This window comes from Meles meles, chromosome X (genome assembly GCF_922984935.1).
Source record: "Meles meles chromosome X, mMelMel3.1 paternal haplotype, whole genome shotgun sequence".
NCBI classification, from domain to species: domain Eukaryota; kingdom Metazoa; phylum Chordata; class Mammalia; order Carnivora; family Mustelidae; genus Meles; species Meles meles.
This window is the reverse complement of record NC_060087.1, coordinates 62,590,397-62,662,485: the sequence shown is the minus strand read 5'-3', so window position 1 is coordinate 62,662,485 and position 72,089 is coordinate 62,590,397. Positions and strand designations below refer to the sequence as shown.

Genomic DNA, 72,089 nt, shown 5'->3' with positions numbered 1-72,089 from the left:
GATTATTTTTGAGGAAAAAGCATCAGCACTTAGTAAAATTTTGGGTATCTCAGAGAAAATTCAAAAATTCTTTCACATTATTTGCCATAAAATAAGCAGCTTTGGGGAAGCTGCAGAAGATAGATTAGCAGGATGTAGAAACCAGCCAAAACGATGCAGAGACTGGAGGCTGATTTCCTCGAAAAAAAGCTAAAAATATACTTCTGCATCAAACAAAGAAAGTTCTGGAGATTGGATTCCATTATTTCTGATGAGAACTGGCTATAATTCAATTGTTTTCCTCCTATAGGTGATGTGTCATTTTTTTTTCAGATTCTTTAGATTTCTTCTTTGTCTTAAGGCTTCAGAAGTTTAACATGACTTTCTTCAAGTTTATCCTATTTGTGACTCATTTAGATTCTTGACTCTAAGTTTGTTCCTCCAAATTTAGGGAATTTTCAGCCATTATTTATTCAAATACTTTTTCAGTCCCACTCCTTTTTTTAAAATATTTATAAAGAATATTTTTATTTTTATTTATATAAACACTGTTTTGAAGAATGACACAAACTCAGAAAAATATGATTAGAGTATTCCTTCTCACACATAGGCTACTAATGCCCTAGTATCTCAAAATCCTTTACAAAAGGAGATAGCTCAAAGAGTTCTCATCCAGGGTTGTTTTTTAATGTTACTTTTTTTTCTTCTTCTTTTTTTTTTTTTTCATCTGCTTCCATTTTAAGCTTAACTTCTTCAGCTGAAAGAGCTCCCAGTTTCTTATTCTTTGCTTTCTTAACCTTTTCCTTGCTGGCGGCCACATCAATTTTATTTTCAGTAGAGGCTTCCTTTGGTTTCACAACTGGTTTTTCTTTAGGTGGAATAAAAGCTTTGTTTCTTTCTTCTTGTCTCTTACTAAGAGCTTCTGCTTGTTTAGCCTTTATGGCTTCCATTTTCTTTCGCTTCTTCTGACTTGCCTTCAGAAAATATTCACCACTAGCCAATTCTTTATCAATCTGACTTTCTGGTTGTGGTGGTGGGAATGGTGTATACTCTTTCTTGACAGTTTTTTTCTTTGGTTCCTTGTGTTTATTCACATTCTTGTGCTTGAACTGTGGCAAAAATCTTTCCCAACTTTGTGATCTTAATTCAGAATCTTTTGCCAACTCTCGTTTGATCATTAAGGTTTTAATGTTATAAATTGGATGAATATTCTTCATAGTATCTAGAACTACTTTTCGAACCTCTTTTAAGCCACTAAAAGGTCCAATGACTGAAACCGTGTTTCCCTGAGCCTTCAAGGTAGATCCTTTGGGACCAATGAGGCATTGTCTTCTTTTTACAAATCTTTATTTCTCACTAAAGAACCTATTTTAATGATGTCACACGCAACATCATCCTGAAGAATTCATACTGCCTTTCAAATGAAACACTCCTTGCGGAGAAAGACAACTATCATATGATCTCCCTGATATGAGGACATGGAGAAGCAACATGGGGGGTTAGGGGAATAGGAGAAGAATAAATGAAACAAGATGGGATTGGGAGGGAGACAAACCATAAATGACTCTTAATCTCACAAAACAAACTGGGGGTTGCTGGGGGGAGGTGGGGTTGGGAGAGGGGGAGGGGGTTATGGACATTGGGGTGGGTATGTGCTACCGTGAGTGCTGTGAAGTGTGTAAACCTGGCGATTCACAGACCTGTACCCCTGGGGATAAAAATACATTATATGTTTATAAAAAAAATTTGGAAGGGGAGGCGACCCATAAGAGACTATGGACTCTGAAAAACAACTTGAGGGTTTTGAAGGGTCAGGGGTGGGAGTTTGGGGGAACAGGTGGTGGGTAATAGAGAGGGCACGTTTTGCATGGAGCACTGGGTGTTGTGCAAAAACAATGAATACTGTTACGCTGAAAAAATAAATAAATTAAAAAAAAAAGAAACACTCCTTGCTAAAAGTTTTATTAGGTCTCTGGCCCTAATGATGATATATGGATCAAAAGTCTTCTTTGTTGTACACACAGTCATACTGCCCTCTATCAGGTCCAGGGTTGCATTAATATGATGTTCATTCAAGGCTTTCTGTACCAATGGCCAGCACTCTTTCAAGTAAGCTTCCCTATATTTTGGGAACAAAGTTGCAAAACTGCTCTCCTCCAAGAGTCCTCTGGGATTGTCTTCTTTGGAAAAAGCTGGTTCCTTCCAACCATCAAGAACAGTGAGGAGTTCTGATTCATCTCGGTTCTCTGGCTTCGGCTTTTTCTTGCGAAACACATTTTTCCCGTCCGCGATAGCTTGTCCGTTGAAGGAGGAGGACGCCATCTTAAAATTGCTTCCCCCCACTCCTTTTTTTAATCTCCTCTCTTCTGGGGGTTCTGAAGAGATGCATTTTGGATATTTTATTATCATCATAGAGGTATCTGAGATTCCATTTATGGAATGAGAGTGATAAAGAGAAGGGAAAGAAAAGCCTGAGAAAAGAAAATGAAGTGAAATAATCATTTTGGAATATGGAGAAAAAATTATTAGGGGAATAGTTTGGATTTTTAAGAATGAATAAAAGAAGTACTGAGTATACATTTGATATTCATGGTCATGAATTTAATGAAAGATCCTACACTACATCTTTTTCATTTTGCCATGTATAGTGTTGCATGTGTGCATGTGTTTGTAACTGTTCAGGCTCATATATAACTAAATACTTTAGTACTTATCTATATTATTTTATTTTTAAATAACTCATTTCAATTAAAGTCAACCATAATCTATTAAGGTTTGTACTGTTTCTTGCAAAGTCATCTTATTCAATTTTCCAAATAAGAAAGGTAGTAAGAAAATAATTTTTTATAATATACTATAAAAAGACAACAGAGCCTCCAAAAATGTGGTTTTTTTTTCAAAAATGTGTTTTTTGATTACTTAGATTTGGCTTTTGCTTTGGCCTCACAAAATTTAATTTTTAGTCAAAATTTAACAAAAAAAATTAAAATTTTTGTTAAAAAAATCAGATCACCTGTTTAAAATGAGCCTGTATAAAGCTTTAATTTTCTACTAGAATTTTTAATTTTAATTTTCTACTAGGCCCTCATTTTAGAAGGCAGGCAGGACAGCTAGAGAATTAAATATTGTGCCATGGAATTGGATAGTTTTGGTTCAAATTCTGGCTCTGTCACTTACTATCTGTGACTCTGGGCAAATTCTTAATCTCGTCATGCCTCAGTTTCAAGATCTGTAAAATGAGGATAATAATTAAACTGGCCTTATAAGATACTGTCAAAAATTAATATATGTAAAAAATGGTAAGAATCAAAATTCTCAATCATTTATTGGTCATTTTTCTCTCTCATGGGCCACTATTGTGTATTCCTTAAAAAGCCTCCTACTGAGGATTTTTTACTGTAATTCCCATAATGGCAATGACATTTCTCAGGTTTCCCACTTCCTACTCCACCCCTCAGTCTCGGTTTATCCCACACATTTTTTGGTTTATTTTACCTTTCCTGGGAAGTATTCTCTTAGAATGTGATCCTTGTTTAGCACCCTAACTCTTGGAAAACATCTCTTGCCCAGAAAAGTACACACTGTTGGCTTGCTGTCTGGAGGAGGTACTGTTTTCTCTCTGTGAAGCCCCTTTTAACTCTGCTGTGTAACAGGCAATACAACCATGGCTCTGTATCTCTAGTCTTCCCAACAGTTAATTAAATACTAGTCCTTATGTTTCTCAAACACTGGGGACTCTTGTCATGAACCTTGAGCTTTCTCTCACTTGGTTTGAGGTGACGAGAAATATCCAGTTTCATAACCCCTGTGAATCAGAGGAAGGAAACACTCAGCATACCAGTTCTCCAATGAAATCTTCCCACTGAGACTCTCTGACCTCAACTCCTAGTATATAGATGAGAGTTGGGTTTATGACCCAATTCTGTTTCAGTCTTTTACCATGTCTTTGTGGGTGGTCTGGCACCTCACTTAAGGATATTGCTTGTGGTAGTGATAGTCATTTGTGTTGTTCATCAAATATTTACAGCTTTCCTCCTTTTTGATACATAATATGAATGCACATCTCTGCCATGAGGCAAGATAGGGCCATGTCACTTAATTTGCCCAATAAATTGAGCAGAAAGCTTTCAGATAGTAGTTCAAAAAGCCACTACTGCAGTAGTCCCAAAAGTTAGTGTTGAGATTGAGCCTCCTCCATCAAGCTGACCCTAAATGACCAGGATGAGCAAAGCCTCTTGATGATATGCATTGGACATCTTGTGTGAATGAGAAATATACTTCTCTGTGTCAAAACATGTATATTTTGAGTTTGGTTGTTTTTACAGCAGAACCTAGTTCAGTCTGACTGTAATATATTTGGCATGTATTTTTCTTAGTCTTATGCCCTCTTTGTGAAATTCAAGAAGACAGAAAGAGTAACATTTTGCATTCTGTTAAATTATTATCATTATTTATTCTTATTCTTATCATTTTCATATTTACATTGGAACATGTGAGATTATACTGTGTAGGGGAAAGAGACTAATCATAGTGTCAAGAAGACAGAAAATCTGATTTCAAGTCCTGGTTCTAGTATTAACTTTATGTAAATGAACTGTTTAAAATTTCCTCAAGTATAAAACAATAATATATCCCTTAATACCTAACTGAACTGTTAAGGATCAAGGGGACCGTGGGTAAGAAAGTGCTTTGGCACCTCTAAAGTAGGACACAAACATAGCATATAAACCTGTGCAATGAATCCAGGCTGTGCTTTGAGTGGCCTATAGGTCTTTTTCAAATGTATAACATAAAGTCTTGAGAAGAATATGTAGAAGTACTCAGACATTATTTTTCTTCTCCTATTCAGTTATTTGTGCAGTGACATGTATCAATTCCTCACTGAACAGAGTAAGAGATGATGGCTTTCAAAATATCAAAAGCCTTTCAATCATGTCTGACCTGTTCAGCATTGTATCAGGCAATGTGAGAAATATTAAATAAGTTAAAGGAACTACTCATGGCATAGAGGATTAAAAAATAAGCAATACATATAATTCAGGCACAGTGAGAATGTTGGCAAAGCTTATTCTCCTAAAAGTAATGATAACTGTGTAATGTTTTTAAAACAACAATTTCAGAACTCTGGCTATCAACCAGAAGCACATAACAAACTGAAAAGCATATTTATGTGTGTTATCTTGGTATTTTTTTTTCATACATGTCTCATGTCCTCTTTGGCCCTCTGTTCCTCCTCCACTGCTGGATTTTGTGTTAATTAGATGTTTTCTATACCATTTCCATTACTTTGTTTTATATATATATATATATATATAAATAATATATATTATATATATTATATATATTTATTATATATATTTATTAAATATATATTATATATAATATATATAAAATATAATATATATAATCTCCAAAGGCAAAGGAAACAAAAGTGAACATGAACTTTTGGCACTTCATCAAGATGAAAAGCTTCTGCACAGCAAAGGAAACAGTCAACAAAACAAAGACACAGCCCACTGAATGGGAGAAGATTTTCGCAAATGGCACTACAGACAAAGGGCTGACATCCAAGATCTATAAAGACCTTCTCAAACTCAACACCCAAAAACAGATAATCACATCAAAAAATGGGCAGAAGTCATGAACAGACACTTCTCCAATGAAGAAATACAAATGGTGAACAGACACATGAAAAAATGCTCATTATCATTGGCAATCAGGGAAATTCAAATCAAAACCACACTGAGATACCACCTTACACCAGTTAGAATGGCCAAAATTAACAAGGCAAGAAACAACAAATGTTGGAGAGGATGTGGAGAAAGGGGAACCCTCTTACACTGTTGGTGGGAATGCAAGTTGGTGCAGCCACTTTGGAAAACAGTGCGGGGATTCCTTAAGGAATTAAAAATAGAGCTCCCCATGACCCAGCAATCGCACTACTGGGTATTCACCCCAAAGATACAAATGTAGTGAAAAGAAGGGCCATCTGTACCCCAATGTTTAGTAGCAATGGCCACAGTTGCCAAACTGTGGAAAGAACTGAGATGCCTTTCAACAGACGAATGGATAAAGAAGATGCGGTCCATATTACTCAGCCATCAGAAAGGATGTATATCCAAGTTTTACATCATCATGGATGGGACTGGAGGAGATTGTGCTGAGTTAAATAAGTCAAGCAGAGAAAGTCAATTATCATATGGTTTCACCTACTTGTGGAACATAAGGAATAGCATGAAGGACATTAAGAGAAAAAAAGGAAAAGTGAAGGGGGGAATAGAGGGGGAGATGAAATATGAGAGACTGTGGACTCTGAGAAACAAACTGAGGATTTTAGAGGGGAGGGAGGTGGGGGTATGGGTGAGCCTGGTGGTGGGTATTAAGGAAGGCACGGATTACATGGGGAGCACTGGGTGTTATATTTAAACGATGCATCTTGCAACAGTACAATAAAAACTAATGATGTATTGTATGGTGACTAATATAACACAATAAAAATGGTCTTTAAAAATAAAATTGATTAATGTATCATATTTTTTTTCCATTTTATTTATTTTTTCAGCGTAACAGTATTCATTCTTTTTGCACAACACCCAGTGCTCCATGCAAAACGTGCCCTCCCCATTACCCACCACCTGTTCCCCCAACCTCCCACCCCTGACCCTTCAAAACCCTCAGGTTGTTTTTCAGAGTCCATAGTCTCTTATGGTTCGCCTCCCCTTCCAAATTTTTTTTTAAATAAACATATAATGTATTTTTATCCCCAGGGGTACAGGTCTGTGAATCGCCAGGTTTACACACTTCACAGCACTCACGATAGCACATACCCTCCCCAATGTCCATAGCCCGCTCCCCCTCTCCCAATCCCACCTCCCCCCAGCAACCCCCAGTTTGTTTTGTGAGATTAAGAGTCATTTATGGTTTGTCTCCCTCCCAATCCCATCTTGTTTCATTTATTCTCCTATCCCCCTAACCCCCCATGTTGCTTCTCCATGTCCTCATATCAGGGAGATCATATGATAGTTGTCTTTCTCCGATTGACTTATTTCACTAAGCATGATATGCTCTAGTTCCATCCATGTCGTCGCAAATGGCATGATTTCATTTCTTTTGATGGCTGCATAGTATTCCATTGTGTATATATACCACATCTTCTTTATCCATTCATCTGTTGATGGACATCTAGGTTCTTTCCATAGTTTGGCTATTGTAGACATTGCTGCTATAAACATTCGGGTACATGTGCCCCTTCGGATCACTATGTTTGTATCTTTAGGGTAAATACCCAGTAGTGCAATTGCTGGGTCATAGGGTAGTTCTATTTTCAACATTTTGAGGAACCTCCATACTGTTTTCCAGAGTGGTTGCACCAGCTTGCATTCCCACCAACAGTGGAGGAGGGTTCCCCTTTCTCTACATCCTCTCCAGCATCTGTCATTTCCTGACTTGTTAATTTTAGCCATTCTGACTGGTGTGAGATGATATGTCATTGTGGTTTTGATTTGTATTTCCCTGATGCCGAGTGACGTGGAGCACTTTTTCATGTGTCTGTTGGCCATCTGGATGTCTTCTTTGCAGAAATGTCTGTTCATGTCCTCTGCCCATTTCTTGATTGGATTGTTTGTTCTTTGGGTGTTGAGTTTGCTAAGTTCCTTATAGATTTTGGATACTAGCCCTTTATCTGATATGTCGTTTGCAAATATCTTCTCCCATTCTGTCAGTTGTTTTTTGGTTTTGTTAACTGTTTCCTTTGCTGTGCAAAAGCTTTTGATCTTGATGAAATCCCAATAGTTCATTTTTGCCCTTGCTTCCCTTGCCTTTGCCGTTGTTCCTAGGAAGATGTTGCTACGGCTGAGGTCGAAGAGGTTGCTGCCTGCATTCTCCTCAAGGATTTTGATGGATTCCTTTCTCACATTGAGGTCCTTCATCCATTTGGAGTCTATTTTCGTGTGTGGTGTAAGGAAGTGGTCCAATTTCATTTTTCTGCATGTGGCTGTCTAATTTTCCCAGCACCATTTATTGAAGAGGCTGTCTTTTTTCCATTGAACTATCACTCTTCGCAGATGATATGATACTATATGTGGAAAACCCAAAAGACTCCACTCCAAAACTGCTAGAACTTGTACAGGAATTCAGTAAAGTGTCAGGATATAAAATCAATGCACAGAAATCAGTTGCATTTCTGTACACCAACAACAAGACTGAAGAAAGAGAAATTAAGGAGTCAATCCCATTTACAATTGTACCCAAAACTATAAGATACCTAGGAATAAACCTAACCAAAGAGACTAAGAATCTATACACAGAAAATTATAAAGTACTCATGAAAGAAATTGAGGAAGACACAAAAAAATGGAAAAATGTTCCATGCTCCTGGATTGGAAGAATAAATATTGTGAAAATGTCTATGCTACCTAAAGCAATTTACACATTTAATGCAATCCCTATCAAAATACCATCCATTTTTTTCAAAGCAATGGAACAAATAATCCTAAAATTTATATGGAACCAGAAAAGACCTCGAATAGCCAAAGGAATATTGAAAAAGAAAGCCAAAGTTGGTGGCATCACAATTCCGGACTTCAAGCTCTATTACAAAGCTGTCATCATCAAGACAGCATGGTACTGGCACAAAAACAGACACATAGATCAGTGGAACAGAATAGAGAGCCCAGAAATCGACCCTCAACTCTATGGTCAACTAATCTTCGACAAAGCAGGAAAGAATGTCCAATGATTAATGTATCATATTAATAGAACAATGGACAAAAAGTCACGATCATCTAAATAGATAAAGAAAAAGCATTTTTCAAAATCCAACACCCATTTATGATAGAAAGAATGAACAAACTGTGAATGGAAGTATGCTTCCTCAACCTGACAGGACATTTATGTAAAGCCACGGCTAACATCATACTTAGTGATGCAAGACTGAATGGTTTACCCGTAAGATCAGGAATAAGGCAAATATTTATGTTTTCATTACTTCTATTTCAACATTTTACTAGAGGTTCTAGCCAGGGGAATAAAGCAGGAAAAAGAAATAAATAGCATCTGGTCACAAAGAAGAAAGTAAAATGTTTCCCATTTACAGATGACCTGATGTCATTTATTGAAATTCCAACGAATCCACAGAAAATATTTTAGAATAATAGACAGGTTCAGCAAGGTTGCAGAAAAGAATATAAAAATACAAAATTCAATTGAATCTCTATATAATAGTGGTTCCTCAAAAATCAAACAAAGACCTACAATACAATCTTACAATTCTGCTCCTAGAGTATACCCCAAGTAATTGAATGTCAGTGTTTAAATAAAAACTTGAATGCAAACGTTCACAGCAGCCCTATCCACAATAGTAAAAATGTAGAAATTACCCAAATGTCCATCAATTAATGAATGGATAACCAAAGAATGATGTATCTATAAAATGGAATATTATTCAGCCATAAAAGTAATAAAGTACTGATACTTGCTACAAAATGGATAAACTTCAAAAACAACATGCTAGTTGAAAGAAGCCAGACACAAAGACCACATATTGTATGATCTGATTTATATGAAGTGTCCATTAAAGGCAAATCTATAGAGACCAAAAAAGCATTAGTGGTTGCCTTGGGATGGAGGTAGGAATAGGGAATCAATATAAACATAAATAAAATATCTTATTAGGATCATTAAAGTGTTCTAAAACTGGATTCTAGTGAGTTGACTAATTTAGTAAATTTACTAAAATTATAAAAAATTTTAGGCTTAGGTGGTAAATTTTATGGTATGTAGATTAATCTCAATATATGTTTAAAAAATTTTTTTAAAGATTTTATTTATTTATTTGACAGACAGAGATCACAAGTAGGCAGAGAGGCAGGCAGAGAGAGAGAGGGAAGCAGGCTCCCCGCTGAGCAGAGCGCCCGATGCGGGGCTCGATGTGGGGCTCGATCCCAGGACCCTGAGACCATGACCTGAGCCGAAGGCAGAGGCTTAACCCACTGAGCCACCCAGGCACCCCAATCTCAATATATGTTTTAAAGAAGGTATCATTCAGATCTCCATTTTTCAACCACATAGTCAGCAGGACAATTAAGCCATGGCTATAAGATCAAGACCTACTGATTCCCAAAGTTTTTATGTTACTCATTATAGAATCAAAGGAAGAGCACTCACCTCTCATATAATTCTTTCCAAATACTCAGTGGAGGGGTGCCTGGGTAGTTCAGTGGGTTAAAGCCTCTGCTTTCAGCTCAGGTCATGATCCCAGGGCCCTGGAATTGGGCCCCGCATTGGGGCTCTCTGCTCAGCAGGGAGCCTGCTTCTCTACCTCTCTCTCTGCCTATCTCTCTGCCTCCTTGTGACCTCTCTCTGTCAAATAAATAAATAAAATCTTTTAAAAAATACTCAGTGGAAAACATTTCATTTTAAGAAGAGGAAACTATTTGAAATTTATCTTTTTTTTACACCATAAATAGGAAGGGCTAAGATGGTCATGTCTTTAACTGGTCAATAGGACACACCTGCAAAGAGTTGGTAAGTAAATGCAGTTACAGATTTGCAGAACAGGTACTGCTTAATGATTACTTTGAGCCACTGTATTTTTTTTCCTTTTGGTAATTTTTATACTTAAAAAAATTTCAAACTTTATTAGATGTTGTCAAAATAAACAGATAAATTTGGATTGTTCAGCAAGTTGTTTTAATTTTTATTTTTACTTTAAAACTCTTATTTAAATTCCAGTTATTAACATACAGTATGATATTAGTTTCAGGTGTAGAATTTGCTGATTCATTACTTACAAACAATACTCAGTGCTCACCACATGTGCCCTCCTTGATACCCATCATGTATTTAACTCATGTACCCATCCACCTCCTCTCCCATAACCCTCACTTTGTTTTGCACAGGTAAGAGTCTGTTTACTGGTTTGCTTCTCTTAGCCTCCTTCCAAAACGTTCATCTGTTCTGTTTATTGAATTCCACTTATGAGTGAAATCACATGGTATTTGTTTTTCTCTGACTGACTTATTTTGCTTAATATAATGCCCTCTAGCTCCATCCATGTCATTGCAAATGGCAAGATTTCATTTTTTTAATGGATAAGCAATATTCCATTGTATATATGCACCACAACTTTTTTTTTTTAATCCATTCATCAGTCAGCAGACTTTTGGTCTCTTTCCATAATTTGGCTATTGTTGATAATGCTGTTATAAATATCAGGGAGCCTGTGTTCCTTCATGTCAGTATTTTTTGTATCCTTAGTGTAAATACTTAATAGTGGAATTGCTGGCTCACGGGGTAGTTCTATTTTTAACTTTTTGAGGAACCTCCATACTGTATCCCAGAGTAGCTGGACCAGTTTGCATTCTCACCAACAGGGTAAGAGTGTTTCCCTTTCTCTGCATTCTTGCCAACATCTGTTGTTTACTATGTTCTTAATTTTAGCCATTCTGACAGGTGTGAGGTGATATCTCATTGTAGTTTTGATTTGTATTACCCTGATGCCAAGTGATGTTGAGCACTTTTTTATGTGTCTGTTAGCCATCTGGATGTCTTCCTTGGGAATATGATCTATTCATGTCTTCTACCCATTTCATAATTGCATTAATTGGGTTTTGGGTGTTGAGTTTGATCAGTTCTTTATAGATTTTAGATACTAACCCTTTATCAGATTTATCATTTGCAACTATCTTCTCCCATTCTGAAGGCTGCCTTTTAGTTTTGTTGATTGTTTCCTTTGCTGTGCAGAAGATTTTGTCTAGATGAATCTCCGGTAGTTCATTTTTGCTTTTGTTTCCCTTGCCTCCAGAGACATATCTAGTAAGGATTTGCTATGGCCAAGGTCAAAGAAGTTGCTGCCTGTGTTCTCCTCTATGATTTTGATTGTTTCCTTTCACACATTTAGGTCTTTCATCCATTTTGAATTTATTTTTGTGTATGGTATCAAAGACTGGCTCTGTTTCATTCTTTTGCACGTTACTGTCCATTTTCCCCAACATCATTTGTTGAAGAGACTTTTTTCCATTGAATATTCCTTCCTGCTTTGTCAAAGATTAGTTGACCATATAGTTCTGGGTCCATTTATGGGTTCTCTGTTCTGTTCCATTAATCTATGAGTCTGTTTTTGTGCCAGTATCATACTGTTTTGATCACTATAGCTTTGCAATACAACTTGAAGTTTGGAATTGTGATACCTCCAGCTTTGGTTTTCTTTTTCAGAATTGCTTTGGCTATTTGGGGTCTTTGGTGGTTCCACACAAATTTTAGGATTGTTTGTTCCAGCTCTGTGAAAAATGCTGGTGGTATTTTGATCAGACTTGCATTAAATGTGTAGATTGCTTTGAATAGTATAGACATTTTAACAATATCTGTTCTTCCAATCCACGAGCATGCAGTGTTTTTCCATTTTTTATGTCATCTTCAATTTCTTTCATCAGTGTTTTATAGATTGCAGAATACAGATTTTTTATCTCTTTGGTTAGGTTTATCCTAGATTATCTCATAATTTTTGGTGCAATTGTAAATGGGACTGATTCCTTGATTTCTCTTATTGTTGTTTCATTATTGGTATAGAGAAATGCAACAGCTTTCTGTACATCGGTTTTGTATCCTGCAAATTTACTGAATTCATGTATCACTTCTAGCAGGTTTTTGGTGGAATCTTTGGGTTTTCTATATAGAGTATCATGTCATCTGTAAATAGTGAGAGTTTGACTTCTTTCTTGCTGATTATTTAGATGGCTTTTTTTTTCTTGTCTGATTGCTGAGACAAGGACTTCCAGTACTATGTTAAATAACAGTGGTGAGAGCAGACATCTCTCTCATAGAGGATAATAGAGGAAAGCTCTTAGATTTTCCCCCATTGACAAAAATACTCGCTGTGGATTTTTCATATGTGGCCTTTATTATGTTGATGTATGTTCACTCTATCCCTACTTTGATAAGGGTTTTTATCATGAATGCATGTTTTACTTTTTCAGTTGCTTTTTCTGCATATGTTGAAAGAGTCCCATGGTTCTTATCCTTTTCTTTATTATTAATGTGGTGTATCATGTTGATTGTGTTGCCAATATTGAACCACAGTTGCAGCCCAGGAATAAATCCCAGTTGATCAAGATGAATGATACTTTTACTGTTGTTGGATTCCATTTGCTAGTATTTTGTTGAGAATCTTGCATTCATGTTCATCAGGGATATTATCCTATAGTACTCTTTTCGTGTAGTCATTGTCTGGTTTTGGAATCAGGGTAATTTTGGCCTCATAGAATAAATTTGGAAGTTTTCTTTCCATTATTATGTTGTGGAGTAGTTTGAGAAGAATAGGCATTAACTCTTTAAATGTTTGATAGAATTCACCTGTGAGTCTATATGGTCCTGGACTTTTGTTTGTTGGGAGATGCTTGATTATTGATTCCATTTCCTGCTGTTTATTTGTCTGTTCAAGTTTTTTAAATTTCTTCCTATTTCAGTGCTGGTAGTTTATATGTTTCTAGGAATTTATCTATTTCTTCTAGGTTGTCTAATTTATTGGCATCTAGTTTTTCATAATATTCTCCTACAGTTGTTTGTACTTCTGTGCTGTTTTTGTTATTTCTCCTACCTCATTTGTGATTTTGTTTATTTGGATCCTTTCCTTTTTGGTAGGTCTGGCTAGCAGTTCATCAATTTTATTTATGTTTTTAAGGAACCAGCTCCTGATCTCATTGATTTGTTCTATTGCTTTTTAAAAACATTTTACTTTCTATGTCATTTATCTCTGTTCTAATGTTTATTGTTTCCCTTATTCTGCTGAATGTAGGCTTTGTTTGTTGTTCTTTTTCTAGTTCCTTTAGGTATAAGATTAGTTTTTTTATTTGAGATTTTTCTTGGTTCTCAGGGTGGGCCTGTATTGCGCTATACTCCCCTCTTATGACTGCATTTGCTGCATCCCTAACGTTTTTGACCATTGTGTTTTCATTTTCATTTATTTCCATGTTTTTAAGAAATTATTCTTTGATTTCCCTGTTGACTCATTCATTATTTAGTAGCATGTTGTTTATCCTCCATGTATTTGTGGCGTTTCTAAATTTTTTCTTGTAGTTGACTTCTAGTTTCATTGCATTGTGGTCAGTATAGGTGCATGGTGAAGTTTCAATCTTTTTGCATTTCTTGAGGCCTGTTATATGACCTAATATGTGAACTATTCTGGGGAATGTTCTATGTGCACTTGAAAAGAATATGTATTCTGAGAGGGGAGTTAAGATGGCAGTGTAGCAGGAGGACTCTAGGCTCATCTCATCCTTTAACCACAACTAGATAACTATTGCATCATTCTGTATACCCAAGAAATTGACCTAAAGACTGGCAGAACAAACTGCAAAACTAAAAGGAAAGAAGAGACCACATCGAATAATGTAGGAAGTTTAGAGTTGTGGTTTGGAGGAGAAACAAACTGTGGGTGCTGTGGAGGGGAGGGAATCCTGGTCATGGGGAAAAATGAGAGAGAGTCGAGTACACAAGGATACGCACAGGGAGAACACTTTCCCAAAGCCATTGGCTGGGAAAATGAGAAGGGCTGATTTCCTTGAGTTTTATAACCAGCAAGGCTCAAAGACTGGAATTTTGAAGGTTGGCAAGCTTGGCTGATATAGAGCCTTGAGGGCACTGTCCTACTCCTGGAGAGAAGGCTGGTATACAACCCTAGAGCAGATAGTGTGATCTGATGATCACCTAAGACACATGGGGAGAGACCGTTCACTCTTCTTGAGGTGCATGTGTAAGAGGTGGTGTTCACAGAGATGCCTCTCCAGGGACAAAAGACCTGGAAGGCAACAATTCCCTCCCCTGCCCCTCAGCATAGGTGCAGACACCTGCTGAGGGTGGGTAACCTGAACAATGACTGTTTAGTCTGCTCTTTCTAATGAAATTTTTATTTGATTTAAAGAGTTGCACATAGTCAAACTCCCAAGTTTTTGTACTTGACAATGTGAAGTTTGCCTTGTTGGAATTTCTATAAAATGTGGCCAAACTGCCTTCTGACCTCATCTCTCTACTCTTTTTTAGGCACACTGGCGGTCATCTAGTTCCATGCTTCTTCCTGACAAAGAACATTTGCACGTGCATCCCAGGCACTTCTGGGATGTTTTCCGCTCTCACCTCCATCTTCCTTTTTAACTAAGTAAATCCTACTCATCCTTAAGGTGCCAACCCCAGTATTGAATAAAGTTTCTTTGTCAGTGGTTCTTACAAAAAAGTATATTCCTTTACTTCAGAGTTCTTATTTCAGTTTTAAAATATATGTTCATAATCAAAGTGCTTTGTTGAGTACTGTAAGTTTCATGAGGAGAGAGTCAAAGTCCTATTTTGCTCACTGTGACATTCTCAGTACCTAGCACAGTTCCTGGTACATAGTAAGTGCTAAACAATAGTATGTTGAATTAATGAATTGATTCATGGACAAACGTCCATAGTTAATTCAGTAATTTCTACTTTTGCCATAGCAACCCAGATGATACATTGAACCATAGGTTTAAATTAAAAGGTACGGCCTTCCAATATAATAATAGCTAATATTTATTGAACATTTATTTATTATTATATTATATATTAAATTATATTATTATTGTTATTTATTTTCAGCCACTATTTTAAATGTTTTATATGCATTATCTCCTTTAATTCTCCTTCAAGTTCTATGAGAATGGTACCATAATTATTCTCATTCTATTGGTGGAGAAATTGAGGTAGGTCTTATTGTTAGCAGGAGGGGAAGCTTGGATTTAATCCAAGGCAGTGTACTTCACACTCCATGCTCTTAAATGTTAAACTATTTTCCAGATGGGGAAATTGAGGCCCAGAAGGAAGATGACTTGTCCAAGTTTTTATAACCAATTTAGTGGCAAAGCCAGGAATAGAACCCAGGTATCTTGATTAATAATTTGTAACCTTTAACTACCTCACTCCTCCACTGATAATAAATTAAGTCTATTAATGAAACTATTATGCATATCATTGTATGTATTATAAGCAATAGTAAACATGTTAAATATGATGACTTTTAATTTTATCTTTATTTTTTTTAAGATTTCATTTATTTGACAGAGAGAGCACAAACAGTGGGAGCTGCAGGCAGAGGGAGAGAGAAAAGCAGGCTTCCTGCCGAACAGGGAACCTGATGCAGGGCTTGATCCCAGGACCCTGGGATCATGATCTGAGCTGAAGGCAGGCATTTAACAGACTGAGAAGCCCTTAAGTTTATCTTTAAAATGACATCTTTCTTCAAATAAAGCTCAAAGACTCTTTAAACTCTAAGTTTACACATTTTCTTAATTGTAGCTTAATGAAAAAATCCCAAATGCTTGAGGGTACGGAGTTGGAGTGGTTTCTAAGGAATCAACATAAGCACTATTAAGAAAATGCTGTTCAAGATGGGATTGGGAGGGAGACAAACCATAAATGACTCTTAATCTCACAAAACAAACTGGGGGTTGCTGGGGGGAGGTGGGATTGGGAGAGGGGGAGCGGGCTATGGACATTGGGGAGGGGAGGCGAACCATAAGAGACTATGGACTCTGAAAAACAACCTGAGGGTTTTGAAGGGTCAGGGGTGGGAGGTTGGGGCAACCTGAGGGTTTTGAAGGGTCAGGGGTGGGAGGTTGGGGGAACAGGTGGTGGGTAATGGGGAGGGCACGTTTTGCATGGAGCACTGGGTGTTGTGCAAAAAGAATGAATACTGTTACGCTGAAAAAATAAATAAAATGGGAAAAAAATAAAAATAAAAAAAAATCTTAAAAGACAAAAAACAAAAAAAAACAAAAAACAAAAAACAAAAAAAGAAAGTGCTGTTCAGAATGTCACATAGCTGGAGTCCTACAGTATGCAGCATTTTGAGATTGACTTCTTTCACTCAGTAACGAAAATTTAAGTTTCCTCCATGTATTTTCATGGCTTCATAACTCCTTTCTTTTTAGTGCTAAATAATATACTATTGTCTGGTGTATCACAGTTTCTTTATCCATTTATCTCCTAAAGGACATCCTGATTGTTTCCCAAGTTTTGCCAATTATAATGTAAATTATGGAGTTTGGGTAATAATGATGTGTCAGTGTAGATTCACCAATTGTAACAAATGTACCATGTGATACAGTGATAGTGGGGAAGCTGTACATGTGTGAGGCACGGGTTATAGGGCAACTCTCTGTATTTAGGGTCAAATTTATTTGAACCTAAAATTGCTCTAAAAATAGTCTTATTTAAAAAAAAAAGAAAATGCTGTTCAATTCTGTTAAAAAATAACAAGTGCTAGTAAGTATTACCCAACTGCCCACTTGGTGCTGAATTCACAAGTGTAATCTTCAAAAGAAGACTATGGGAGCAATAGTCTTGTTATACTAGGGTTTTGGGGGCAGAGACTCTGGGATGCAGATATATTAATTTGTCCCAAATCATGTAGCTAGTAAGTGGTAGATCAAGGCTCACACTCAACTCTGATTCCATAATAGGGGAAGGGTAGAAGGTGAGAACTTGGTTGTTGGGAGAGGTATTTTGTGATATTAGTCCCTTCATAACAGTAGATAGAAGTTTTTTCTTTTCAACTACTTATGAACAATAAATCATTAGTTACTTTACATGTGACTATTCAACTTAAATTGATCAGTGAATATTTTTCTATATCAATTATTTAATTTTACCTCCATGTTTTATCTCTGGGGTCCTAAAGACGAGTTTTGTGCTTTATTTATTTTTTAATTTTCTTAGCATCTAGTACAATACCTGATACAGAATCAAATATTTATTGAATAATGGATAATGTCAGTATTAATATTTATCATCCTATTTTTGAAGTGACATAGACAATATGGCATATGTTAGAAATAAATGTCTTGAGTTAGAGACATGGGCTTTTGATGGGGCAAGCCTGACAAGTCAGCTCTGGTGAAGGTCTTTGAAAACTATTAGTTGTGTGTTCTTAAGAAAGTTTATTTCACCTGTGTCCTGATTTACTTAAATGTGGAATAAGGAAACTACTTCCCTTGCAAGATTGTTGTGAGAAATGATAATTCATGTAAAGTGGCTGGCACAGAATAAACAATAAATAAATGATAGTATTATCTTAGGTCAGTGGAGAAGAGGAGATAGAAACTCCACTATGATGTGGGGAAGATGTTTTGGGAAATTGATGCCCTTCACACAGAAGTTCCTAACTTGTGAATCCTCCAAAATTTTATTAAAAATTTGAGTATGTTCATTTTCCTAGGGTAAAGGCCCATTGATTTCATTAGATTATCAAAGTGCTATGTAACCTGAAAGATTTAATAACCACAACTCTAATTACTTCAAATAGAATACCATGTTAAAACAATGTCATAATCAATCTTCCTCTAAACTAAGTCCATCAAAAGCTCAGCTCCGGGGCACCTGAATGGCTCAGTGGGTTAAAGCCTCTGCCTTCGGCTCGGGTCATGATCCCAGGGTCCTGGGATTGAGCCCCACATCGGGCTCTCTGCTCGGCAGGGAGCCTGCTTCCTCCTCTCTCTCTCTCTCTCTCTCTCTCTCTCTGTCTGCCTCTCTGCCTACTTGTGATCTCTGTCTGTCAAATAAATAAATAAAATCTTTAAAAAATAAAAAGCTCAGCTCCAAGACAGGTCAAATGTCTTTAGACAAAGGACCTACCATCTTCACCCTAAACCCTGGTACTTTCTCAATTTTGGCCAAGAAAGAAAAAAAGGGATGTAAGACCATTGGGAAAAGAATGGAAACACTCACCTATTCCAACCCTACCATTACTTTAGTTCGAGAAAATCTTTTTTAGGGCCACGTTCACCAGAATATACTTCTGAATCATGCACAGCGTGAAGAATATACATTGGTTATCTCCATCACATAGGGAACTGATAGAAATTGGGAGAAAGCCTCAGAGCATTAGACGTGTCCAATCCTGAGGGTTTTAGCTGCTCTGCCCATCATTCTTTGTCCTCCCCTACTCCTCTAGCCCTGAAATTCAACCCTTCTTTTTGCTCTTTAAAGTAAGGGTTTGAAGCTTGGCTTGAGTCTCTTATGGTCCATGATGAAGAGAAAAAGATAATATAGTGCAGGATGCCTGGATGGCTCAGATGGTTAATCATCTGCCTTTGGTTCAGGTTATGATCTCCAGATCCTGGGATCGAGTCCTGCATTGGTCTCAGACTCCTGGCTCAGTAGGGAGTCTGCTTCTCCTTCTCTCTCTGTATCAAACGAATAAATTTAATAATCTTTAAAAAAAGACAACACAGTGTGTATTTAATAAAGCACTGTCTAATTGTATTTTGGGATTAAAATGATCTTCTGTGAATTAATAATAGTTTTTTCATAGTTTTTTGAAATGACTTCATTAAACAAAATAAAAAGTTGACAATTCTATACAGACTCCCCTCTCCATTTCTTTCTCTTTATTGAAACTTTCCAGGATATGAAAACCAAGCCTAGAAATCACTGAATTAGTACAATGTTGCAATAGTCCAGGTGAAGTACCATGAACTGTTAAATTAATGCAGTGCCAATGGGGATAGAAAGGCAGGAGAACTGAAAGGCACCAATTAAATGAGCAAATGGAGAGAAAGGAGTTGCTGATGAACCTTAGTCTCTGGCTTGGGTCACTGATTGGGTGAATGGCAGCATCATTCACTGAGTTAAAGCACACTCAGAGGGTAAAAGGATTATGAAATGATCTTGAATAGGTAAGTCTGAGGAACTTGAAGAATGTCCAAGTGGAGATAGCCAGCCTATAACTGGAAATATAGGCTAGGGGCTCAGGAGAGATTCTCAAAATTCTAGGTGGTAGTTGAAGTGGTGGAAGTGAATGAGATCATTCAGTGAGAATAGAAGGCTACTCTCTCATACAGATTTTTCAATTTCTTTGACTAGTGATATTTAAAACCAAGGAAGTGACTGTTGGCTTATGTATGCCACAATGACCAGGGCTCCAGGCTCTGATGGGTGGTTCACATGATCTGGGCACTTGGGAGCAAAATCCAGTTTTCCTATATATACCAAATTTTAAAATACTGAGCCCAGTGGGGATAGAGCTTGGGCAAGTACTGATTAAAGGAGACAGGGTCTTTGGGTGGGTGGTAAGTAAAATGATGCAGGAATTGTAGAGATTTATGGAAAATCTGACATTTTGGGGGTACCAAGCAAATTTGCATTTATTACTTTCAATAAACAACTTTTAACACGTTGAGAGGACTACATCTCTGCAAAATCCATCTAGACCACAAAACAAGGACACCATTTTTTCTCAGGTCTTTGAAGATGGGACATACTAGAAAATGATTCCCCAGTTTGAGGGGCAGAAGAATCCTATACAAAAAAATCTAGCCCAGTGTTTCTCAAACTTTAACATGCTCACAAATTATCTAGGAATCTTGTTAAAATTCAGATTCCGATTCAGTAGAATTGGTGTAGGGCCTGGCATACAGCATTCCTAACAAGTTTCCAGATAATAGTAATGCTGTTGCTCCTACTCAAAGTGTTACTCAAGGCAGGGTTAGAACTTTCTATGGCAATTTAACATTGATCAATGGACTTGTCTTAAATAGGGTACAAAGTCTTTGCAATTCTTTCCTTTTTCCTTGTTATGTTTGTTTTGAAATGTAATTTTACATGTTGAATCAAATACATTAGGGGTTTTATTTTGTATATCTTTTTTTTCCATTTCAATTTTAAAGAAATTTATTCCTATTGTGTTTTATAATAGTATCAGTTTGTGATGGACAGAGAAAAAAAATTGGTCCCTTACCACAGATAGTTTGAGAAACACTGCTCTAGACAACAAAGAACGTTTTTAAAGTTTTTATTTAAATTCCAGTTAGTTAACATACAGTGTAATATTAGTTTCAGGTGTACAATATAGTGATTCAACACTTCCATACATCACCCAGTGCTCATCACAACAAGTTAACTCCTTAATCCCCATCACCTATTTAACCCACCCCCCCCCACCCACTTAACCTCTGGTAAACATTAGCTTTTCTCTATAGTTAAGAGTCTGTTTCTTAGTTTGCCTCTCTCTCTCTCTCTCTCTTTCTCTCTCTTTTCTTCCCCCTTTGCTCATTTGCTTTGTTTCTTAAATTCCACATATGAGTGAAATCATATGGTATTTGTCTTTCTCTGACTGACTTCACATAGCATAATACTGTCTAGATCCATCAATTTCTAGACAATGAAGAACTTTTTATTTGAGACATAGAATTTATTTAAAAATGGTTTGATTTGTTATATATGATTCCAAAGCAGTTTTTTTAAACTTTTCTTTTTATTATTCCATAAACAATAACAAAACTCAGCTAGGTACATTATGACAGTTTCACCATACACTCAGTCACAAATATTTAAAACCTTTGCAACAAGAACAACAAAACCAGAGGTGTTACAAGAATAATTTACAAGAAAATCTATAAAACAGCAAGAAGCTCACAAATGTTCATTTTCATTTGCACAAGATCACTACACTCTTTCACAACATGTTTTGTGTTACAAAATTCCCAACAAAAGTGTATTTTTTTCTTTGTATTATGGTTTCTAAAACCAGAAACTTTGAAGTAAATATCCTTTTATTAGCACCCAGTGGTGCAGAAAAAGGAAAACTCTCACATACAGACACTTCACAGCACTTTTCTAAGAAAAATATACACTTACAAAATATGTTACAAATTGGCACACTTAAAAATATACAAGATTTTGTAGGCGTCTTAAGAGTGATCCTTAAGCTTTATACTTCAATTGACTCTACAGATTATTTATAAAGCTTAACTCTGAAAAGAAAAGGCAAACAATTTCCTAACATTTTAAAGTTGCAGTGTCATATGTCAAACAGAAACTTAAGTTACATTCATAAAAAGGGCCTCTAACATGTTTATTTTGAATTTCCTTAAATGTTTAAAGGGCTTGGGAGAGGACAACAATGGAGATAATAGTTTCTTTAGCACCATAAATCAGTATTCTACCAAAGAGGTGCATTCAGCTTTATGGAAATTAAATTAAGGACTAGTACATTCAAAACTGTAGGCAGCAAACTCTAGTCAGTGCTACAGGTATCCCAGTAGAGCATTTTAAGCTCTCCACCCTCCTCACTGGGAGTCAAAAACAAAAGCCCTCTTCTAGTTTTCATTCTAAGCTTTTTCTTTTGTGCTGTAAAACCAGGTATCTCTGACAGAAGCAGAGTGATTTAAACATCTTTCTTCTTTCTGAAGGGGATGTCTAAGACTCAGAAACGACTGAGCCTGATAGATGGAGAAACATCCTTTCCATTTTATGTTGAGTGGTTCTTTTCGACTTACCCAAATACTGATTTTTAAAACCTCATTCACATCATACACTTTGTACTAAGCTTCTTTCCTTTACATTGTCCTTCTCCAATGTTTCATCTCTTAGTTATGATTCTGAAATGAAGAGTACATCTCAAGTATCATGTAGCTGCAATGGGAGCTCTGCTTCATGACTGTAGCTACTGTTTAATGCTCTGAGTAAAAAATGTGCCTTGAAGTGTAGCCTGTGTACTGCCATCAAAATATTCCCATGCTGGCTGAGGACCTTCAAGTTGATGACAGTGTTTCCCAAGTTAAAAAGCACAGCTAAATTTTTCCCCCTTATTTGTGTCCTTGAGAAACCTTTACAAGAATCCCTGGCCTACATTGTGTTGACAAGATTCCTATTTATCCCTAGTTACTAAAATGTTTGTTTGGTACTAAACCTTCTAAATATATTGTTGGGCTTGGTGAATTTTATGATTAGAAAATAAATCTCATATTAATTTTATTTCATAAAAGGACATATTCCTATAATAAGCTATCATTTAAAAATCGTAAATAAAAATAAAACTCCGGAAATTAGATAACTTCTTAATAATCCAGGAGAAAACAAACATTTATAGATCTAGCACTAGTTAGGACTAGCTAGTGCTCCATTCTCCTCTTCAGGGCAGAAACTCAGCTCTCTTCAATTCTTGGAACTGTTCTGAGAGCATCTGTAAATTGAAGATGTGGCAGATCTGCATCAGACAGGTTCAACTTGGTAAGAGCAAGCTTGTTTAAAAGGTCCTTGGATATGGTTTTTCTCCTTTAGGCAATAAATGCTCAGCAGGACCCACTAAAACAGAAATTCACTAGAACTGCAGAACCTCACATAACAGGACATAAGATGCTAACCAGAGCTGTTCACAGCTTTTGAAGCTTCCTTTATGCTTCTCTCTCTTACATACATGCTCAACCCCTTCCCTGTCCCTCCCTCCCCCTGCACACATACAGATGCATCTCAGCAAGGAAAAAGTTCAGAGAAGGTGAAAGTTGTCACAAAAGCCCACCTAGCACCAAAGACTTCAGGGAGATGGCTAAAGAAGTGATGGTCAAGGTAGTGCAGGAGGTTTGAAAAGATTTAGGAGAAGGTAAGGCCTTAACACATAATTGCACAGAATAATAAGAAGTCAGAAGAGAAAGCTGAGAGGAAGCAGCATATGTGAGGAAGCTGGTATATGAGACGCTGGAGAGGCCATTGGTTTAAGCCAGTTATCACAGCCCAAACATAACCCCCAAAGTCTCAAAGAACCTCGGTCAAGGCTACTATTTCAGCACCCTCTCCACATAGTCTAGCACCTAACCAGGGCAGAAAGGGGATCAGACATATTTTTACAGACTTTCAAGGAAAAGGGGTTTCCAACTTTCCTTAGTAATGTGATATAATTTTCTCTCTCCCTCTCTCTCAATCTCTCTCTCTCTCTCTCTCTGTGTGTGTGTGTGTGTGTGTGTGTGTTGAAAGTAGCCAAGATAATTAAAGGTGAGAAGGTTGCCCTCTGAAGTTCTAGAAGTAGCCCGGCTAAGGTTCTTAAACTCTGACACTTTGAGGAGGTGGAGTATAAGATTATGAAGGAAGAAAAATTCCAAGATCAAGGACTGAAATTAAATAAGAATAATGGAGAATACCATTTCCAGGAAAATAAATATTAAATGGGATTCTGTTGAGGAAGCATTAATAGGAAGCAGTGTCTCAGAGAGATGTTAGAAGGGAGTGGCAATCACAAATTTCAGACCAAGGAAAATTCCATATATCAGACTTGAAATGTCAGTGATAGGGCAAAACACTATTTTTGTATCAGTCGTCCTCACTCCACTAAGGCAGATGGTTGAAAAAGGGGTCTCCAAAAAGCCAGGCCTACTATGTTGTGACAGGAAGAAAAAAAATTATGAGCACTGACAGGACCAAAAAGTCCATAAAAACTAAAACACTCAGAACACAATGTACTGAGAGGATATTAAGTGAAATTAAGAGAACAAGCATCTTCTGCATTGTCCTATTATTCATTAATCAAGTTTAGTTTCTTGTTATGTTTTAGTACAAAGTGATTGATTACAAGTCACTGACACATATGTAAAAAACGTATAATGTACTGTAGTAGGCCATTAAAACTGGTACTTTAACATGTCAATTCTCTTTGGAGAAAGGGATGAACCATGCCCTACAATTGGTCCCTAATGGGCTCCATAGGAGCAACAGAAAGAGTATCCATTTCCAAAGGACTTGTGATAGCAAGTTCTGACAAGGAAACTGTTTCTGAAAGTTTCAGGTTGTCCTTCTACCCCACCCCCACCCCATTTTCCACAGCTGAACTGAGAAAAACTGGGACAACTCCTCCCATTTTTTTTTATAAAGCACATTGTATCCATGGAACATTTTCTTTATTTCTTTAATTGCCACCTTTTAATTACATAGAGAGCACTCCATTCCTGTAAGTGACTTTGAGGTCTGGAGTCTTGGGGATCATAATACAGGTAGAGTTGGTGATTCTAAACCTAAAGTAGCTGCAAAACTGAACAAACAAACAAACAAAAAACAAAAATAAAACAAAATCAATTTCCTAAGAACCAGGCATAGCATTAAGCATAAACAGCTAGCTCTCAGAGTGGAGAAATAGAAGAAAGTGTTCCAGTCTGATTGTTTTCCATTCTGGATGGCAGCTGTAGAGTAGGAGACATGTTTCATCTCGTGCCTTTCCATTAAGTAATTTTCGAAGACTCACCACACACAGAGCATCAAAGCCTAGGAATAGGCCTGAAGCAACCTCACAAAATGCTCCTCACCCACTCATTCCCACAGAGACACACAATCACACCACCAAAAACACAGGCTTGTTCATTTTACTACCTAGTTATAAGTAGTAGAGCAGGCTGGTGAAAGGAATCATGGACTGGAAAGTGTATGTACTTATATATGTGACAGGCTTCCTTCCATTTCTCTCTGACTACTTTCAAATGTTACTTTTCTGTTTGTGAATATATTTAGGTGGCAATGACTAGGTAGGTTTATATTTTGCTTAAATTTTTCCTTTTGAAACATCTTCCTTTTTTTTAAGTTTCCCTTTCCCCCACCCACTTATTCTCCACCCTCCCACCCACAGCCTATATATTCACAAGTTAATAGGTTAGTAACAGTATTAGTAAGAATAGTAAGAGTAACAACGACAACAACCAACAACATTAATAATATCAATCCCCTATATCTGTATAGCACTTTACGATCTACAAAGCGCTTTTACATCCATTATCTCATCTGTGCCATAATGCATCAGTCATCAGACACACGGGCCTTCAACTGTGCAAGGAAAATAGATCAAATGTTAGAAGTCAAGTGGTGAATAAAGGGGAAGAAAAAGCAACACTAGTAGTGTTGGAGCTGTGAACTTTAAAGACAAAAGGGGGAAGGGCAGAATAAAAATTTGATTTCAAAAATGTATATAAAAATTGAAATTTGTTTAGTGTTTGGCATCAAATACTAGTCATCCTCAGACTAAGTATATATGGCCCTGATTAGTTGTTACCACAAATTGTTCAGCTTAGCTAATATGTATACATAACTCATAAGAGTTGAACTGAGATGCCTTAACATTTTCTTTATGTGACATTGGCATTGCAAGATTAAACATTGAAAGAACACTAAAGCCATGATATGAAATGCACTTTTGACAAAACATTTATGAAACTACTTAAATAAAAGCAATCTATGTACTTCATTTGTCATTAGTGTTGATTTTATAACTATTTTATAATTTATCCCAGACTATTATAAAATATATAAAACTGAGATATAAAGTATCAGCAATATAACTTTCCACTTTAAATAATTTTCAGCTACAGATTTTGCTTTTAGAAAACAAACTTTAAAGCAGCTGTTTTGTTTCCTTGTAAAAGGTTCTGTAAATGCATATAGTAGGTCCCTGATGGACTTAGCTGTTGTGACTTCCAGACTTTCTCAACAATTGAACTGTTAGACAATGGAACAAACAAAACTTTATTGTGCCTTATTTAATTGTATGTTTCCACACAGGACAGCAGAGTTTAAAATTTCAAAATAATGTATGTATGCATATATATATATATATATATATATATATATATATATATATCCATCCATTAAGGAGCTTTAAACTGTGGAGTGAATCTGTGAGATGAGGTAAGGAAATTTGGCACATTTCAAACAGTATCCTTTAAGTTTTGGTAAATTGTGTAACACAACATATTTTTCCACTGTGATCTATAGGTGCTATCCACATAAGTGGGGGTGGTTAATAGCAAGAATCACTGGAATGTTTCTAATAAATCAACAGGGACAAGATCCCCAAATACTCACAACCAAATGTTGATATAGAAGTAAAAATATATACAATACAGTCACTTGTTTGTAGTTTGGCACAATGTTTTCCTTTTCTTCCTTGGGTAAATAGTGCATAAACTACTTGTGCAACTGTATGACTTTTGAAGTCTTTTACATAGAACATTAGATTAAAGTTTGCTTCCAAAGACTTATTCCCACACTTCAAAATTCTTTTCTTTAAGCACTTACATGTCAACATACATACCACAAGGCATATTTTGAAAGAAATAAAACACAAACATCAAATGTCTTTCTGGAAAATGTGAGTTTCTTCTTCAAACACAGGTAAAACCCAAAATGCTGTTTCTGCTTTTAGGAGATTGTAGTCGGAATCCCTGCAGAAAAACCAAACAATTTATGCCACCTTAGTTAGCTTTAGTGTATGTCCCAAAAAGGGATCATACAACCTAAATTTGTTTACATCATACTAAATGCTGTATGATGCAGAAAGAGATATAGATACGGGGGCACTAGAAAGCACTCCTAATTGCCACACGATGAGGTTTTGTTTTCCAATTATGCTCTTTTTGCTTAAATGATCTTGCCCTTTTGTCTATATAACTTTTTGATTCTGTTGTTCAAAATGTTTTTTCCTGCAAAGCCCTTCCCTTCCCAAAATCATTCAAGAGCATGTTTTAGTTCTATTTTCTCAATTAGTAAAAACTAATGCTGAATAGCAGAAAAAGTAGTCTCGTTAGAGTTTATCCCTAGCTAAGCCACAACAAAATTGCCCAATTTTGGGGGTGGCTTAAAGGTATAGGGATTTTCATGCACTTTTTTTCTTTTTAATTTGAAAAAGAAGGGAATGGGACAGTTTCTTTCATGCAAACTTTTGCTTTCAAGAAGGAAAAAATGAGGGACTGTGGACTTAGCAGGTAGTAGGAAAGCTAAGGGTATACCATCTCAGCCATTTTGGTGCAGTATTACCTCAGTTTTTCAAAAGAAGCTGTCCCAGCCTCATCCTTGTGGACCTGTTCTCGCTCCATGCACTTTCCCTTACACTTCTCATCTCTCAGGGCCTTGGAGCTGGATTTGTGACGATATAACTTTTTGTGTGTTGGTCCATTATTGCCTAAAGTGCTCGGGTTATTATACTTTTTATCAAAGAAGGCAGAGCGAGAGTCCTCATAACCATGTATGTTTGCACGACCAGGATCACCTATCGCTGCTTTCCCATTGCTTTTACTCACACCCTTGATGGACCTGTGATTCTTAGTGGCTCCTGGGGACCCACTGTTGACCTTTTTCTTAGATTCCTGTGGTGTCCCAGCCAATATTTTGAGGGTTTTTAATTTTAGGCTATTAGACTCTGGGGAGTAAAATATGTTGGGGTCTCCGTGGCGCTCCATGGGTTCCCAAAGGGGCTCTATGGAGGCCATCATGAATCTCTGTACATCTGCCATACCAGAGGCAATGTTGGACAAGATATAGGAAGGCTCCTGAAATTCTCGTTGATCATCATCAAGGAGGTTATTGGTGTTGGTTCCCATGTTCAGGTCACTCCAGACAGGGCTACTGTCTTTCCCCAAAGTCCAATCTCCAGAAAGTCCCTTTTGACTTGGCATCTTCATGGAGGCCACAGGGCTACCATGTTGGATACATTCAGCCAATGTCTTCCCTGTGGAAGATACGTTGTTGATTTGGCCTCCCCCACGGCCAATGCCAATTTGCATTTTCTCCCCGTTGATTGCAGCCATATATTTCCCTTTCTTTGTTGATTTAGGGGTCTGGCGGGAGGGTTTGCCAGATGGCTTTTCAATCCCTTTGTTGTTGGCTTTGAGAGATTTTTTCCTGGTGTTTTTCTGAGAAGAGCTCTGGTTCATAGCCCCACTCTTGTTGGGTGAACTTTTCTTTCTTGATTTTGACATTTTGATGTTAGTACTCATTTGACCAGATGGATCATTAAGCGTTGATAGGCAAGGAGTTTTTTGGAGCAGGCTGACAGAATCCTCATCATTGAACATATGGAACTGAAACTGATGGTTATTTAAAGTAAATCCATCATCCACTTGGACCTGCCGTGAAAGGGTACTGCAGTCCCACTTGATTTTCTCCATACTGCTCAATGGTCCTGGGACACCCTCTTGGAACCCCTTCAGTGTTGCTAGTGTCTTGATATTCTCACATCTGGTAATTTGAGGTGAAAGACTGGGGGTGTCAGGTGGAGACATCTCTGAGAGAGATGAGTGGCGGAATTTGTCAGGAGTGAAGTTGGAGATATCCAGGAGGTCGGTGGACTCCTTTAATGGTGTTATCTCATCAATGCTCTGCTGGATCACCAGCTTGGGGCTGCAGTGGGCCAGGAAATCATCAGTAATATCATCGTCACCATCTTTTTCACAGGATTTCAAGCTTAAGGAGCAATAATTGCTTGAGTTGACAGAGAGTGGAGCCATTGAATCAAAGCTAAAGAGCCGGTCATCATCCATATTGGCTGGGCCCTGCTGGAAAGGAAAGCATATCTCTCCATTATTAAAGTGACATAATTGATAAGAGTCATCAGATGGGAGTTGAGTGTCTTGCGCAGAGGCATACAGGACCTTGTTGCAATTACTGCCACCACTATTGAGGCAGATTCGATTGTATGTTGTAACTGTGAGGTTATTTTCCATGGAGACTACTTGGGAGACTCCAAATTCATTAGATTGGGTTGGAGCTATCTCCCTTGAGACTTCAGCCATGAATTCCTGGGCGCCAGAAGTAGGCTTGTTGGGCCACATATTTCCATAGTTGCTTGATTCTATTTTGAAGTTTTGGGATGATTGCTGCAGCTCAGACTCAGAGGGTGAGGAAAGCACACAGTCCTGGGAAGGCTGGAGAGGCACAAAAGATTTTTCTGTTTGATTGAGGCTGCCTTCATTTTGCTCTGGAGAATGGTGAGCAAAGTATGATATACCAGTATTATTTGACAAATCAGAAGCATCTAACAATGTCTGCAGATACCCTCCAGGGATAACAGGTATATTGGTGGCAACGTTAGCAGATGATAAAGGCATTTCAGAAGAGCAGGTGGTTGGTAAGAAAGTAGAATCCTTAACAACTTTTGCCTCATGAAATTCAGATAGATGAGAATTGTTTGAGGTCCCAGGAATATCTTCATTCTTTAAATCAGCCGTAGAGCGTTGATCTTCCAAAAGAGGGCTGATTTGAACACTTGGCTTGTTTTCTTGCCCAGCTTTGATTTTCTTAGATTTTAACCTGGCTTCACTTTTAAATTTGATTTTGTTGAGCACTTTCCTCTCTGGTCCCTTAAATCCTGCATCTTGGGCTTTGACTTTCACTGAGTCAGGGCCTGTAACATCATTTAAATGTGATCCACTTGCGCAGCTGGGGACAGCTAAAGGTGCTGACTTCACTGTACCTTTCAGGCCTCCATCTTCTTTACGAGTACTACCTTGCCTCTGATCACTACAGAATGAAATCTGCTTACCACTTGCTGAAGTTTCCACAGATGGGATTCTTTGAATCCTGTGCCTATTGCCAAGTTTAGATTTTCGTTTGCGAGCAGGTGGCAGGAATGACACCTCAAAGCTACCTGTTTCAAAGTTTTGTTTTTGGCATAAGGGTATCTTGTTGGAGTCGGTGTTGTTGTTTCTCTGTTTTTTCTTCTTCTGCCAGAAGCCCTTCAAGGGGGCCAGCTTGGCATATTTATTGAGCTGATTCTCACTTAAATTAACTGTTGTCTCACTGGAATCTACCCTACCCAACTTCACCAGCATATTTTTCTCACCTTTAAAGCGATTGATGATGATATATTTGATAATAACAGGAGGCTCCTTACGGGTTACTTTTCTTCTCTTTTTGGGACACCATTCATCATCATCTTCCTCTTTGGAACCACCTGGCAGCCATTCCTTCCTCTCATTTACTTTTTCACCTTCTAGTGAGTCAACATCATATAGATAATCTTCACTGTACCTGACTTTTCTCTTGGCTCGCAGCCCATAGTTCTGCTGGGAGGAGGTGCTGCCAGGATTAGTGTCCCGAGCCATATAGCGGCTACAGTCCTTGATCTCCCCCATGGCATCATAAGAGACCTCAATGAAGGAACTGTCATCACTGAAATTCCCCGATGCCTCCAAGGAATTGGCAAGATGGCTGTGCTTTGGATTCTTAAATTGCCCTACTTCAGTCCCACTGCATGGTTTATTTAAGGCTGATTTTTCTCCATTATCCTTTTCATCCTTTTTCTCTATACCCTTGTCTTCCTGTCCCTCTTCTTTGCCTTTCTTCTTGTCCAAGTTTCTATCTTCCTCCCCCCAGATGATATTCACATCAGGGGCCTTGAACTGGGAAAGATCACTGTTCTGCTTCAGGACCCCACTCTTAGACTCTCGCTTGGGGCAGGTAGTAAATACACTGGGGAAAAAGTTGAATTGGGCATCCTCCTGCATTAGAAGGGTGGTCTTGTCTCTAACATTGTCTTGGAAGGACTCATATCGAATTTTCAAGGAACAGACGTCACTGCCCAGCGTTGACTCATCATCATCAAACATGTAGTTATCCACATCTTCTTCAGAGAATAAGTTGACAGACAGCTCATTTTTGGAACAGAGGTCAAGTAGTTCAATCTTACTCTCACTAATGAAAGTCTCAAAGTAACCCCAATCTTGATTGGAATTTGCCAGCAAAGCCTCTTCCGTATTACACTTGTCTAACAATAATGCCTCATAATAACTTTTCTGAGCTGGATCCTCCAAGTCGATGTCAGACTTCTCAGCTTCCCGTTTTTCTCCTGCCCTTGATTTGTGCAGAGGAAAGCCTAGGAGCTGGTCTGAGAGCAGCTGCTCTCCATATTTCATGTTTTCTCCAGCATTAATACACTGAATCCCTATATCAGAAACTGCACAGGTTTCATAATCCTTATTTAGATCACCAACTTTCAGACTGATCCCAGGCTCAGGATCTACTGCATCCTTGGATTCCATGAAGCAGCCCAAACAAGTCCGGCTTGGCTGCATGAGGCAGTCCCCATTCAGAGCTGACATGCTTGCAGGCTCCATTATGGCAAATGGAGCTTTCTCACACTCATTGGGCAGTGACCATGTATGCAGGCTTTTTGCAACACCAGATGTAAGAGAAATGGCATTCACAGAAGCACTATTAGCAGCATGCTCAGGTGCTTCAATTAGCCCCAAAGGAGATGGAGGGTTCTGCATACAAGGTTTCTTAGAAGGCAGAGGCAGGAGACCCCTGGGATACATCAGGGTCTCTTTTTGAACCACGGGTATAGGCTGGATTGGTGCAGTTGCTTCTAGAGCTCCCAATGACTTTATTGTCACATCCTGGTCCTCTGAATCTGGAGAAAAGGTAAAGAAATGATCATCTTAGACCACACTCATGAACTCTCTTTCCTTTGATCAGTTTCCCTTGATCAGCTTATATAAGCTTGATCTTATATAAGCTAAGGCTCAACTTCTCTGGCTTTAAACTAAAAACTACAAAGTTAAAGAATAACCCTGATTTTATATTGAACATTCAACCAAGTGAAAATTAGTATTTCTTTAGAGTAAGCTTTTTCTTTAGACACAGAGTTCTCTTCGGAATAAGGAGATAATTGGTCTGCTTGATTAATTGGAAAGTCAAGGTTTTCAGGGTGGGAAAATGATCAGGTGGGATAGTTGTGGTTTTGAGCTATAAAGCTTAGTCCAATCATTCAGACTTCTATTCTGGAAGCTCCTCTGTATTTAGATGTTCCAAGCCACATATCAGAGCATATTTCTAATTCACTATGAATTCTGAGGAACTCAAGTATTCATCTGACAGAGATGATTTGCAAGAGCAAAGTGTCTGGATTGGATAACCCTTACAGACTTTTCTATCCCAGTTAGAAATTTGGTGGAATAAAATTTAGGATTAATATCAATCTCAGATGCATCCTAGACTTAACCTGCCTCAAGTGTCTGTTTTGTGGATACAAAAAATCTACAGTAATAACAAAGGACTACTAGGAGAGATAGTATATACTATAATTAAATTCTCTTACCATTTTCTTTGACCCCATTAATCAGAGTGTTTTCTCCATTGGCTGAGGCAACAACAGCCTTATCTTGTTGGTTATCCATGAATGTAACCTCTTATTGTTTCATTCCAAGTCCAAATGCTGTTCAACCTGCACATTTTAAATATATAATGTTAGTCATTAATGTATTTTTCTCTGTTTTAAGGTTATTTCAGTTAGAGAGGTCTTAAAAGGCTCACTGGAATTTACATTTCCAGACTTTGTTTCTATTGGTTTTTTTTTTGTTTGTTTCATTGTTTATACTCACTATATAAATCAGTTTTTAAAATTTTATTTAAATTCAAGTTAGTTAAAATATAGTGTAGTATTGGTTTCAGGAGTAGAATTTAGTGTTTCATCACATACATATAATACCCAACAAGTGCCGTCTTTAACACCCGTTGCCCACGTAGCCCATCTCCCACCCACCTCCCTCCATCCACCCTGTTTCTTCTCTTAACTGTACAGTATGTTATGGTTTGCCTCCCTCTCTGTTTTTATCTTATTTCAATTTTAAACTTATAATTCATTCAAACATCCTAAGTACTTCTATCCTCTCTAGGCTATCATACTACTCATAATGGAAATCTGAAGAAGCAGGCAAACTTACACCTTCTTCCAGATAAGAATGTATTTAACCTATTCATGGCCATCCAGTTAGAAAGGATTCAAAATGAAGTCCAGAGTGACCTGAGATAACAAATGTATGCATGTAGTGATTGGGTTTATTTCTGTTTGCCTCATTTCCACTTCAGATGATCTAAAACTCTTCAAAAACAAGGCAATTCATACATACACACACATACACATCACATTCAGCTTTTCTCTCTCTCTCTGTCTTAAAATTTGACTGCTAAGGATGGAAAGAGGTAGAGAATTTCTTTCTCGGTTTCTCAACTTTCGTGACCTTAACTCTTTTATTGACAAATATTCCTCTGAACCCAGCAGGATTTTAAAATTTTGCTACAAAGAAAATCTGAAATTTCTGAAAAGGTCCCTACATCACCTGGTATTTTTAGGGCATAGAATACCTATCTATAGCCCCTTTTCTCCTGCCCACCTACCTGGGTGGTAGGTATATGAAAAACAATAGAAAACAAGGCCACCTGAAATGGAGTTGTCTACCACATGCCATCACAACATGTGGTAGACATATAAATCTTTATTTATTATAGCCCCCCTTTTTCCTAGACCTTCTTCTCAGCAAAATATCCATCCCTGTATTAAAAACACAGACTTCAGGGTGCCGGGGTGGCTCACTTGGTTAAGTGTTCAACTCTTGATTTTGGCTCAGTTCATGATTTCAGGGTCCTGGGATCAAGCCACACGTTGGCCACTGTGCTTAGCAGGAAATTTGTTTGAGGATTCTCTCTCTCCCTCTCAATGTGCCTCTCTCTCCCTCAAATAAATAAATAAATCTTTTTAAAAAAAAGGAGAGACTGCTGATGGCCAAGCAGCTATTAGAAATATCTCAAATGTATACTTACTTATCCTATTACATGAATAAACCATAAAAGGTAGGTACAAATTTGATGAAACAAGAAGCAGTAAGGAGAATTTTACATGATTCATATCTCTATGATATTTTACCTATTTCTTTACCTGTAAAGTAAGAAGTCTGTATTGGGCAACCACCCAGTTTTAAAAATGTCAGATAGTCCTGAGTTTTCTGGAACATTTATATGTCAGAATTGCCAAACTTTCTTCTCATTTTATACATGACCTGACTTGAGAGTAGTCAATAAACCGCAGGGAAAGGAGTAAGATATGCTTACTTGTATTTACACAAAAAGAAGGGCTGGGGATTTCTAAAAAGTGGAGAGGAGTGGCTAGCAAATCCAAAGTCCCCATCCCTTGGCAAGAAGGGCTCATTTGTGGTGGAACTGAATATACAGATCAGTTGATTGAGCCTGTGCTTCATATAGAATCATATGGGTCAGATGGAATCATACTAGTATCATGGATTCCTCTGTGAAATTTTTTTTTAAGAAACTCAGTGGAGGGGCTCCTGGGTGGTTCAGTCGTGTCTGCCTTCAGCTTGTGTTATCCCAGGGTCCTGGGATTGAGCCCTGCATTGGGCTCCTTGCTCAGTAGGGAAGCCTGCATTTCCATCTCCCTCTGCCTGCTGCTCCCGCTGCTTGTGCTCTCTCTCTATATATATATATAAAAATAAAAAAAGAAATTTAAAAAAAGAAAAAAGAAACTCTATTGGAGGGTGCCTGGGTGGCTCAGTCGGTTAAGTGTCTAACTCTTGATTTCAGCTCAGGTCATGATCTCAGGGTCATGAGATGAAGCCCGGCATCTAGTTCCATGCTGGGTGTGGAACTCATTTAAATTCTCTCTTTCTCTCTCCCTCTGTGCCACCCTGCTCATGCATGCTCTCTCTAAAACAAAACAAAACAAATTAAAACAAAAGCAAACTCAACTGAACTTCAGGTATCATTTTACTCTTCCTTAACATCTCCCGTTCACTAACTCCATCTTGGCAGGACTTGAAAAAGGTCAAATTATTTGTGGATTTCAACCATTTAGTGCTTTATTGTCCCTTATGCCTAAGGCTAATTACAAGGAAGTCTATTTTTATCACCAGGAAGACCAAGGCACAGAAAAAAATATATAAAATAAGGTCACAAAATAACATAATAGGAATCTATGACAGAAACTCAAGTATCCTGACTAAGAGACCAAGTGTTTTTTTCTTAAAACACAAAATGCCTTCTCTATAAATCTTACCACTTCCAACCCCTGACCAAAACAAAGATGTAGAAATATAAGTTTTCACATGTTATTGATTTATACTTTCACCCTCTTTCAGGTAATAAAATAAAGACAGTTGCTTCAGACAAGTTAATTTATTAACTAATTATTAGTAAAAATTAATATACCATAAAATATATGCAGGAGCAATATATTTAAGTGTCAATAATTATCCAATGTTGTCACACAAGACAAGAACACTATGTCAGGGGATGTGTTAGTGCCATTGTAAGTTTTCTCTGGGGTATTATATTTCTAAGAACATAATTTTCCTCTAATAGAAAACTGATCAGGTACCCAGGATTTATGGTTCTAATTTAAAGGGAATCATAAAGGTTTGAGAATAGAAGAAAAACACTTTGGCATGAAATAAAGAAGACGTGGATTGGGGTATGGGAGCTTCATGAGTTGGAAAGGGGAGAGTAAGAGAATGAATGAATACCCACCAGGTGCTAGGCTGGATATGGTTATAGATGTTGTCTCATTTTGTACTTATAATTATCTTGTAGGATTAGCTCTAGTAGATTCACATTTTCTTCAAAAGGGAAAACTATTATAGATACTAAACTTAATGATTATCAATTATTTGATCCTGTTCTGCAGAGTTAAAAGGCTAAACCATGGTCCTTTTCCATATCTTTTCAACGCTCAGCTTTGAGACAACTTAAATCAAATATTTTCCCATATTTTTATTTATTTATAACCTGGCTGCTTATAAAAAAGGATTTGGGAGAGGGATTATAATTTTGTATAGTAGTAATACAAACAGTTCTTGGTTTGCTTTAGCTTTTCCCCATTGTTCAACATTTTGGAACAACAAATTTTGTGGGGCTTTAAAAATCTATTTTGAGCTAAAATTGATTAGCACTTTTGGAATTATGTACAAAAATTTGCTTTGCTGATCATGGTAAACCATGCAGTGTAATGGCAATGGAATAACATTAGCATGGAGACTGGTATTTCGAAGCAAGGAAATGTTCAATTAAACTGGAAAAGCAACCCTGCCTAACTTTCCTTCCCCTCAGTTGGGCCTGAAAGGGGTCTCATATATCCTGCCCCAGTCAGCTGCTATGTTCCTCTCCAAAGTTCTTTAAGCCTCAGATCTCAGAGTCCAAGTGACCAGCCCTGGCATTTGTGCTGTCCCTGACTTCTGGAAAAAAAAAAAAAAAGCAAGGCAAGAAAGTAAATCATGTTACTGTCTATGGACCTGGGATAAGATAATCTTTGGGGTTTGAGTAGTGCTGATCTTCAAGATACCAGTTTAAATCAATTCAACAAATTGACTAGGTACCTTTTGTGGTAATGGTAGTGTACCAGGCACTGCAGTGGAAAAGACAGGTGGATGAAACTACATCCTTGTTCTCAAGGCTCTCAGCGTCTATTGGGGGAAGAAAGCCATAAACAAATTCTAATTAATGTATAATACACTGAAAGAGAAGCAAAAAATTTTACAGGAGTTCCAAATGGAGAGAACTCTTCCACTTCTAGAGAGGAGGGGAATCAGAGAAAGCTTTACCAGTAGCAACAGCATTTGAGATGGACCTTCATGGATGGTCTTTCAGGAGGTGAAGATGGGGAAGTATAGAAGAAAGACTTCCCAGACTGAAGGAACTTCATGAAATGCCATGAGTCTCTACCCACTCTAGTTTATCCTCTAAACAACTGCTTCAGAATTAATAGGTCTGACAACTTGCCTTAAATATTTCTGCTTTGACTTGAATATAACACCCCTCTCAATCAATCCTCAAGCTCTCAAGCTATGTTCTCCTTTCATTCTATTTACCTCTCTTTATATTTCTAAATATTCTAGCTATCTCTGCCCCCCTTAATATGATAGATTATTTTTTGTTTCCAAGTATCTTGCACTTGATATTCTCTCTATCTGGAATGTTTTCCCCACCCTCGTCCCTTCCCCTATGCCTTCTATTCTTTCCCCTTCCAGCCTTCCTTTCACCTCCCTTTTCTATTCCCTGATCAATTTTTTTCTTGATACCTTCCTTGATTCTCCCCACCCAAACAAAATTAGTATCTTCTCTGCATTCCCAAACAACATTGATCTTTGTCTTGATCACCTTATATAAACATGACCTCTTTATATCTGATTCCCTCAATAGACTTAGCTCCCTTCACCTCCACAGGGTGTAGCTCATACATAGTGCTTAGCACATTGTATGTACTCTGTAAAAGTTGGTTAGACACTTATGTTGAATCACAGAAAAATATGGGGGAAAATTCAGTGAATAGTAAGCATTTGGCTAAAAAATTAGGTATACACAAGAAGATATAACTGAAAAGAGCTTTACTGTGGAGGCCACCTCAATCTTAATTCAGGAAGACACTGAATGGTTTTGAGTAGGACATTAGGACCAGTGAGAGTAGGAGAATCAGAGAGGTAGGGAAATAGGTTAGGAGACAATGTTAAGGTGTAAGAAGTCAAGAAAATTGAATTAAGGAGGAGAAAATAGGAATGGGAAGATGTTATATTTGAGTTATATTATAGAGGTGTGTTTGGAAAATAAATGTGGGAGGTAAGGGGGTAGGAGTCAGCATATGCAGAGAAGGGAGAGATCAAGGAATTAACAGATGTTTGTGAAAGGAGCATTAGAGATTGCTGGATTCCAGGCCAGAGTAGCCTCAGAAATACAGGTGCCAGTATCTTCATAAGAATAAAATAATGTAAGCAGTAAGTCCAATCATCAGGTCCAACATAGATAAGGAAGCTGTCAAGGGTCTTAGCTGTCATACTGAAAAGGAGGAAACTGACCAGCAAGTTGTTATAGATGGGGAATCTACAAGTTTAGTTAGGGACTGAAATGGAGCAAGGAGATGGTATTGCTGTAGCAAACAGGTCCGGAGAAGGTTTCCGGGCTAGCCTCACCAAACTCTGTCTAGTCTGACTTCCCAATTCAATTTCAGTCAGTATGATGGATGACAGAATCAGCAATAGTCCAGAGAACACACTTTTATCCATAATGTTGCTTAGCTAATTCCATTTTCTATACTTGCCAGGATTTCAAGATACTAGGTTAGAAATATGGAAGTATGATGCTTTTAAGTACAGAAAACATGCTTAAATTAGGAGCCATGTGAGTTTAAAAATATTAAGGGTGAGAGATGGATGAAAAAAAGATAATCACAGTTAAACTAAAGAATTCTATATAACTCAAAAGTATAGTATAAATCTATTTCATCTCTCATTATAAAGATTCCAAACTCAAAAGATATACACAAAACAACTCTTACAGAGTGTTGTATGCTGTACAACCACTTACTAGTTGGGTGTCCTCAGGCAAACTCCTTCCCCTCTCTGGTACTAAATATTATTAGCTATACATTAAGGGAATTGAATTAGATTATATTTAAGGGCTCATCTAGCTTTTTAAAAATTAAAATTTATTTAATTTTTTTGAGATTAAAATTACATGTGCAAGAAAAAAATCCACACAAAGGAAGAGTTCTGATTTAAGTTTTGTATGATTCTGAGATGAGCCTATAATGTATATCTGAGGGAAATCTTTACTGTCTTCCATCTCCTGTCCCTTCCTGTGTTCCTCTGATTTTTGTACATTCCGACCCCCAATCCTATCAGAGATAGCAAATAGGGTGCTGCTGGTGGTGACAGGGCTCTGTATATTCCACATGCCTTCATTTTTGGCAGCCACCAATCTGGGGGGAGGGCTTCTTTGCTGTCAGGCTCCTGCAGAGTACCTATAGTGACTGCATTTTTGTCCTAGAACAGAGGCTCAACACTTGGGGGTCTCTTCTCCGACTTTTCTTTTCTCCCTTCACCTATTATTCTTTTTTTTTTTTCTCATTTTATTTATTTTTTCAGCGTAACAGTATTCGTTCTTTTTGCACAACACCCAGTGCTCCATGCAAAACGTGCCCTCTCCATTACCCACCTATTATCTGCACCATCCTTTGGGACATCACTCTAAAGAGATTTCCAAAAAGAGCAAGTGCGTAAGACCATAAATCATTGAGAAAGTATGTAAAAATGCATTGTCTATGTTAAAGCTCTAAGCCAATGCCATAAAACCCAATATTCAATAAGACTTGAAGTAGAGTTAGAAAGAAACAAACAGAGGTACTCATGCACTCAAGTCAGGAATAGTCAACCTCCTTACTAGTTTTAATTTCTAAACTTTTAGACCATAGGTAGCTCCATTTCATGGGCACATCTGAGTACCTTTGCCTTTGCAAGTTAATTTTATTTTTAGGCCTTCTCCCGCTTACTTTCTCTCTCTTTTTCTAACCTCTTTTCTTACTACTAATCTATCCCGTTAATTGAATTTTATTATTTTTAAAATTTTAAAATTTATTTATTTATTTATTTATATTATGTTATGTTAGTCACCATATAGTACATCATTAGTTTTTGATGTAGTGTTCCATGATTCATTGTTTGCATATAACACCCAGTGCTCACTGCAATACATGCCCTCCTAAATACCTATCAGTGGGCTAACCCATGCCCCCCCTCACACCACCCCTCTGAAACCCTCTGGTTGTTTCCCAGACTCCAGAGTCTCTCATGGTTTGTCTCCCTCTCTGATTTCCCCTCTTTCCTTTCCTTCTAATGTCCTCCATGCTATTCTTTATGTTCCACATATAACTGAAACCATATGATAATTATCTTTTTCTGCTTGACTTATTTCACTTAGCGTAATCCCCTCTAATTCCACACATGTCAATGCAAATAGTGGGTATTCATCCTTTCTGACGGCTGAGTAATATTCCATTGTATATATGGATCACATCTTCTTTATCCATTCGTCTGTTGAAGGACATCTCGGCTCCTTCCACAATTTGGCTATTGTGGACATTGCTGCTATGAACATTGGGGTGCATGTGTTTCTTCTTTTCACTACATCTGTATCTTTGGGGTAAATACCCAGTAGTGTAATTGCTGGGTTAGAGGGTAGCTCTATTTTTAACTTTTTGAGGAACCTCCATACTGCTTTCCAAAGCGGCTGTACTAACTTGCATTCCCACCAACAGTGTAAACTTGAATTCCCAACCAACAGTGTAAACAAAGCTGGAGGTATCACATTGCCTGATTTCATGCTGTATAACAAAGCTGTGATCACCAAGACAGCATGGCATTGGCACAAAAATGGACACATAGATCAATGGAATGGAATAGAGAGTCCAGATACGGACCCTCAACTCTACAACTAATCTTCAACAAAGCAGGAAAAAAATAGTCAATGAAAAAATTCTCTTCAATAAATTGAGCTGGGAAAATTGGACAGTTATACACAGAAGAATGAAACTCGACCATTCTCTTACATCATACACAAAGATAAACTCTAAAAGGATGAAAGACCTCAATGTGAGACAGGAATCTATCAAAATCCTAGAGGAGAACATAGGCAGTAACCTCTTCAACATTGACCACAGCAACTTCTTTCAAGATGTGTCTCCAAAGGTAAGGGAAACGAATGCAAAAATGTATTTTTGGGACTTCATCAAGATAAAAAGCTTCTTTATCTTCAGGGTGAGGGTTTTAGAAGGGATGGGGGTGGGGAATGGGTGGGTCTGGTAATGGGTATTACGGAGGGCACAGATCACATGGAGCACAGGGTGTTATACAGAAACAAAGAATCATGGAACACTACATCAAAAACTAATGATGTACTGTATGGCGACTAACATAACATAATAAAAAGAAGATAAAAAGCTTTTGCACAGCAAAGGAATCAGTCAACAAAACAAAGAGGCAACTCATGGAGTGGGAGAAGATATTTGCAAATGACATAACAGATAAAGGGCTGGTATCCAAGATCTATAAAGAAGTTCTCAAACTCAACACCCAAAAAACAAATAATCAAGTCAAAAAATATGCAGAAGACATGAACAGACACTTTCCAGAGAAGACATACAAAAGGCTAACAGACACATCAAAAAATGTTCAACATCATTAGCCATCAGGGAAATTAAAATCAAAACCACATTGAGATGCAACTTTACATCAATTAGAATGGCAAAAATGAACAAGTCCAGAGACAACAAATATTGGACAGGATGTTGAGAAAGTGGAACCCTTACACTGTTAATTGAATTTTCAAAATGCTATTAAATTCTTTTCAGAAATATAATCACTAAAGTCAAATATACAATGGAATATTACCAGCCATCAGAAAGGGTGAATACCCACCATTTACATCAACATGGGTGGGACTGAAGAGGATTAGGCTAAGTGAAATAAGTTAAGCAGAGAAAGACTATTATCATATGGTTTCACTCATATGTGGAACATAAAGAATAGCATGGAGGACCACAGGAGAAGGGAGGGAAAAATGAATAGGAAGAAATCAGAGGGGGAGATAAACCAAGAGAGACTGGACTCTGGGGAACAAACTGATAGTTATAAAAGGTAGGAGGTGGGGAATGGGGTAACTGGATGATGGGTATTAAGGAGTGCCTGTGTTGTGAGGAGCCCTAGGTGTTATAGAATAAGTGTTACAGAATGAATCATTAAACTGATCTAAACTACATCAAAAACTAATGATGCATTATATGTTGGCTAACTGAACATAATAAAAAAAAAGAAATATAATCATTAAAACACAGGATTAGAAGGATCTTAGAAGATAATCCAATCCCAAACTCCAAGTCCCAGAAAGGGGAAACTACTTGCCCAGTGTCACACAGTGAGTTAGTAATACATACACATCCTTGGAAATATTCCCTATGGCACCATGTTACACATCAGGAGAAATAGAATTTATAAAGAAAAATAACCACTAATTAAAGCACTACTAACTTTTTGTCTTTATTGGAGGAAATGCTGTCAAAAATAGGAGAAATGTCCTTGCTTATCACAAGGGGGAGTCAAAGAGGGTGGGGGAAAAGTCAAACTCCAAATCTAGCTGGGAAGGAGGCACTGCTCTTCTAGCCTCTGGATTCTAGAGCTCGGTGTTTTCACCCTGAAGTGTACCAATCCAAACACCATCTTTCTCCCATTCACACACTCACAGAATGTTCATGTACACTCAAAAATCATAGTGCCTTCTTCTATTGTGGAAGAAGGATGTTGCATACTGGACCAGTTGGAAGACAAGAGGATCTGGGAATTCATTTGATCTGAAAATACTAAACAAATTCAACAATTAGATAATGCCTAGTTAAAATGCTACTTGAAATTTTGAATGGGAGATTGGGGGACCAGGGATACCATGACAAGTAAAAATTTTTGAAGAAGTCCCAAGTGATCACAGTAGTTTCCTTCTATAGTCTTGTACTTATCTCTTACTTCATAGTAAGAAAGCAGAAAATAAGAATATAAATAAACATCAAATTAATATATTTTGAATACCTACAGAATTACAAATATATTTACTCATCTTCTGATATATCAGCCATTTTTAGGTAAGTAGACAAGAATCATCCATAAAGTAAATGAAAACAACACATAAACAAATCCAAAACATCCCTTGAGCAAAAGTGATAGTTAGCCTAGCCCAGGAATTTTGAATCAATCTTAGTCCTATTAGAATCTTCCCAGGGGATGCTGAGCTAGCTGCTGCAGATAAAGGGTGCCTCAGTTTCATTATTCATTAAATCCCTGGTCTTCTTCTTTTTCTATTTTTTTAAATGGCTTTACATTTTTTAAATTTTATTTTATTTTTTTCAGTGTTCCAAGATTCATTGTTTATGCACCACACCCAGTGCTCCATGCAATACATGCCCCGGCCTTCTTTTCTTTTCTTTTTTTTAAAGGATTTTATTTATTTATTTGGCAGACAGAGATGACAAGTAGGCAGAGAGGCAGGCGGGGGGGGGGGCGGGGGAGCAGGCTTCCCGCTGAGCAGAGAGCCCAATGCGGGGCTTGATCCCAGGACCCTGAGATCATGACCTGAGCCGAAGGCAGAGGCTTAACCCACTGAGCCACCCAGGCACCCCCTGGCCTTCCTTTCTAATTTCAGAAATAGGCCCAAGGCTTTCTCAATATATGTACTTGAAGAGGGGCACCTGTCTTCTAGTCTAAGCAGTGAAGAACAGCAAAGTTCAACATCGATGAAAATCTGAGGATCTCGGGCTTAGTTGAGTGCCCTACTTCTTTACCCCTTCTGGCTATATGGAGCTCAGTATAAACAGCTGGTTGGAAGGCTGGAAGTGTCACAAGAATGTGAACATATATTAACTACTTCTGCAATTATTAAATACTTGTTTTTTTTAAGATTTTATTTATTTATTTGTCAGAGAGAGAGAGCGAGTGAGCGAGCGCACAACCAGGCAGAGTGGCAGGCAGAGAGAGAAGCAGGCTCCCCTCTGAGCAAGAAGCCTGATGTGGGACTCGATCCCAGGACCCTGGGATCATGACCTGCGAAGAAGGCAGCGGCTTAACCAACTGAGCCACCCAGGTGTCCCTAAATACTTGTTTTATATGTTAGACTATGCCATGAGGAAAACCAAAATGAGAAACACAAGCTCTACAGCCAAGGCACTTAGAGTTTAGGAGAGGTAAGAGCATACTTGGCATAGCAGGTTATCTCTCAGTGTCGTAAATCTTAGATTGGTTCAAATATTTATTTCTGTATTTTGATTTTACTTTCCAATTATTCTCCTAGCTTTGTCAACCTCCAGGATAGGTTTTCCAGATATTGGTGCAATTGGGATTTGTTTTATCAAAGAAAAAAAAATCCTCCTGGTCCACAGGTCCAAGGCATAGTAAAAATGAACCCATCTTTGATCACTTCATGAAGACAAGTGTAACTTCCCACTCAAGTCTGAACTTGTTCCTATTAAATACATAGCTGCTAAGCAACCCCTAACAAGTGGTAAGACTACTGTTTCAGATCTCACCCCATCTTCAACAAACTCCTTTTGCAGACATGTTTGTAGTAGAGTTTGGCAGTTACCGTTAAACTGATAGGCTGATAGATGCTTGGACCTTTTTACAACCAGACCTGTCATTACCAAAGGTCAGAGGGCCTAGACATTCTCCACAATTAAGCGGACTCCACAAGTTATCTCTTTGTGTAGCTACTTATCTGTAAAGAGAGATACTTTAAGATGAGTTAGAGTATAAAAATACATAGTTTTGACTGCTGCAGAAGTCTTATTCAATACAAGAAAGGAAAATTCAGTAACTCCACAAAATCACTCAGGAAACTAATGCCATATACTTACAAGGTCATGCACCCCCCTCCCATCAGAAGAGTTTTTCTTATACTCCTTTAATTTTACATGGGACCAGGAATGACTATCTAAAAACAAGGGAAAGGATAGGGGATAAGGTGGGGAGACATCAGAAAAGAAGAGAGGTTGGGCCTAAGAATAGATAAGGTCATTCTAGTTAGAGTTCTCCAATAACTTAGGAATCATCTATTACTATTATCTCTCTATTCTGACCCCTAGCAATCTGTTACTGTCACCCATAGCCAATTCAGAAAAACAAAACAAAACAAAACAAAAAACCTTTAGAGTACCAGAGTCTCTGAAATAACCCCCTGGGGTATATTCTCTAACATCCAGCTCACACCAACCTGGCTGATGCCAAAGCCATACGGATAGCATTCTGGGGCCCTGTGCTCATTAAAGTCTATTTAGGAGGCACCCATTGCATGTGAAATTCCAAAGCTCACATTTGCTAAACAGCAGCAGCAGGGCTCTTCCCACTTCCAGCAGCCAAGTCCGCAGTAGGGAAGAACTTACCAGGCTTCTGGAGGTTCAACTACTGATGAAAAAACAAGTCCTGCAGAGGACAAGGATGAGTGCTGTTCCTTCCTAGTGATCTTGGTTTTCTCAGGTTCCTTTGCTATCTTCTCATCTACTGATAGGGTTGAGTGTTTCTTAGAAGGAGTGTTGTTTGCAACTACAGCATCTATTTACCTTTTCTGTGCCAATATCTGGGCTTACTTGCAATCTCTAACCTGCACTGTCAAATAGAGTAGCCCCTAGTAACACATAGCTATTTAAATTTAAAAATAAGTAAACTAAAATTTCAGTTCCTCTATCATATTAGTCATATTTCATGTGCTAATCACAGGCAGCTAGTGGTTATATTGGGCAGCACAGACACAGAACATTTTCAATATCAAAGAAAATTCTATTAGATAGCACTATTATTCTTATTTCCTAATGATCTAGTCACTGTCTTGCACTGTCTTGCACTCTCAGGCAAACAGGATTGATGTTATCATATTCCTGAATTCATCAGTAATCCAAGCAAAGTTTCTTTCTTGCCATTATTCACTTATTTCCATTTATTCCTACATTCTTTCAAACATAGCTATTCTAAGGTGGTGAATATGTATTTTTTGTATGTATTCTTTTAAAAAGTATACTGTTTTATGTGTATATTTTTAAAATTTATGTAATGGTATCATGCTACATATCTCATTCTTTTAATTTTTACTATAGATCATGTTATTAAAGAACCATTCATATGTCTATACATATATCTAATTTGTTGCTTTTATCTGGTACATAGTTCTCTGTAGCATGCACCCATCACATTTTATCTTTTTATTTTCATTATGATAGACACCCAGGATTCCTGGCTTAACACTTTTACTCTTAGCAGAAGTTTCTGGCTTTATAGAAAATCTTCAAAAACAAACAAACAAAAGTACTTGTAATCTTAGTATGTGACCTTTAATTGAGGGTTTCTTAATCCCCTAGAATACATATCCTTGTGCTATCCTTCAATATTCTAACTTACTGGTATCACTCTGCCTGTTATTGATCATTGTCCATTTTTGTTTGGCTCTGGTCTTATATGAAGTTCCATCCTTATTTTTAACTTCAAATAATGGTTTTCCATTGGTCTTTGGCTCTGCTTACCTGGAGTCAGGTTAATTAGTTTATAAAGTCCCTTATTTCCTCTATTTATTTCCGATTCTCCCTGTGGCTCCTATAATTTGCCTTGGTGTCATTCAGGATTCAGGTTGATGGGTAGTTTTCTGGCAAAAGTTTTCACTGAGTGGTGGAGGTTTAGGAATCTAATGGAGACAGGATTGTTGTACTGACAGCCAGAGACATCTAGCGCCTAATGGGAAGTGTTAGCTTGACACACAAGGGAAATAACCTTTTAATCTAGTGCACTATACTTCATTTATTACAGTGTTACCCAGTTTGAAGATGTTATGAAAAAGATCCCCAGAGAGATTTAAGATTTCAAAAACATCTTGAGTTTGAACTTAATTCAACTACTCCAGAAAGTGGAAACAACAGTGGATGACATTTTAGGCACTTCATATACCAGGCACTGTTAGGGCAGATAATGTCATGCCAAATTAGAATGCTTGTCTCCTGGGGAAGGAGGCAGGGTTGGTCAGAAGGAAAGGTTGAGGATATTTTAATCATCTGTCAGTGTTAATGATCTAACATTAAAAATATATTAAAATATATTTTCTATAATACAATATATCAATACATTATATTAATTATACTATATATTATATAACTATATTTATATATATAATTATAATTATGTAATGATGTAATTATATATAATATATATCAATCTACAGACATACAAAGAAAAAAATTAAACAGGGGACACATGATGTCTTTAAGGCAGCAGAAAGAAAGCAAATATATGTTCTAATCAACTTTGATAGAGGATATAGACAAAATGGAACTCATTTAGAGAGAAATATCCAGAAGAAGGGGACCTAAAACTGATGTTAAACTCAGGGAAGAAAATTTAAGAAATGTGTTTCCTGTCTTCAAATACTTGAAGAGCTATTACAAAAAAAGAGAAACTAAACTTGTTTAGTTGGACCACATTAGGAAGTTACTTGAGATAGAAAGACTATAGCTCAACACATGAATCAACAGAGATGTCCAAAGATAAAATGGGTCATGGGGAAAGGGGATGGGGGAAAAAAAGCAATCTCCCTACCACTAGCAATATTCGAACAAAGGCTGGGCAACAGGTAACAGTAAAGAACAAATTTAAACACAGGATGAAGAAGCTGGTCTAGACTCTAATACTTTATGATTAAATGTGACAACAAGAAAATCAGCTGTACAAATCTGAAACAAATTCAAGAAGCTTTTAGAAAGATGTGAAAGAACATACACAAAGCTAATAAAATTAGGTCCTACTCAAGCTATCCAGCCATGTGTGTGAGAAAGAGAATAACAGAAGACATTCCCACACTATGATACCAAGTGTCGTAGCAACAAGGAGCATGACCTGCCCATGGATTCAAGTCATGTTGAGGCATGTTTTTATAGAGGACAGAGAGATTCTGTGGGAACAAGGGGCTTTGACCACTGAAGGAATACTGTAGTTTAAAAAAAATTTAAAAATCTCATATAATTTTTCTCAGCTACAGTCACGACAGTTTTTCAAAGCCACTAAGAGTTATGTAAATTAGTTTAAGTAAATGAGGGTTCTTGCCTTTAACATCTTGGCACTCCCTCCCCTCCCAAACTGAGGGGAAAAAAAGTCATTTCTCCGGGAAGGCTTTGCCACATTTCTCCAGGGCTCTGCCCAGAGATTGAAAGCCCAGTGACATGACACTCCACTTGACTGGATTTTATTGCCTGCTGTACTCTTCTATTTCCCTTTTAGCCCAGACTCAATTATAATCAAGGTTTGCAAAAGGAAAACTACATGCAGTGAAACTGTCATTGTTCTAAACAAGTTCAAATATACCCTGAAAATTAAAACAAAAATCAAATGCCAATGCTATGAAGATACTACCAGCTTCCTCAGAAACGATGAATACAGAGAGAAAAAGAAAAAAAAAACTGCTCTTAGCCTAGCAATGCAGACCCAGTCCTATTTTGTAATATCCCATGATCTCCTGTACCTGCATATCCTATCATTGTTTATGTTTCAGTGCATTTATAACAAATATATCTTAATGTTAATTTCATAAATCTTATTTAGTGGCATATATCTGCTCTAGGTTTCCAAGAAAACAAGTGTACTTTGCTCCAGCTACCCAATAAATTATGACTGTCCACAATTTTCAGTTCTCACCTATGTGTTGACAGGACAAGAGGCACTCTGTGGTCTAGGAAATGGCTCCAGAATGATGGTGGTAGTGACTAGCATTAGAATTGGTTGGCTTGGAATCCTGGATTTCATAAACCAATCTTAGGGCTATAGTTCAAAAGTAGCTACCTGTTATTGTTTGTTATATGTCCCCTCAGTCTCTAATACAGAGTTTAGTAAATGCTTGTTTCATTTCTTTTTCTCTCTTTTACTCTCTACACTTACTTTAGTTCCAGAGGGCAGTGATACATGATATAATAATAACAGTGATAATGACAATAATAACTAATACTTAAATAGTCCTATCTTCCTTTAGAGATGAGTAGAAGTAGGGGTGGGGAAAATAATTAGTATTAAATTAAGTAGGTAGGCTGCCTTCTAGTCCCAGCTCTGCCACTTAGGTCTGTGATGCTGGGGACATCATTTAAATTCTCTGAACTCTGGTTTCCTTGTGTCAAAAATAATAGTTACTGCATAGTGTTATTATGAGAATTAAATGGTTCACATATATAAAGTAATATAACACCTGGCTCATAGTGGGTCATCAAAAGTGATAGTTCTAATATTTTTCTTTTTCCCCACCTCAGAATGCCATTTAAACAATTCTTGACAGTATACTTTTAAATTGGGAGGTGGAATTGCCAGGATCTTGAGATGGTTCAAGACAGGGTGCACAGAAACCAGTGTTCCAAGTAACTCAACAGCTTGATAGAGGAAAACTACCTGAAAGGGGCGATCTGGTCCTTCTCTTATCTTTCCTCTTGATTTCTAAGACTTTTTGTGGAACCAAAAGCAATGCGAGTAGTAAAGTTTCTACAATCTATTTGGTGCCTTCAAAGTGTTGCTGAGCAGAGGGGGCTGCTAAAGTGAAAAACTTTGCCTTCTGCCATGCAGCTGAACTTCCCCATCACTGCACACTGGATGGCTTTACATGACTCTAATATACTCATACTTTTTATTCTCTGCCTGCTAGCCCTTCCCCACTAAGGCTATCCTGGTGACTGTATCTTGCTTTCACCCCACATCTTGACAAGTTTATGTTGTCAAATATTAAAAGAGCCAGGGGTAGAATCCAGGATTCATCTGGGTTTTTAGCTGGAGATAGAGGACAGAGGGGAGAGGAACTAGTGGTTTCTGGCCCCAGAAAGTTGACAAAGCCTTTACTATCTTTCCTCTCCGGCCCCTCCTGGGGGAAAGAGAAAATTATTTATTTCCACTACCTGCTCCACTTAGCTTCCCTTACTCAATAACAGTTTCTGTCTTGCTTATTGCCTTACTCAGCAATGCAATGAGGAAGAATCAAACTTTGATGTACTATCTCTAGCATAACCTATTCCTTGCAGATATGAAGGAAATAGAAAAGTCATGAAAAAAGTCATGAGCTTTCATTCTGAAGTCCTGAGCTCCTTAGCTCCTCAGGTATCCACTGTCCTCATGTCCTTCAAATGCTTACCGAGATACGTATTCAGATTTTAAGAAGGCATCTAGTTCTTGGGAGGATAGTTGGGATGTGTGTGTGTGTCAGGGGGGAGGCTGCGGGAAGATAGGGGGAACCAAGATACAATTATACTCTTTAGCCAGAAAAAAAAATGGTGATGAAATCCCAGGATTTTTGTTATGCATGTATACCTATAATAATTCTGTCATTAGTATTCAGATGTAATGCTGGTAGCCCTTCCCATTCCTAAGATATATATTCAGAAGGACTTTCTCTAGGAATGGGGGATTCTAAACTGATCCATCCGCAAGTTCAGCTGGTTCTCTTTATGTCCACAGTATGGGAAGGGAAGGAGATTAACACTTATTGAGTGATATCCTAATCACTTTAAATAAATTTATTACTTTAATTTAGAGAGGGAGGAGCAAGATGGCAGAGGAGTAGGAGACCTAAATTTCATCAGGTCCCAGGAATTCAGCTAGATAGTTATCAAACCAGTCTAAACACCTACAAACTCAACAGAAGAATGAAGAAAAGAATAGCAGCAATTTTAGAACAGAAAAGTGACCACCTTCCAGAAGGTAGGACATGTGGAGAAGTGAATCTGAGCTGATATATGGGAAGATAGACTAGGGGCAGAGGGGACAGCTCCTGGCAAGTGGTAGAGCAGTGGAGCACAAAATTGGAACTTTTAGAAGTCTGCCCCACTGAGTGACATTGCTCCAGAGGCTAAGTGGGGAGTGGAGCCCTCACAGAGTCAGTGTGGTCTCAGGTCCTTTGGGGTCACAGAAAGACTAGGGGTGCCCGAGTGTGGCAGAGCTCCCAGGTGTCAAAGTGGAGAAACAGCAGCAAAGACAGAGCAGAGGAGTGGGCTTTCAGCTTGGGGTTGCCCTAAAACATGATCCCTGGCACAGTCGGGCCACTGCTATTTGAACAGGGACCCCACAGGAGGCAGATTTGGGGAGAACCCCCTTCCTCCATCAGGAGGAGTGGCATGGGAGCCCACTGCAAGAATCAGTGGGGTTTGGAGACTCCAAATGGGGCAGTGTTCCAGAGATAGAAATGCTCAGTCACAGGCCAGGTGAACATGGAGTGGGACCGGAGACCAGGGAGACAGGAATGATTGCTTTTCTCTGAGGGCTCACTTAGGAGTAAGGTCCTGAGCTCTTGGCTCCTCTGGACTGGAGATTGGGAGTCTGCTATCTTCATTCTCTTCCTCCAAAGCTGTACAGAAAGTATTCAGGGAACAATGCTACCGAGAGCAAAACCAAGCAGATTTCTTAGCCTGGCCCCTAGCAGGAGCAGTGCAATTCCACCTCAGGCAAACACAGTTGAGAATCACTATGACAGGCCCCTCCCCCGGAATATCAGCAGGAACATCCAGCCAAGACCAAGTTCACTGATGAATGAGAATTGTGGAACTCCAGAGCTAGGGAAATGCAGCACATAGAACTCATGGCTTTCCCCCCATGATTCTTTGGTCTTTCAAAGTTAAATTTTTTAAATTTTATTTTTTTCTTATTCTATTTAAAAAATTTTTTCCTCTTTCCTATTTTAACCTTTTTAAACTATTTTGTCTTATCAATACCTTTTTAATTTTTTTAAAATTTTCATTGTTATAGCCATATTCTATCCCTTCATTGTATTTAACCTTATTTTTTGTATATATATGTTTTTCTCTCCTTAAAATTTTGGGATACCGTTTCTTCTAACAGATCAAAATATATCCTAAATCTAACTTATGGCTTTGTTCTAGTCTCTAACCTGATCACATTCTCTCCTTTTTTTTTTCTTTTTTCTTTTTTCAACCAACTTCATATCTTATTGATTCCTGTTTTAGAAACTTCTAAAATTTTCATCTTTATGGTCATATTCCATCACTTCATCATGTTTACCCTTATTTTTGTATCTGTATAAGTTTTTCTTTTTTTAAAATTTGGAGAGGCAGTTTCTTCTAACAGAACAAAATGCACCCAAAATCAAGTGTGTGGCTTTGTTCTCTCTCTCTCTCTCGCTCTGTGTGTGTGTGTGTGTGTGTGTGTGTGTGTGTGTGTGTGTATATATATATATAATTTATTTTTCCCCTCTCTCTCTCCTTTCTTCTCCCCACGGTTTTGGGTCTCTTCTGATTTGGTTAGTGTATATTTTTCTGGTATCGTTGCTACCCTGTTAGTATTTTGTTCTCTCATTCATCTATTCTTATCTGACAAAATGATAAGGTGGGAAAACTCACCTCAAAAAAAAGGACAAGAGGCAGTACCAATGGCTAGGGACCTAATCAATATGGACATTAGTAAGATATCAAAACCAGAGTTCAGAATGACGATTATCAAGATGCTAGCTGGGTTTGAAAAAAACATAGAACATACTAGAGAATCTCTTTCAGGAGAAATAAAATCCCTCTATGGAGAAATAAAAGAACTAAAATCTAACCAAGTTGAAATAAAAAGAGATTAATGAGGTGCAATAAAAATAGCTCTTACTGCTATGATAAATGAGGCAGAAGAGAGAATCAGTGCTATAAAAGACTAAATGATAGAGAATAAAGAAGCAGAGCAAAAGAGAGACAACTACTGGACCAGGAGAGGAGGATTTGAGAGATAAGTGATACCATTAAGACAAAACAATATTAGAGTAATTTGAATCCCAGGAGAAGGAAAGAGAGGGGGCAGAAGCTATATTACAGCAAATTATAGCAGAGAATTTCCCTAATTTGGTGAGGGGAACAAGCATCAAAATCCAGGAGGCAGGGGCACCTGGGTGGCTCAGTGGGTTAAAGCCTCTGCCTTTGGCTCAGGTCATGATCCCAGGGTCTCCTGGGATTGAGCCCCACATTGAGCTCTCTGCTTAGGAGGGAGCCTGCTTCCTCCTCTCTCTCTCTCTGCCTCCCTCTCTGCCTACTTGTGATCTCTGTCTATCAAATAAATAAGTAAAATCTTTAAAAAAAAACCAGGTGGCACAGAGAAGCACCCTCAAAATAAATAAAAATAGGTCACAACTCCTGTCATTTAATAGTAAAACTTACAAGTCTTGGTGACAAAGAAAATTCTAAAAGCAGCTTGGGACAAGAGGTCTGTAACATTCAACAGCAGAAATATTAGACTGGGAGCAGACCTATCCACAGAGACCTGGCAGGCCAGAAAGAACTGGCATGATGTATTCAGAGCACCAAATGAGAAAAATATGCAGACAAGAATACTATATCCAGATAGGCTATCATTTAAAATAGCAGGAGACATAAAAGGTTTCCAGGACAAACAAAAACTAAAAGAATTTGCAAGCACCAAACCAGCCCTACAGGAAATATTGAAAGGGGTCCTCTAAGCAAAGAGAGAGCCTAAAAGTAACAGACCAGAAAGGAACAATATACAGTGACAGACATCTTACAGGCAGTATAATGGCAGTAAATTCATATCTTTCAATAGTTACCCTGAATATAAATGGGCTAAATGCCCCAATCAAAAGACAGAGGGTATCAGAATGGATAAAAAAACAAGACCCATTGATATGTTGTCTTCAAGAAACTCATTTTAGACTCAAAGACACCTCCAGATTTAAAGTAAGGAGCTGGAAAACAATTTACCATGCTAATGGATATCAGAAGAAAGCTGGGGTGGTAATCCTTATATCAGATCAATTAGATTTTAAGCCAAAGACTATAATAAGAGATGAGGAAGGACACTATATCATACTTAAAGGATCTGTCCAACAAGAAGATCAAACAATTTTAAATATCTGTGACCATAACATAGGACCAACCAATTATATATATCAGTTAATAAGAAAATCAAAGAAACACATCAACAATAATATAATAATAGTAGGGATGTTAACACCCTACTCACTGAAATGGACAGATTGATCATCTAAGCAAAAGATCAACAAGGAAATAAAGACTTTAAATAACACACTGTAACAGATGGACATCCCAGATATATTCAGAACATTCCACCTCAAAGCAAGAGAATACGCATTCTTCTCCAGTGTACATGGAACATTCTTCAGAATAGATCACATTCTGGGTCACAAATCAGGTCTCATCCAGTACCAAAAGACTGAGATCATTCCTTGCATATTTTTAGGCCATAATGCTCTGAAGCTAGAACTCAATCACAAGAGGAAAGTTGGAAAGAATTCAAATACATGGAAGCTAAAGAGCGTCCTACTAAAGAATGAATGGGTCAACCAGGAAATTAAAGAAGAATTTAAAAAATTCATGGAAACAAATGAAAATGAAAACACAACTGTTAAAAATCTTTGGGATTCAGCAAAGGCAGTCCTAAGAGGGAAGTATAAAACACTAAAAGCCTTTCTCAAGAAACAAGAAAGGTCTCAAATATACAATCTAACCCTACACCTAAAGGAGCTGGAGGAAGAACAACAAATAAAGCCTAAACCCAGCAGAAGAATAGAAATAATAAAGATAAGAACAGAAATCAATGCAAATAGAAACCAAAAGAAGAGTGGAACAGACCAATGAAACTAGGAGCTGGTTCTTTGAAAGAATTAGTAAGACTGATAGATCCCTGGCCAGATTTATCAAAAAGAAAAGAGAAAGGACCCAAATAAATAAAATCATGAATGATAGAGGAGAGATCACAACCAACACCAAAGAAATGCGAACAATTATAAGAATATAATACAAGAAACTATACACCAGCAAATTTGATAATCTGGAAGAAATGGATGCATTCCTAGAGAGATATAAACTACCAAAAATGAACCAGGAAGAAATAGAAAACCTAAACAGATCCATCAGCAGTAAGGAGATTAAAGCAGTATCAAAATCTCCCCAAAAACAAGAGCCCAGGGCCAGGTGGATTCCTAGGGGAATTCTACCAAACATATAAAGAAGAACTAATACCCATTCTCCTAAAACTATTCCAAAAATTGGAAATGGAAGGAAAATTTCCAAAATCATTTTGTGAAGACAACATTACCTTGACCCCCAAACCAGACAAAAACCCCTCCAAAAAGAAGAATTACAGACGGATATCCCTGATGGACATTGATGCAAAAATTCTCACTAAGATACTAGGCAATAGGATCCAACAGTACATTCAAAGGATTATTCACCATGACCAAGTAGGATTTATTCCTGGGCTGCAAGGCTGGCTCGACATCTGCAAATCTACCAAAGTGATATAATACATTAATAAAGGAAAGAACAAGAACAATATGATACTCTCAATAGATGCTGAGAAAGCATTTGACAAAGTACAGCACACTTTCTTGATCAAAACTCTTCACAGTGTAGGGATAGAGGATACATAACTCAATATCATCAAAGCCATCTATGAAAAACCCACCTCACATGAATATCATTCTCAATGGGAAAAAACTGAGAGCTTTACCCCTAAGGTCAGGAACATGGCAGGGATGTCCACTATCACCAATGTTATTCAACATAGTACTAGAAGTCCTAGCCTCAGCAATCAGACAACAAAAAGAAATAAAAGGCATCTGAACCAGCAAAGAGGAAGTCAAACTTTCACTCATTGCAGATGACATGATACTTTATGCAGAAAATCCAAAAGACTCCACTCCAAAACTGCTAGCTCTCATACAGGAATTCAGTAAAGTGTCAGGATATAAAATCAATGCATAGAAATCACTTGCATTTCTATACACCAACAAGAAGACAGAAGAAAGAGAAATTAAGGAGTCAATCCCATTTACAATTGCACCCAAAACCATACCTAGGAATAAACCTAACCAAAGAGGCAAAGGATCTGTACTCAGAAAACTATAGAATACTCCTAAAAGATTGAGGAAGACACAAAGAAATGGAAAAGCATTCCATGCTCATAGACTGGAAGAGGAGATATTATGAAAATGTCTACCCTACCTAGAGCAATCTACGCATTTAATGTAATACCTACAGAAATACTATGAACATTTTTCAAGGAAATGGAACAAATATTGCTAAAATTTATATGGAATCAGAAAAGACCCCAAATAGCCAGCGGTATGTTGATAAAGAAACCCAAAGTTGGCAGCATCACAATTCCAGACTTCAATTACAAAGCAGTAATCATCAAGACAGTAGGGTACTGGCAAAAAAACAGACCCATAGATCAATGGAACAGAATAGAGAGCCTCAACTCCATGGCGAACTAATCTTTGACAAATCAGGAAAGAATATCCAATGGAAAAAAACCAGTCTCTTCAACAAACAGTGTTGGGAAAATTGGACAGCCACATGAAGAAGAATGAAACTGGACCATTTCCTTACAGCACACATAAAAATAGACTCAAAATGGGTGAAAGACCTCAATGTGAGACAGGAATCCATCAAAATCCTTGAGAAGAACACAGGCAGCAACCACTTGGACCTCAGCCACAGCAACTTCTTCCTAGAAACATCAGAAAAGGCAAGGGAAGCAAGGGCAAAAATGAACTCTTGGGACTTCATCAAGATCAAAAGCTTTTGCACAGCAAAGGAAACAGTCAAGAAAACTAAAAGACAACTGACAGAATGGGAGAAGATATTTGCAAATGACATATAAGATAAAGGGCTAGTATCCAAAATCTATAAAGAGCTTATCAAACTCAACACCCAAAGAACAAATAATCCAGTCAAGAAATGGGCAGAAGACATGAACAGATATTTCAGCATAGAAGACATCCAAGTGGCCAACAGACACATGAAAAGGTGCTCTCCATCACTCGGCATCAGGGAAATACAAATCAAAACCACATGAGATACCACCTCACACCAGTAAGAACAGCTAAAATTAACCAGTCAGGCAACAACAGGTGTTGGTGAGGATGCAGAGAAAGGGAAACCCTCCTACACTGTTGGTGGGAATAAAAACTGGTGCAGTCACTCTGGAAAACAGTATAGAGGTTCCTCAAAAAGTTGAAAATAGAGCTACCTTATGACCCAGCAATCACACTACTGGATATTTACCCTAAACATGTAGGGTACAACGCAAATGTTGTGATCCAAAGGGGCACCTGCACCCGAATGTTTATAGCAGCAATATCCAGAATAGCCAAACTATGGAAAGAACCTTGGTGTCCATCAACAGATGAAATGATAAAGAAGCTGTGGTATGTATGTATGTGTGTATATACATTTATATATATATATAATATATATATAGGAATAAACCTAACCAGGCTTATTGTATATATGTATATAATGTATATACATGTATATGTATATATGCATATGTATATATATGTATATATGTATATATACAAGGTTTATTGTATATATGTATATACAATGTATATTGTATACATTGTATATATGTACATATACATATACATATATATTTATATATATAAATATATATACACACATATATGTACATATATACACATATACATATGTATACATATATACATGTATATACACACATATACACATATACATGTATACATGTATATATACACATATACATGTATACATGTATATATACACATATACATGTATACATGTATATATACACATATACATGTATACATGTATATATACACATATACATGTATACATACATACACACACACACACACAATGGAATACAATGCAGCCATCACCCCCCCCCCCGAAATCTTGCTATTTGCAATGACATGGATGGAGCTAGAGGGTATTATGCTAAAAAAAATAAGTCAATCAGAGAAAGACAATTATCATATGATCTCTCTGATATGAAGAATTTGAGAGGCAGGGTGGGGGTTCATGGGGGGAAGGGAGGAAAAATGAAACAAGATGGGATCAGGAGGGAAACAAACCATAAAAGACTCTTAATCTCAGGAAACAAACTGAGGGCTTCTGTCAGGGGGTAGGATAGGGTGGCTGGGTGATGGACACTGGGGAGGGTATGTGCTATGGTGAGTGCTGTGAACTGTGTAAGACTGATGATTCACAGACCTGTACTCCTGAAACAAATAATACATTACATTTTAATAAAAAATAAGTACTCACCTATAAGAACTCAAGAGCCCAAATGAAAATGATATTTATTAGTGAATAAAAAAATTACAAAACATGAAGAAAAAACTAATAGCTACCCATAATCTTATCATGTTAACTTTTAAAATGTATTTCCTATTGAGCTTATTTTTTATTTTTGAACTATAATTGTGAGTATATGTATATTTTATTTGTGTTCTACTTGACAGTTTACCAGAGGCCTTTTTTGTTGTTGTTGTTTTTGTTTTTTTGTTTTGTTTTCTTTAGAAGGATGCTGTTTAGTCTCCATGTATTTGGGTTCTTTCCAGCTTTCCTCTTGTGATTGAGTTCTAGCTTCAGAGCATTGTGGTCTGAAAATATGCAGGGAATAATCCTAATCTTTTGATACCGGTTGAGACCTAATTTGTGACCCAGGATGTGATCTATTCTGGAGAAGGTTCCATGTGCACTAGAGAAGAATGTGTATTCTGTTGCTTTGGGATGAAATGTTCTGAATAGATCTGTGATGTCCATCTGGTCCAGTGTGTCATTTAAGGCCTTTATTTCCTTGTTGATCTTTTGCTTGGATGATCTGTCCATTTCAGGGAGGGGAGTGTTAAAGTCCCCTACTATTATTGTATTATTATTGATGTGTTTCTTTGATTTTGTTATTAATTGGTTGATATAGTTGGCTGCTCCCACGTTAGGGGCATAGATATTTAAAATTGTTAGATCTTCTTGTTGGACAGACCCTTTGAGTAGGATATAGTGTCCTTCCTCATCTCTTATTATAGTCTTTGGCTTAAAATCTAATTGATCTGATATAAGGATTGCCACCCCAGCTTTCTTCTGATGCCCATTAGCATGGTAAATTGTTTTCCACCCTCTCACTTTAAATCTGGAGGTGTCTTCGCGTCTAAAATGAGTTTCTTGTAGGCAACATACTGATGGGTTTTGTTTTTTTATCCATTCTGATACCCTGTGTCTTTTGATTGGGGCATTTAGCCCATTAACATTCAGGGTAACTATTGAGAGATATGAATTTAGTGCCATTAGTAGCCTGTAAGGTGACTGTTACTGTATATTATCTCTGTACCTTTCTGATCTACTACTTTTAGGCTCTCTCTTTGCTTAGAGGACCCCTTTCAATATTTCCTGTAGAGCTGGTTTGGTGTTTGCAAATTCTTTCAGTTTTTGTTTGTCCTGGAAGCTTTTGTTTTGTTTTTTGTTTTTTTTTAATTTATTTATTTTTTCAACATAACAGTATTCATTGTTTTTGCACAACACCCAGTGCTCCATGCAAAACGTGCCCTCCCTATTACCCACCACCTGTTCCCCCAACCTCCCACCCCTGACCCTTCAAAACCCTCAGGTTGTTTTTCAGAGTCCATAGTCTCTTATGGGTCGCCTCCCCTTCCCTTTTTTTTTTTTATAAACATATAATGTATTTTTATCCCCAGGGGTACAGGTCTGTGAATCGCCAGGTTTACACACTTCACAGCACTCACGATAGCACATACCCTCCCCAATGTCCATAACCCCCTCCCCCTTTCCCAACCCCACCTCCTCCCAGCAACCCACAGTTTGTTTTGTGAGATTAAGAGTCATTTATGGTTTGTCTCCCTCCCAATCCCATCTTGTTTCATTAATTCTTCTCCTATCCCCCGAGCCCCCCATGCTGCATCTCCATGTCCTCATATCAGGGAGATCATATGATAGTTGTCTTTCTCCGATTGACTTATTTCACTAAGCATGATACCCTCTAGTTAATCACTATTTTGAGTACTGTGAAATATTAAAAATAAATAAATAAATACATTTATTATTTTAATTTAAACAGCAGTCATAATGAGATATGTATTATTATCTTTTTCAACAGGCAAGGAAACTGAGACTCAGAAAAATTTAAGCAGCTTTTTCAGGCCCACCTAGCTAGTTGGAGGGGAATCGGGTTTCAAACCTAGGACTGAGTTATTCCAAAGCTCACAGTCTTTGGTATTTGGTGGGACCATAAAAGTGGGCTGACTTACCCCAAGACTGATAGGACAGCTCCAATTGCATAACATGCTTCTCTAAATATTTAAGTTGAATTCTTTATGTATAAAACATCCTTGTAAGAAAAGTAAGAAGGTAAGGAGAGAAGAGATTGCAGTAGATTGCCAATCTGAAGACAGTCTGAAACCGAGAGTTAGCATTTGTGTACTTCTGTCGGGTCAAACTTAAAAAACAAAACAAAACCAACACAGTAGTGTCACCCAGAAACAAATCTGCACTGCTAAGAAAGTCATGCATACTATTTTTCCACTGCTAGTTCTAATTAAAGTTAAAGGATTAAATGAATAGGGTAACAGGACTACAGAAGGCCTTACAATTTAGTAAAATTACAACACCCATCCTGACACCTGCGAATCAGGAGAATAAGTGTCATCACCTCTCTTTATGAATAAGAAAACTGAGGACCAGGGAAGTAATGATATAAAGTTGTTGAGATGGGGTTGGGTGGGTCCTGAAGTCATGAATGGCATCCCTTCTTTAATACATTTTTAAGTAGGGGAGGTAACATGATCAAAGTAATACCTTGATACTAGTTGACTCAGAATGAATCATGAGATTCAGAACTGTAGGCTAGAGTAATGCTAGGCAAGGAATCAGGAGGTTCTGGGTTCTAGTCATGGTTTTATCACCTTTATTAATGCACGATCCTGTAAAATAAAGATAAATATCCCTGTCATTTCTATTTAACAAAACGGTTGGAGACTCAAATGAGAGAAATAATGGATATAAGAGTGCTTAATAAGTCATTAGATATCTTGAAATAAATTAGACCCTTGGTGACCAGAGGAGTTAAAGTTAATTTTTAATAAATATTCTGAGGATCATCCATTCTGTTGACACTTATGGCACATACATATATTGTTGTGCCAACCTAAAACGTTTTTAGTGAAGAAATAAGACAATAACTCACCTGAAAATATGTTCCATGGCTTTCGGCTACTTTAGGTACTTTTCTAGAACTAGTTAAGAATAAGATGGATGTGATAGAATTGCTGATTCTTCCCTTATCTGTCTACCTCTTTTTTTTTTTTTTTTTTTTTTTTTCTCATTTTATTTATTTTTTCAGCGTAACAGTATTCATTCTTTTTGCACAACACCCAGTGCTCCATGCAAAACGTGCCCTCTCCATTACCCACCACCTGTTCCCCCAACCTCCCACCCCTGACCCTTCAAAACCCTCAGGTTGCCCCAACCTCCCACCCCTGACCCTTCAAAACCCTCAGGTTGTTTTTCAGAGTCCATAGTCTCTTATGGTTCGCTTCCCCTCCCCAATGTCCATAGCCCGCTCCCCCTCCCCCAATCCCACCTCCCCACAGCAACCCCCAGTTTGTTTTGTGAGATTAAGAGTCATTTATGGTTTGTCTCCCTCCCAATCCCATCTTGTTTCATTTATTCTTCTCCTATCTCCTACCCCCCCATGTTGCTTCTCCATGTCCTCATATCAGGGAGATCATATGATAGTTGTCTTTCTCCGATTGACTTATTTCACTAAGCATGATACGCTCTAGTTCCATCCACATCGTCGCAAATGGCAAGATTTCATTTCTTTTGATGGCTGCATAGTATTCCATTGTGTATATATACCACATCTTCTTGATCCATTCATCTGTTGATGGACATCTAGGTTCTTTCCATAGTCTGGCTATTGTAGACATTGCTGCTATAAACATTCGGGTACACGTGCCCCTTCGGATCACTATGTTTGTATCTTTAGGGTAAATACCCAGTAGTGCAATTGCTGGGTCATAGGGTAGTTCTATTTTCAACATTTTGAGGAACCTCCATGCTGTTTTCCAGAGTGGTTGCACCAGCTTGCATTCCCACCAACAGTGGAGGAGGGTTCCCCTTTCTCCACATCCTCTCCAGCATCTGTCATTTCCTGACTTGTTCATTTTAGCCATTCTGACTGGTGTGAGGTGATATCTCATTGTGGTTTTGATTTGTATTTCCCTGATGGCGAGTGACGTGGAGCACTTTTTCATGTGTCTGTTGGCCATCTGGATGTCTTCTTTGCAGAAATGTCTGTTCATGTCCTCTGCCCATTTCTTGATTGGATTGTTTGTTCTTTGGGTGTTGAGTTTGCTAAGTTCCTTATAGATTTTGGATACTAGCCCTTTATCTGATATGTCGTTTGCAAATATCTTCTCCCATTCTGTCAGTTGTCTTTTGGTTTTGTTAACTGTTTCCTTTGCTGTGCAAAAGCTTTTGATCTTGATGAAATCCCAACAGTTCATTTTTGCCCTTGCTTCCCTTGCCTTTGCCGTTGTTCCTAGGAAGATGTTGCTACGGCTGAGGTCGAAGAGGTTGCTGCCTGAAAGTACAGCATCCCTTCCTGATCAAAACTCTTCAAAGTGTAGGGATAGAGGGCACATACCTCAATATTATCAAAGCCATCTATGAAAAACCCACCGCAAATATCATTCTCAATGGAGAAAAACTGAAAGCTTTTCCGTTAAGGTCAGGAACACGGCAGGGATGTCCATTATCACCACTGCTATTCAACATAGTACTAGAAGTCCTAGCCTCAGCAATCAGACAACAAAAAGAAATTAAAGGCATCCAAATTGGTAAAGAAGAAGTCAAACTATCACTCTTCGCAGATGATATGATACTATATGTGGAAAACCCAAAAGACTCCACTCCAAAACTGCTAGAACTTGTTCAGGAATTCAGTAAAGTGTCAGGATATAAAATCAATGCACAGAAATCAGTTGCATTTCTGTACACCAACAACAAGACTGAAGAAAGAGAAATTAAGGAGTCAATCCCATTTACAATTGTACCCAAAACTATAAGATACCTAGGAATAAACCTAACCAAAGAGACTAAGAATCTATACACAGAAAATTATAAAGTACTCATGAAAGAAATTGAGGAAGACACAAAAAAATGGAAAAATGTTCCATGCTCCTGGATTGGAAGAATAAATATTGTGAAAATGTCTATGCTACCTAAAGCAATCTACACATTTAATGCAATCCCTATCAAAATACCATCCATTTTTTTCAAAGACATGGAACAAATAATCCTAAAATTTATATGGAACCAGAAAAGACCTCGAATAGCCAAAGGAATATTGAAGAACAAAGCCAAAGTTGGTGGCATTACAATTCCGGACTTCAAGCTCTATTACAAAGCTGTCATCATCAAGACAGCATGGTACTGGCACAAAAACAGACACATAGATCAGTGGAACAGAATAGAGAGCCCAGAAATCGACCCTCAACTCTATGGTCAACTAATCTTCGACAAAGCAGGAAAGAATGTCCAATGGAAAAAAGACAGCCTCTTCAATAAATGGTGCTGGGAAAATTGGACAGCCACATGCAGAAAAATGAAATTGGACCACTTCCTTACACCACACACAAAAATAGACTCCAAATGGTTGAAGGATCTGTCTACCTCTTTACTCAACCCACATTTCCTCTGAACTCTAAGGACCACTAGGATCCTAAAGAAACAGCCTCATTTAAAGGCCAATATATAAGGAAGAAAGCAGGAACTGTGAGCTTATGAGTCACAGAAGAGAGTAATACAACAAAATGCCTCCTATAATCTGCCATAATGAGGTGGGGTGAAAAAAAATTGCACACACATTTTGATCTTTTCACAGTGCTAGAAACAGTTTAATTAGCTCTCAATATATACCTAGATAAAAATATTAGTATATACTTAGATCAAATGATAACTATTATGTCTTCCTATGGACTGTGGGCAAGCAGCACCATCTTGGCACCTATGACAAAAGTTTTGTTTTTTTTTTTTTTGGAAAAAAAAGGAGATTGTTATCTTAACCCAAGTCTTTATATTCCCCTCTTACTGCTTTTCCATTTTTGCTCCACCAATTTTTCCAATTTTACTGTCTCAACCAGTTTGTGCTATCATCCACCTCTTCTGCTCACAAAATGTTCCAACATATTTACAACAGTTCTGAAATAATTGTACCACATTCACATAGGGTGTTCCCATCTCTGCCCTACTCTGCAGTTTGTCTGAATTTGTACTTTGTTTTTGTTTTTGCCAGGATGCCTGGACTTAAAAAGGTGAAAGCACCATTATAAAGACAGGGTCCAAAATGTAATCAAATCAGAACCCCTACTGAGACTATCTAATAAAAGTTTCCATTTACAAACACATCATAGAATCAGTTTAGAGCCAGTCATTTTGCTAATGCCTTGCTCATTACTGAGTTTGCTCTGACAGGGAAGTGGTCTTGAATTCTTGGAATATGAAGAACTGAGAGTAAGGAACTGGAGTTTTCCAATCAATGGGTATGGAAACTTGAAAATTTTTCAGGGTGGTTAACATGACAAAATATGTTGCTATTTCTTCCTCTGCCTCCAACTTGAATATACTAGGGCTCAATGCTGTCACCTCAGGGTGGCAGCTCTAGCTGCTGACACTATCTAAAATTTTTACAGTCACCCAGTTGTTACCCAGACACTTTGGAGTGATAAGACAATATTGTGATTCGATTCCGTTTTGATGAGTGGCCACAGTAGGCTCAGCATTTTATTATTTACTTAAATTACTGAGGAGAATTGGGTGGTACCCTACAGCTAATCATTTCTAAACACTTAATTTCAGCTAAGTGATTACTTTGGTATTTTCCATACAATTTATTTATACTAAAAATCACATTTATATATTTAACTATAAAAGTGATCAAGGACAAGTGGGCAAGATGTGTAGAGTACTTTACCTGGAAAAGGCCTGGTGGCCTTTGTACTCCCTTAGATAAAATCCTGGCCCTGTTGAACAGAGAAGGAAACTCATCCGAGCAGAAGGGGAATTTCTCTCAAAATATGAGCATGCCATCATTGCTCCATGTACTGCAAATAAAAGGAGAGTGTTCATGTGTCTGATATGCATGAACAGGTGCCATAGACAGCTCTCGCAGGTGAATGGCAATAAACAGCTCTCTCTGTCAATACCTCTCTTATGATATCTTTCATTCTCTTTTGAGTCTGCCAAATGAAGTCACACCATAGTTAAGACTCATGAGGAAATACGGGGATGTAGATTTTGAACCAATTAAACTGGAGTCACATCACCCTTAGACATGGGCTCACTTTATTCCTAGAGAGTAGGATTACCTTGTATTACAATAAATAAGTCAATTTTTAAGGGTTAAAATAAAGTATTTCCAGGAACAAGTTATACACTGGATTTACTAGCTGCTGACCATTCCTCCAATATAATCTAAATCGAATTGTAGGCAGATATGTGAACTGAAAGCCAGACTAGTATTTAAGCAGCTGCTGATGCAACTGGGTTAAACTCTAAACATTAGCAACTACTTAAACAGCAAGCTAGGGAAAACTTTTGCTACCTTTAGATGAATGTAAGTAAGTCCTAACACTAAGCTAAGCTATCACCTCATGATGTCTAATGATAAGGGTATTAACATTTATGCATCACTTACTATGTACTAGAAGCTTTATATTGATTTGTCTTTAACCCTTTAAAAAGCCCTGTAAAGTAGGTAGGAATTAGCATTGCTATTTTATAAATGAGGAAACTAAATATTCTCAGAGAGTTTAAGTAACTTGCTAAAAATCACACAGCCTTATTACCATAATTCTAGGCCAATATATTCAGGTTACATGCAGAAATTTTAATAGAAGAGACATTTCTGTGTGTGTGTGTGTGTGTGTGTGTGTATGTGTGTGTGTGTGTGTGTGTGTGTAAAAGGGAACAGTAGTTTCATGAGCAACTACAGCATAGGGAATATAGTCAATAATATTGTAATAACTATGTATAATAACAGGCAGTAACCATACTTATTGTGGTGAGCATTTCATAATGTATATAATTGTTAAATCACTATGTTGTACACACAAAACTAATACTGTATGTCAACTGTACTTCAATTTTTTAAAAAAGAACAAATTGCTACTTTAATATTTTTCTCTTATCTTCATATAACTTTCTCTTCCTTTACAGTCTTTTTGTGCTAATATTTTGTTCATTTCTGTCACTTTCTTAATTTCTCCTGAGAGACAATAGAGACCTTCATTTTATTTCTTTTCAGTGTAACAGAATTCATTGTTTATGCACCACACCCAGTGCTCCATGCAATATGTGCCCTCCATAATACCCACCACAAGGCTCCCCCAACCTCCAACCCCCTGCCCCTTCAAAACTCTCAGATTGTTTTTCAAAGTCCATAGTCTTCCATGGTTCATCTCCCCTTCCAATTTCCCTCAACTCCCTTCTCCTCTCCATCTCCCTATTTTAATTCAGCCATAATAACATAAATGCTAGACCCACCAGCTCTGGGAAACCCTAGAGAAGAGAAATTCTTGCACATGCTTGCTGCTGAAACCAGGTCAGGTGTAGAAGCCATTCACTGATTGAACTCTGGGCACCCACCACATTTTTTTCTTTAAAAAAAATCTGAATATAGTTGACACACAGTTTTACAAAATAGTGATTCAACTTGTCCTTATGTTATGCTCACAAGTGTAGCTACCATCAGTCACCACAAAATGCTATTAAAATTTCATTGGAAATATTCCTTAAGTATCTTTCAACCTCATGATTTATTTATTCTGTAACTGGAAGCCTGTATTTCCCACTCCCCTTCACCTATTTTTTCTAACTCCCCATCCCGTCCTACTGGCAACCATCAGTTTGTTCTCTGTTTATTGGTCTAATTCTGCTTTTTGTTTGTTTACTCATTTGATTTTCTTTTTTAGATTTCACATATGAGTGAACTCATATAGTATTTGTCTTTCTCAGTTTGACTTACCTTACTTAGCATAATACCCTCTAGGTCCATTCAAGTTGTCACAAATGGCAAGAGCTCATCCTTATTAATGGCTGCATACTATTCCATTGTAGATACATATATAAACCTTGTATTCCTTATCTATTAATCTATCAATGGACACTTAGGTTGCCTCTACATATGCATATTACAAATAATGCTGCAATAAATTGGGGATGCACATATCTTTTTGAATTAGTGTTTTTGTTTCCTTTGGGTAAATACCCAGTTGTAGAATTATTGGATCATATGGTTGTTCTACTTAATTTTTTGAGGAATCTCCATACTGTTTTCTATAGTGACTCTACCAGTTTACATTTCTATCAACAATGCATGAAAGTTTCTTTTTCTTTCCATCATTGCCAACACTGCTTATTTCTTATCTTTTTAATTTAGCCATTCTGACAGGTTAAAGGTGATATTTCATTGTGGTTTTGATCTTCATCTCCCTGATGATTGGTGAAGTTGAAATATTTTCATATATCTGTTGGCCTTCTGCATGTCTTCTTTAGAAAAAAGTCAATTCAGGTCTTCTGCCCATTTATTAATCAGATTATTTCTTGTGTTGAGTTGTATAAGTTCTTTCTTTATTTTGGATATTAATCCTTTACTGGATATATAATTTGTAAATATCTTCTCCCAATCAGTAGGCTTTTTGTTTTGTTGATGGTTTCCTTTGCTTACAAAAATCTCTTTATTTTGACATAATCCCAATAGTTTACTTTATTATTGGTATTATTTTTTATTTTAATTCCAGCATAGTTAACATGCAATGTTATATTAGATTCAGGTGTACAGTATAGTGATTCAACAATTCCATATATGACTCAGTGATTATCATGATAAATGTACTCCTAATCCCCTTCACCTACCTCCCCCATTCCCCCAGCCAACTCCCCTCTGGTAACCATCTGTTTGTTCTCTACAGTTAAGACTTTGTTTTTGCTTTGTCTCTTCTTTCCCTTTGTTATGTTTCTTTTTTTAAGTTTTTATTTTAATTCCAGTTAGTTAACATACAGTGTAATATTAGTTTTAGATGTGTGAGTGATTCAATAATTTAATACATCACCCAGTACTCATTGTGATAAGTGCACTCCTTACTCCCCATCATCCATTTCACCCAACCTCTCATCCCCTGCCCCTCTAATAATCGTCAATTTGTTCTCTATAATTAAGAGTTTGTGTCTTACATTTGCAAATGACGTATCAGATAAGGGGCTAGTATCCAGCATCTACAAAGAATTCATCAAAATCAACATCCAAAAATTAAATAATCCAGTTAAGAAATGGTCAGAAGACATGAAGAGACATTTTTCCAAAGAAGACATACAAATGGCTAACAGACACATGAAAAATTGCTCATTACTCATCATCAGGGAAATACAAATCAAAACCACAATGAGATACCACCACACATCAGTCAGTATGGTTAAAAGTAACAGCTCAGGAAGCAATAGATGTTGGTGAGGATGTGGAGAAAGGGAAACCCTTTTGCACTGTTGGTGGGAATGCAAACTAGAGCAGTCACTCTGGAAAACAGTATGGAGGTTCCTCAAAAAGTTAAAAATAGAACTACCCTATGATCCAGAAGTTGCACTACTAGATATTTACCGAAAGGATACAAAACTATAGATTTAAAGGGGTACATGCACCCCAATTTTTAAAGCAGCATTATCTATAATAGCCAAACTATGGAAAGAGCCCAGATGTTTATCAAAAGATGAAAGGACAAAGAAGTAGCATATCCTTATGAAAGGATAAAGAAGAAGTGGTATATATATGTATACATACATATATATAAAGAAGAAGTGGTATATATACATATATATGTGTATATATATGAAATATTACTTGGCCATCAAAAATGAACAAAATCTTGCCACTTGCAATGACATAGATAGAACTAGATTGCATTATGCTAATTAATAATATTATATTAATAACATATGTTATATATAATAAATAATATTTCATATATATGAGATATTACTCAGCCATCAAAAATGAACAAAATCTTGCCACTTGCAATGACATGGATGGAGCTAGATTGTATTATGTTAAGCAAAATAAGTCAGTCAGAGAAAGACAAACACCATATGATTTAACCTATATATGGAATTTAAGAAACAAAGCAGATGAACATAGGGGAAGGGACAGAAAAATAAAATAAAAACAGACAGGGAGGCAAATCATAAGAGACTCTTAACTACAGGGAGAAAACTGAGGGTTGCTGGAGGGGTGGTGGGTGGATAATGGGCATTAAGGAGGGCACTTGTTGGGATGAGCACTGGGTGTTATATGTAAGTGATGAACCACTAAATTTAACTCCTATAACTAATACTAAACTATATGTTAACTAAGTTGAATTAAAAAAGAAAAGTCTGCAGGTGCCTGGGTGGCTCAGTCAGTTAAACATTGGACTCTTGGTTTTGCCTCATGTTGTTATCTCAGGATTGTGGGATCAAGCCCTTCATGTGGCTCTGCATTCAGTGCAGAGTCTCCTTGTCCCTCTCCCTCTCCCCTACCCTGGCTTCTCCCCACACTTGCACTCTCTCTTAATAAATAAATAAATAATGAAATCTTTTTTAAAAAGAGTCTGCTTCTTAGTTTCTCTCTCCTTATTTCTCCTTTGCTTGTTTGTTTTTTTTCCTTAAATTTCACGTATGAGTGCAATCATACGGTATTTGTCTTTCTCTGACTGACTTATCTCACTTACCAGTATAGTGGTTAGCTCCATCCATGTTGTTGCAAATGGCAGGATTTCATCCTCTTTTATGGCTGATTAATACTCCATTGAATATATATTCCACTTCTACTTCATCCATACATCTGTTGATGGACAATGGACTGCTTCCATAACTTGGCTATTGTAAGTACCACTGCAAAAAAATAGGGGTGCAAATACTCTTCCAATTTAGTGTTCTCATATTCTCGGCATAAATGAGTACCCAGTAATGTGATTATGGACCATATGGTAGTTCTATATTTAATAAAGAGAGGAGTTTAATATATAATTTAATATACTTTGAGGAAACTCCATACTGTCTTCCACAGTGGCTGCCCCAGTTTGCATTCCCACAAAGAGTGCATGAGTGTTCCTTTTTCTCCACATCCTCACCAACACTTATTGCTTCTTGTGTTTTTTTTTTATTTTAGTTATTCTGACAGGTGTGAGGTGATATCTCTTCATGGTTTTGAATTGAATTTCCTTGATGATGAGTGTTGCTGACGATCTTTTCATGTGTCTGTTGGCCATCTGTATGTATTCTTTGGAGAAATGTCTGTTCGTGTCTTCTGTTCACTTTTAAACTGGATTATTTGGGTTTTTTCATGTTGAGTTATATCAATTCTTTAAATATTTTGGATACTAACCCTTTATAAGATATGACATTTGAAAGTATCATCTCCTATTCAGTAGATTCTCTTTCAGTTTTGTTGATTATTTCCTTTGCTGTGCAGAAGCTTTTGATATAGACTATATTTTGATATAGTCTCAATATTCTTGATTTCCCTTTTCTCAGGAGACAGATCTAGAAAAAGGTTGCTAAACCTGATATCAGAGAAATTACTGCCTATGTTCTCTTCTAGGATTTTTATGGTTTCAAGTCTCACATTTAAATCTTTAATCCATTGTCAGTTTATTTTTCTGTACGGTGTTAGAAAGTGTCATTCTTTTGCAGGAAGCTCTCCAGTTTTCCCAGCACCATTTACTGAAGAAACTGTTTTTCCCCCATTGCATAGTCTTGCCTCTATAGATTAATGGACCTTGTAACTGTGAGTTTATTTCTGAACTCTGTATTCTCTTTCATTGTTCTATGTGTTTATTTTTGTGCTAGTACTATACTGTTTTGATTACTACAGCTTTGTAGCATATTTTGAAATCAAGAATTGTAATACTTCAGGGTTTTTTTTTGGCCTTGTAACTTTCTATTTTAATTATAGTTAGTTAACATAGAATGGAATATTAGTTTCAGGTGCATGATAGAGTGATTCACATTTCCATATGTCATCCAGTGCTCTTCATGACAAGTGCACTCCTTAATCTCATCACCTATTTCACCCATTCCCTCATCCCCTTGTCTTCTGGAGCCATCAGCATTTTCTCTATAGTTAAGAATGTGGTTTGAAAAAAAAAAGAATGTGGTTTGATTTTGCCTTGTTCACTACATTTTCCTACACATATTTTTTTTAAGTTTTTATTTAAATTCCAGTTAGTTAACATACAGTGTAGTATTAGCTTCAGGAGTACAATCTAGTGACCCAACAATTCCATATAACACCTAGTGCTCATCACAAGCATGATTCTTAATACCCATCACCAATTTCACCTGTTCCCCCAACCTCCCTCTGGTCACCATCTGCTTGTCCTCTATATTTAAGAGTCTGTTTCTTGGTTTGTACCTCTCTCTCTTTTTTTCCACTTTGCTCATTGGCTTTGTTTCCAAACTTCCACATATGAGTGAGGTAATATGTTGTCTGTCTTTCTCTGACTGACTTACTTCACTTGGCATAATATACTCTAGCACCATCCATGTTATTACGAATGGCAAGATTTCATTCTTTTTGTATGGCTGTGTGATATTCCAGTGTGTGTGTGTGTGTGTGTGTGTGTGTGTATCATACACACACACACACACACAGGAATATGATACACACACACACACACACACACACACACACACACACACACACTACATCTTTATCCATTCATCAGTTGATGGATATTTGGGCCTGTCCATAAGTTGGTTATTGTCAGAAAAGCTTCTATAAACATCAGGGTGTATGTATCCCTTTGAATTAGTGTTTTTGTATTCTTTGGGTAAATACCCCATAGTGCGATTGCTGGATCATAGGGTTGTTCTATTTTTAACTTTTTGAAGAACCTTCATACTATTTTCCATAGTGGCTGTACTAGTTTGCAGTTCACCAACACTGCATGAGTGTTCCTTTTTCTCCACAACCTCGCTAACACCTGTTGTTTCCTGTGTTGTTGTTTTTAGCCATTGTGACATTATTGTTCTGATTTGCATTTCTCCGATGGGAAGTGATGATGAACTTCTTTTCACGTATCTGTTGACAACTGGATGTCTTCTTTGGAGAAATGTCTGTTTATGTCTTCTGCCCACTTTCTAAATTGGATTATTTGTTTTCTGGGTGTTAAGTTTCATTATATTATATATTTTGGATACTAACCCTCTACTGGATACGTCATTTGTAAATATTTTCTCCCATTCCACAAGTTGCCTTTAAGTTGTGTTGATTATCTCCTTTGCTGTGCAGAAGATTTTTATTTTGATGAAGTCCCAATAGTTTCTTTTTGCTTTTGTTTCCTTTGTTTCAAGAGACATATCTAGAAAAAAGTTGCTATGGCCAATGTCAAAAGGGTTACTGCCTGTGTTCTCTTCTAGGAGGTTTATAGTTTAAGGTCTCACATTTAGGTCCTTCATCCATTTTGAATTTATTTTTCTGTATGGTGTAACAAAGTCATCCAGTTTCACTCTTTTGCATGTAGCTGTCCAGTTTCCCCAACATTTTGTTAAGGAGACTGACTTTTTTCCCATTGAGTAT

General features: G+C 37.4%; 1 protein-coding gene and 1 pseudogene across 1 annotated transcript; both read right to left on the bottom strand.

Annotated features, from left to right (window-relative positions):
- Positions 1 to 686: 686 nt before the first annotated feature.
- Positions 687 to 2,301, bottom strand: LOC123935332 (annotated as a pseudogene).
- A 24,102-nt stretch (positions 2,302 to 26,403) lies between these two features.
- On the bottom strand, positions 26,404 to 64,506 carry NEXMIF (neurite extension and migration factor). The gene is made up of 5 exons (XM_045994678.1): positions 64,452 to 64,506; positions 36,681 to 36,767; positions 32,618 to 32,743; positions 27,559 to 31,930; positions 26,404 to 26,966 (listed from the first exon to the last, which is right to left on the bottom strand). Exons 3-5 carry the CDS (start codon positions 32,694 to 32,696, stop codon positions 26,873 to 26,875), a joined length of 4,545 nt encoding a protein of 1,514 aa, XP_045850634.1. The 5' UTR covers positions 32,697 to 32,743; positions 36,681 to 36,767; positions 64,452 to 64,506; the 3' UTR covers positions 26,404 to 26,872.
- Positions 64,507 to 72,089: the final 7,583 nt, after the last annotated feature.

What these genes read in the sequence shown, in the direction of transcription:
- NEXMIF (XM_045994678.1), bottom strand. Translation starts at nt 32,696, where the DNA reads ATGGATAACCAACAAGATAAGGCTGTTGTTGCCTCAGCCAATGGAGAA. An exon ending in TAATGGGGTCAAAGAAAATG is followed by an intron (nt 31,931 to 32,617) that starts GTAAGAGAATTT and finishes CCTTTTCTCCAG; the next exon opens with ATTCAGAGGACCAGGATGTG. An exon ending in GCTTCTTTTGAAAAACTGAG is followed by an intron (nt 26,967 to 27,558) that starts GTAATACTGCAC and finishes GTTTTTCTGCAG; the next exon opens with GGATTCCGACTACAATCTCC.